General features: G+C 49.6%; 1 protein-coding gene across 1 annotated transcript; it reads left to right on the top strand.

The window, feature by feature from the left end:
- Positions 1–25441: 25441 nt before the first annotated feature.
- On the top strand, positions 25442–27268 carry C1QL2 (complement C1q like 2). Its single transcript, XM_056117610.1, has 2 exons — positions 25442–26273; positions 26862–27268. The coding sequence occupies exons 1-2, from the start codon at positions 25590–25592 to the stop codon at positions 27039–27041; spliced, it is 864 nt and encodes a 287-aa protein (XP_055973585.1). The 5' UTR covers positions 25442–25589; the 3' UTR covers positions 27042–27268.
- The last annotated feature ends 44290 nt before the right edge of the window (positions 27269–71558 follow it).

Here is a 71558-nt window from a genome sequence, read left to right as displayed (position 1 = left end):
ATCTGACTTTCAGTAGAAATACTTCCAGGGTCAATAGGTAAAAGAGCAGAAATCCAAAACCAACATTTAATTCTTGAACCCAGCCGTAGAAAGCAAATCACTTCACAATGCTTTTTCAGCATGTCTGATTGGGGGGGGGGGGTAAACTCTAAATAATAGTGGTGAATCTTTTATTGAAACAATGAATCTAATCAAAGCAGATAGAGTGTTAACTAGAATTCATCTGCTTCACAGGGACGGGGAGGGGTGGGGGGTGGGGTTTTATTGGGGTTCTTCATGGTAAAAAATAAGTATTGGTAAAGGGAAATGTGTTTGATATTTGCATGACTGAGACATAAACCTGAAAGCTTTGTAACCTTTCCCACAGTGATTCAATAAATAAATTTAAAAAAAAAAAAAAAAAAAAAAAAAAAGAAAATTTGTCCTTTCCCCCAGAGTCTTTCTTTATTTTTTTTTAAATTTTTTTTATTAGTGAGACATCATGATGAACAGTTGTAGACTTACAAATTTTTGTGCTTGGGTTTCAAGTATACAAATTGAGGACTCAGTTCCTACTCCTTTCTCCCAGGGGAATGTCCCCGGACCTCCGGCAGAGAGTGCCACGTGCAGGTGCACGTCGACCTTCCCCGGGTCTCACAAATAACTCCACCAAGAAGCGATCCTAACCGACCCCAGAGTCTTTAACGTCCCATCGCGACACCTTATATGCAAACACACTCGGTACCCCATACCATGCAGAGTTCCCACCCTCTCCACCTCTGGCCTCCCCTGTTCCCCTTTTTCTGGATAGTAAGTGACAGAAACGACAGGATGGAGCAGATGAAGGGGTCTTAGACCCATTCTAGTTCTGTTCCAAACCTCACTTGGGTTCTTCCCAGAGGAGGTCCCAGCAGGAAAACACAGATGCAAATCCCAGGCTGCCCACTCCACTCCACCCTCCAACCCCATAAAGGCAGCTCTGTGGCTGCTGTCCTGGTCCGGCTGGCCCTGGCTTCTGCCTCAGAGCAGATCTCCAGAGTCCTCCGCCCAGGAGGAGGCCCCCAGCTACCACCACAGACACCATGAAGAGTCCATGTCCCCGCAGCCCTGGAGCCTTGCGTCACCAGGCACGATCAGCCCAGCCCAGCCCAGCCCCTCAGGATTTCCTCCATGGCGTTGAGCTCAGAACTGACAGATGGAGTCATATGGGCAAACCAATTATATTTTTCTAGTTTTTTTTTCTTGGGCATTTGTGAGTCTGCAGGAGCTTAATTTATGTATTAATTACACCTCAGAGCGAAATGAGGGGGCTGGAGCGCCGCAGACAGCTTTTGCATTTTATTAGGAAACATTGCACATACATTTGGCTTCCTAAGGAAACAGCTACTCGGGCTCCTTCTGGAAACTTGGGAGGCTTTGCGGGAGAGATCTCTCGGGCTGCCCAGGTGGAACAGTGTTAGACTCCATCAGCTTCCCCGGCAGACTTGCCAACCATCTGAGTAACCTCTCTCACCTCCTCCGCTAAAGGGAGAAGGCGCTTCCTGCACGCCAAAGCCGTGGGTCCCTCAGCTGCTGCAAGGGTCCTCCCTGACGTGGAGAAGGCTCGTGGGCCGCACTGAGCTGCTTTCTCCTCGCCCGTCAACAACCCCTGGGGCATCCACAAGGGCACTGTCCACACAGGGTCCCTGTGGGCGAACAATCCTTCTGAGGATGAGCCTGAGGTGCTGGAATGAGAGAGGGGGCCTGGTTTCTTTTCCAGTTAGGATATGCTGGCTTATTTCATTTCAAAGCATCTTTATGGGATCAGAGAGATAGTCCAGGGGTTAAGGCCTTGAACGTGGCTGAGCCAGAGGCAATTTCACCATCTCATATGGTTGCCCTGAGCCCTCCAGGAGTGATTGGTGAGCACCAAACCAGAAGCAAGCCCTGAGCACAACTGAGTGTGGTCCACCACACTTCCCATTTTAAAAATTATTAAATGCGTTTTTATTCTTTTTTTTACATATTGGTCATGGTCAGAGTTGTTCCCAGGTCAGGGGTCACTCCCACTGGTGCTCAAGGAACCATACTGTACTGGTACTAGGGACTGAACCTGGGTCTGCTTTATGCCAGGCACATCTTTCAGTCTTTTAAGTTATCCCCTGGCCTTAAATACTCTTTCTTTCTTTCTTTCTTTCTTTCTTTCTTTCTTTCTTTCTTTCTTTCTTTTTTCTTCTTCTTCCTGGGTCAGAGAGATAGTACAGGAGTAACGTGCTTGCCTTGCATGTGGCTAATCCTTCTTCCACTGCCCCAGTTCAGCTCCTGGGACCACATACCATTCGACGAGCACTATCGGGAGTGATCCCTAAGCAGAGAGCCAGGGATACTCCCTAAGTGCCACTGAGTGTGGCCCCAAACAAACAGAATAGAAAACGACGATTCCCTCCTCCCCCTACTTCTCTTCATTGCTAATGACGGCCTACCCTCACACTTGGCTCCTGCGCTCCTGGGGTGTTGTATCAGGTGCGGGGGCTCACTGAGGTTTGCTCTCCTCTCGCTGCATGCATTGCCTGTACATGTTCTTGCTGGGGATCCCACTCTTTTTTTTAAGTGAAACACCATGAGGTACAGTTGTAGACTTACAGATTTTTGTGCTTGGGTTTCAGTTATACAATGATCGAGTCCCCATCCCTCCACCAGTGCCCATCCTCCAACACCACGGGTCCCAGCATCCCTCCCACGGCCCATACCCACATCCCACCCTGCCTCTGTGGCAGGGCATTCCCTTTTGTTCTCTCTCTCCTTTTGGGTGCTGTGGTTTGCATAAGAGGCATTGAGTGACAATCATGTTCGGTCTATAGTCTACTTTCAGCATGCTTCTCCCATCCTGGGAGGATCCTCCCAGCACCCTTTATTTGGTTCTCCCTTCTCTATCTGAGCTGCATTTTTGGGGATCCCACTCTTAATCGTGGCCATGATTATGGGGGGTGTGTCTCTGCAGTGCTCAAACACTCTCACCAGGGGTCGCACTTTCTTCCTTTTTTTGGCTTTTTGGATCCCACCCAGTGATGCACAGGGGTTACTCCTGGCTCTGCACTCAGGAATTACTCCTGGTGCTGCTTGGGGGACCCTATGGGATGCTGGGGATCAAACTCGGGTCGGCTGCATGCAAGGCGAATGCTCCAGCCCAGGTCGCACTTCCTGGCTGTGTTGTCAGAACCTTTTTTTTTTCCCCCCACTGTGGCACTCCCTGGGGTCCTAACTCTTTGTGAGGCTCACACACATCTGAGAGTAGTGAAGACAGAAATCACTTGCAGTGTTGGGGATCAGAGATAGCAGCACTGCTCGGCCCCAACAACAACAGAACTGCCAGGATGTGCTCAGCTCACATGGTACACTGTGTGTGTGTGTGTGTGTGTGTGTGTGTGTGTGTGTGTGTGTGCGCGCATGCGCGCGCATCGGGAGAAGTGGTGTTGAACTTAGGACCCTAAGTTTGCCAGGCAAGCATGCTAGCCCCCTTCTGAGCTCTTCCACCAGGCCAGTGTGGCATCTTGCTTTGGGGGCTCAGGAGGGGCTCAGTGGTGAGGCCAGGCTAGGAGGGGTTTTGTAATAAAAAAAGTTTAGAGGAAGAAAGTCGTTTTGACTTTTTTAGGGGGGAGAAAGCACACATAGCTGTGTTTAGGGCTGACTCCTGGCTCTGCACTCAGGGGTCACTCCTGGCAGAGCTCAGGGGACCATATATGGTATCAGAGATTGAACCCTGGTCAGTCGCATGCAAGCAAACACCTTAGCCCTGTACAACCTCTCTGGCCCAGAAAGTCACTTTTTGGTAACCATATCTGGCAAATTATTCTTTCTTCATTTCTTCCCCCCCCCCCCCCGCCCCCAAGTGTTTTCTTGGGTCTGGCTGGGAGCATCTAGTATTGTTCTTGGATTATGAAGATGGTGACTAGAACCAAGGACCCAACTTCACTCTTTGGCCCATGTCCATTCGGTGGGCAGCACAGCAGCAGGTGGCTGATATGGGTACAACCAGCAGAGGCAGGGATAGAAAGAGTTTATTGTGTGGTATGGTCCTATCTGCAACGTTGCCCACATAGCCAAGGGTAGATGACTCACATCTGGAGGAAGCAGCTCCTGTAGACTCAGGAGAGGCCCCAAGGCCCCCAGTGCCCAGGAGAACTAATCAGTGGTTGGAAGCTTGCCACAAGAGTGCGTGGGGCAAAGGGCAGATAGGATAGAGAAGAGAGCCGTATGACAATAATAGTTGGCAGTGATCGCTCTGGACATGAATGGGGTGCCCTGGTCTGGCCAGAGAATAGCAGGCTTGAATGCAGAGATCACTGCTTTGTTTGACCACTGGCCAGAGGGTGAGTCTGCCTTCTGGCCCACCTCCAGTCCCTTTCTCTTGCTGCTAGCTCCTTGAAACATCATGCCTACTTTCCCCCACTCACTCAGGAAGCTGTCACACTGAATGCCGACTCTCAGAGGTAGGTAAGCTGGGAGGGACTGTGGAGGAAGGCACTCCTGGGCCAGGCCCATGAGCTTGGCAGTGCATAGAGGGCAGGGATTTTCTCTGCTTCATTTGCTGAGCCTAGAGAAGACCAGGCACAGAGCAGGTGACCGTCAAATGCATGCCTGGGAGGTGGTGTTGGAGGGCTGGCCAGAGCTACTCTCACAGGTATTTTAGGGCAGAGCCATTGCCTGAGAGAAAGAAGAGGCTCCCAGAGGCTTCAGCACTGGTCCAAAGTCCCAGCAAGCTAGAGGCCAGGCTGCCAGGAGCAGCAACACAGAAGCCTCAGTTTCCTTCCCTTAGACATCGTCTCCCAGCCTTTCCCTGACTCTGGCCCCTTCTGACCTTATTTCCTTCCAGTGCTCCTCATTATCCTACTGGTTGGCCCCTTCGTATCATGCTGTCTGTCTTCTGTTTATGTGGTTTTCACTTGTGCCCACCCTGGGAATATTCTGGGGTAGTCTGGCTGAGAAATACTCCTCTGGGTCGCTGTACTACTTACTCTGCAAGAACAAAACATAGGCTGGATTGCTTTTATACAGACTCTGTGTTTCATAGGTCCAGAGGCTGAAAAGTGTAAGACCAAGGTGCCAGCTGGCTGGCGTAGCCTCCTCAGGGTTGAATCTCACTTTACAGATTCTCCCAAGTGATGGCTCTGCCCAGGAGCTCATGTAATCAGTCTCCCCAAGGCTTTCCCTCTTAGGACCACTGCGATAGTGAAGATGGGGGACATGTGAATTCCCAATACATGGATTTGGGGTGTGAGGGACACATTCAGTCCAAAGCTGTCACCTCAGTCCCCCCCCCCAACTCCTGGTTGCAGCCTCCAACCAACAAGCCATATGAGCTGACAAGAAATTGGGTTTGCTGAGTGCCGGAGAACAGGTTAAAAAAACGTTGGTACACCTACACAAGAGAGTACTATGTAGATGTTAGAAAAGATGAAGTCATGAAACTTACATACAAGTGGTACTACATGGAAAGTATCATGCTAAGCGAAATGAGTCAGAAAGAGAGGGATAGACACAGAAAGATTGCATTCATCTGGGGAATGTAAAGTAACAAAATAGGAGACTAACACCCAAGAATGGCCAAGATAAGTACAAGGAGGTTTACTCCATGGCTTGGAGGCCAGCTGCACATGCTGGGGGAAAAAGCAGTTCAGATAGAGAAGGGAGAACCAAATAAAGGGTGTTGGGAGGATCCGACAGGGATGGGAGATGCATGCTGAAAGTAGACTGTAGACTGAACATCATTGCCACTCAATGCCTCTTTCGCAAACCCCAGCACCCAAAAGGAGAGAGTGAACAAAAGGGAACGCCCTGCCACAGAGGCAGGGTGGAATGGAGGGATGGGGGGTGGGAGGGATACTGGGATCAGTGGTGGTGGAGAATGAGCACTGGTGGAGGAATGGGTACTTGATCATTGTATAACTGAAACCCAAGAACAAAGGTTTGTAAGTCTACAACTGTGCTTCATGGTGTTTCACTAATAAAAATTTAAAAAAAAAGAAATTTGGTTTGGGGCTAGAGAGAAGACCAAGAAAGAAAGGAAGGAAGGAAAGGAAGGAAGAAAGAAAGGAAGGAAGGAAGGGAGAAAGAAAGGAAGGAAGGGAGAAATAAAGAGATAAAGAAAGAAGGAAAGAATGAAGAAAGGAAGAAAGAAAAAGAGAGAAAGAGAGAAAGAAAGGAAGGAAGAGAGAATGAAGAAAGAAGGAAAGACAGAAAGAGAAAGAAAGAAGATAAAGAAAAAGAGAGAAAGGAAGAAAGAAGGATCAAGAGAGAAGAGAAAGAGAAAAATAAAAAGAAAGAGAGACAGAAAGAGAAAGAAAGAGGCTTTGTCCTGTGTGACGGGAGATGCTGTAACTTGCATCTTTGGAATGGTCCAATGTTTGGAAATCCTCGTTCCTTGGATCCCGTCCCTTCAGTGGGATTTTCGGTTGTTGCTCTTGCATTCATTCAGCAGACGTGCAGGAGAGCTCCCTGGAGAAGCGAGAGAACAGGGGTGGGCAGGGGCTTCTGCTTCTTGGAGTTCCCGCTGCTGGTTCCCTCTGGGGAGGCCCTCGAGGCGTGTGGATCTCAGCCCGCTCACTGCACAGAGCACCAGCCTGCCACCGGCTGCCACGCCAGCTGGTCTGTGCAGGAAGCGTGTGGGTCTGAGAGGGGGCGGCAAAGGTAGGAGTCTCGGCAGGAGGCAAGCCAGAGCCCTCTCCCAGGGACACCGTCATGCTCACCAGTCACCGGCCCTCCCCGCCTCACCCAGCGTGCATGCGGCAGTGTCTCGGCAGGGGGCTCATGCCGCAGAAGCACCCAGAAATAGCTGCCTGATGGTCTTCAGCTGGTCGGGGGCCAGGCACTGGGTGTTGGCTTCTCTGCCAGGTCATAGGGCTTCCCCTGAGGGCCCTCAGCCTGCAGGCCCCTGCCTGCTCCTATCTCCTCCTCCTGGGGCCTCAGGCCAGACTTCTCAAGACAGCCTGGAAGGAGCCTGGCTGATGTTTCTGGGGAGAGGGGGGCTGTCTGTTGACAGGGAGCTCCGAATCCAGCTGTCCGGAAGCATTTGTCTCATGCCGTTGGTTGCAGCCAGCCCCGGTGACATGTCTAACCCTTCCTGACAGAATCAGTGCAGCTTCACCTCTGAGCAGGGCCCAGGGTGGGTTCCAGATCAGTGTCCCTGGAGCTTGGGGACAGCTGGGGAGCCCCAGCAACAGAGTCCAGCCCAGTGGGCAGAGCTACATGTGGGAGAGGAAGTGATTGGGGTGGGGGGTTCCCAAGTTCTGTGGTTTCTCAGCATACCCAGGCGAGAGGAGGGAGGGGAGCAGGGGGTAGGAGGGTTCATTTCCTTTCATCCTCAACCTTATTTCTTTCCTGAGCCCCAACTCAAAGAAGGCTGGTGTGTTTGGGATCAGATTAGTTTAGGATTGAGGTCTGGGGGAACATCCTGGAGACTGCGGATTATCTGAGCCCCTTTGAGACTCTTCACAGCAAGTGGGACCTGCCCATGCCTGTTAGGTTTCGCTGAGCAGAATCCTGTCCTCTGTGTTTGGATGACTCTGGGGGATGCCCCACTGCCAATCCCTGGATCCCCCGCCTTGTTTAAGCTTTGCAGGCTCCAGCCATCTTAAGAAAGTGCATTTAGGGACTGGGAAAGTTACACAGGGGTTAGGGAGCAGAACTTGAATGCGGCTGGCCCTGTTCTATCCCCCAGCACCCTTGGTCCCCCAAGCACTGTGGGATCCGGCCAGGAAGAACACTGAGCACTGCTGAGGCGGCCTGAGGGATCTCCCACACTGCACAGCCCAATCAGCAGCACACATGGTACCTTCCAGTCCAGATGGCTGAGAATTGGAGGGAGTAGCAATAGCCCCTGGGCCCCCTAAACACCCCTTGGGATATTTGCTCCTCCACAAAAGAAATAGAACATTCACAAGAGTTGTCCCAAAGCTTTTCTCAGAAGCACAACTGCAGACATTTAGGGTGGAGGAGGGGGTGGGGAAGGAGCTGCCTTCCTGTTAGCAGAGTCCCTGGGTACCCAGCAGCATCTTGTCTCCAGAGATGCTCCCCACACTCTGAAAGGTGAGGAGAAAGTGTCCTGAAGGCTTTGCTTGGGTGTTTCCAGGTGTCACAGGACAGGCAGCTAAGATGCAAATAGAGCCAGTTGTTCCTCTTGCCACAGCCTTTTCGCCTAGAGTCAAGGGACAGACCAGCAGCCGCTGAGTTGCATGAAAGCAAGGAGCCCTGCTGCTGGCCATGGGGAAGGGGTAGTTCTGCTCGGGCTGCCCTCAGGGCCCCAACATTGATGAGAGATTTTAGGAGAGGCAGTTTGGGTCCGTGGTGCTCTTGGGGGATGCATCAGAGGATGAGTTGCCATCAGTTGCTGACCCAGGAGGATGATCCACTGGATACTCTCTTCACCACGACACAAAGTCTGAGTGAGTGTAAGGCATGGAGGGAGCAGAGTCCGAGACAGGGTTATGAGGCTTCATTTAAGAGGTGAGGCCAGGGAAGGGCCTTGGGAACTGGGAAGCAGGGAGAGGCTGGGAGGCGGGCAGCTTGAGTTTTCTCCATCCGTGCCCTTTAAAGGTGATGAAAAGATTGGGAAGAGGTCAAGGCACCTGCCTCGCGTAGAGACAATCATGGTTCTCTCCCAGCACTGCCTATGGTCCTCTGGGCATCACCAGGGGTTGTACCTGCTCACAGAGCCAAGAGTAGTTCCTGAACACTGCCAGGTATGGCTCCCAAACCCAACCTTTTCCCACAAAGGAGTATGACTGACCCCCACTGGCCCCTGATTTGGGGATGCTACAGTGAGTTCCAGGGCTCTTCTAGTCTGGGCCCAGGAGCAGCGTGAAGATCAGGAGCCAGCAGCCAGCCCTCTTTCCTGTATTTCCATCACACACATCAGGCTCTGGCAGGTGGCAGGACACCCTGCGTGGTGTGGACCAGGACATCACTCCAACAGTCCAGAGGAGGAACGGGAGGTTCCTAGGTCTTCTCTCTAGGTCTCCTTGCTATGAGTGTTAGGGTAGCCCCAGTCTTAAAGGGTATCAGAAGATGATGACTTGACTGTCAGAGCCGTACAAGTAATGCTCTTCCCCTGCCAAGGGACTTGCAGAACAGCTACTGCACACTTGCTTCTGAATGTCCAAAGAAAGCAACAACAACAACAATAAAAGGTGTATGGGATATATAGAGGACATAGGGTTCAAAAGCCACAAAGCTACTTAGCTGCAGCACCACTAACCTCGGTGAAAGCTTTGGATCTTTTTCTTTTAAATTGAATCACCATGAGATATATAGCTCCAAAGTTGTTTATGACTGGGTTTCAGCCATACAATGTTCCAACACCCGTCCCTTCACCAGTATACATTTCCCACCACCAATGTCAAGCTTCAGGGTCTTGTCTGTGAAATAGATGACCAGCTGGGTTGGGATGTCTAGAGGGCTGTGTGCATGCCTACCATCCGCCTTCTCTGCTGCCCCTTGCTTCTTCAAACTCTAATGAGGCGTGGTTTCAGGTCTGCTTGATCTATGGGTGGGAAGGAGTTGTCCTCACTGCCTTGTTGGCCAGTGGTTCCCAGCTCCCATCCCTTCTAGTACAGGATCTTTACTATGACCGAGGAGGTTTTTTTTCCCTCTCCCAAAAGACCCCTTTCAGAGCATCCCCTCCCCCCCCCAAAAAAAAGAAAGAAAAAAGGAAACCTGAAAGGAACAAATATTTTCACTCTATTGGCAAAATCTGACAGTAGTTTCTAAATTAATGAGGATCCAGATTGACTCAGAATTTGGCAAACTCGGGCCCCCACTTTTAGCAATCTTGATAAATTTGAACACTTCTCTTGATTCTATTGTATGTACAAAAAATACTCCCCCTTTTCTTTCTGCTTTTCCCTACTTTCCAGACTTGGGGATTCAAGCTCTCTTCTCCTTGATGCTCCCAGGCCTTGCATGTCTTGAGATCCTTTTCCAGATTTCGGGGATAGACCCAAACCCTTCTTCTTCTGAGGTCTCACTTCCTGGAACCCAAGAAAGGAGAAATACGACAGCAATGACCATTTGCCATCACCAGAGGGCGTGCTGCCCAGGAGCGCCAAAGGGCCACACGCTTGCAGGTCTCCCTGGGGCCTGGAAGCCACACTCTAAGTTAAACTCTGATCTCAGTGTGTGGAGAACACAAGGACCATGGTGGGTGAAGTGTGGGTGGGGGGACCATATCACCTCCTGCTTCTGAAGCTTCAGACACTTTCCTCAGGCAGAGAGACAGTGGCTGCAAGTCCCAGAGGAACTGGTACAAAGGTCCACACTTACCCCTGTCCTCTCTTTGGGTGAATGAAGGCTGGTCTAGGTGATACTGTACCAGCTGCGTACATCTTAGGGGCTCATGTCTGCAAACAAATCGGTCACCCCACCCTTTCAGCAGGTGGGAACTCCTTAAGACCATGCCTTGTTCACCCCAGTATGCCTTACCCAAGGGGGTGTCCTAAAAATAATGCCTGGAGCCCCTCCAAGCTCATGGCTGGGAATCAAACTTGGGTTGGTCACATGCAAGGCAAATGCCCTACGTGCTGTGCTATTGCTCCAGCCACAAACAAGGGGATCTTGATCCTTGGGGTGGGCCTGGTCAAATCAGTTGAAAAACCAAAAGATCAACACCGTGGCCTCTACCTACATACAGACCACAGCTTCACCTTGGGGGCTGGGTAGGCATCCGGCTTGCCTAGAGGATTCTCAGATTTGCCTTGCTGGCCCCCACAGCCATAAATGCCAATTCCTTGAAACAAATCTCTAAATGCATATCTCCTCCTGAATGGTTTGCTGTGGAATTCTACCTGGTCCGGGTGGGCTGGAACAGACCCTGTGCATGGGGGGCTGAGAGGGAGGTTGAGCAGGCGATGAGCCGGTTTGCTCTCGGGCACTCACTCCATGGCAAGCGGAATGCTGAGAATTTCCCAGGCCGTGGAAGCCTTGAAGCATCCTCTGCTTTGCCACCATTATTCTTTCAATTTCATAGACAGGAAACCGAGGCAAAGACATGCTATTTATGTGTTCAAAAGCACACAACTTGTTGCAGACCAGGATCAGAAATTCCTGACTCCAGGACATATACTCCTAACCATTTTTGGATGTCAAGTCCCCTTTTTGCAGCCTGGTGAAGCCATGGGCTCCTTTTTCTGACAGTGCATTAAATAGCAATGGAAGTTTATCCATAAAATCATTTAAAATATATTTTGATTATTGGCCACATCTGGCAGCGTTTGACAAAGGACACTCCCAGCTCTGTGTTTTATGGGTCTCTCCTGATGAGTGCTCAGGGGGGCCATATGATGTCAAGGATCAAACCTGGACCAGCTGCATGCAAGGTAAATGCCTTAATCCCTACACTGCTTCTCTGGCACCTTAAGAAATGAGTTTCCTAAAAACAGGGATGGAAGTATGCCCCAGTACAAACCTATGATGTGGTCACGACATGTGCTTTCCATGAATGCATGAATGATTTCCATAGACTGGACCAGCTCAGCCCCCCCGCCCCCCCGCCACTCCCAGATTGCAGACATGAGAACTGTAATTACAACCTCACAAACACAAAAAACACCCACTCCTTCTTGGGGACCAAGTCACGCATGTTGTTAATGCTACACGTAATTTCCTACGCATTCCTCCTAAGGGGACAAAATGTTAACTTGCAGCTAGAAAGCCCAAATAGCCAGAGACTTGCTCCTTGCCTCCAAGTGCACAGTCCCCCTGAGCGATTGCTGGGGAAGGGCGGATTCCATGCTGCAGAGGCATCTGCTCTGTGTGGCCGATGAGGACACGAGTTCAAGGACACCAGCAAAGCCCAGCAGACTCACTTCTTCTCTCCACACTGGCACTTGGACGGGCAAAAGGAGCCAGGAGCCCAAGAAGGAGGGTCAGATGTAAGGATTCCTGGGTGGAGCCGAGTGCCTTCCCTCCTCTGCCCCTCCCCTCCTCATGCCCACCCTGGACCCCCATGACTCACTCTTCCCACCAGTGCCCATTCTCATTTGCCCTCCCAGAGACACAATCCAGGCCACTCCTCACTCCCCACAGATCCTTCTCCCCGTTTGTGTCAACATGCGTCAGCTCAGCCAGTCAGCTTTTCCTTCTGCATGCAGAGTAGCTTTGCTCCGGGGGCCTGCATAGCGGGAGGGCAGGGCTGAGTGGAGAGCAGGGGAGGGGCCAAGGGCAGGCCAACTCTGCTTATCCCCTCCTCATCACCCCCCTCCCCCAACATGATCATAGGCTGGGACGAAGACAAACCTCTCAGGGCCTCAGCCTGGCCTCAGGTCACACCCCACTGCCGCTCCTCTGCCTGTGATGAGGCAGGGCAGAAGTGGAGACACTAACAGCACTCGAGTGCCCTTTTCAGACACAGGGCTCCACTGTGAAGTGCAGACTACAGGACAGGAGATTCTGGGTCAGTGAGGGTGTAGCCCAGAAGTAGGAGGCTGGACTGTGCACACAGCTCAGGTGACATCACACACTGCTCCTTCTCCTGTTTCTACTTCTGGCCAGTACTTCACAGCCCCCAGCAGCCTTGAGCAGCTGTTATATCATCGAGAAAGTCTCTTTCCAGTAATACACACTAGGTATGAGGGAAACCACAGCTGACCCTCCCCTCGGATTTCTGCATCATATAGGATCCCCAGGTAGCTAGGTTGGAGAAGAGCTCTGTCATGCAGCTCAGGGATTGAGCAGGATGGTTTGGGGTTTGGGAGCACAGGACAGCTAACCAGGAAAGATAGGGCAGGGTCCAGATTTATGGTAAACACTCTGGATCTGGTCTCATGAGTGATCTTCAACTACGCCGGGTGGGATCACAGAGCCCCTGGCCCAGAGCTATTGTGATCTCAGTTTTGCTCTCACTGGAGGGAGAGGAGGAGCTATCCCAGAGAGTTCAGGTTCCTTCACTGAGATCAACACATTGAATGTCTTTGTTCCTTCTGTGAGTATTCGCCTGGAGTATTTTATACAGCTCCTAAGAGGGTGAATTCTTTACCCCAATCTAAACTTTGGACATGGGAGTCTCTCGGTGGATGGTTCCACAAAAAAATTGACCACATCATATTCAATCGACAGTTTTGCCTGACCGATGTCGCTGTTGTCCCAAAATTCCAAATGGGATCAGACCACCGTCTCCTTTGTGCAAAATTCTACTTCATGGAGCCAGGAGAAAGGACTGCAAGGTTTAAGGAAAGAACTCCCAAAATGACCACCAACTGGGAGCTCTTTGGTAATATTGCGGCAATGTGGGAAGATGCCGTCATTGACAACATCAACAAGGAATAGACTGACTGGTTCAGCACCTCCATGACTGCTCGAGGAATGCTGAGAGTGAGAAAGCCACAAACAGAAGCCTGTCTTCGAAAACTCTCGAATTCATTCGCCAATGTGGTTTGGCACAAGCCTCAGGCAATCACAAGCTAACGTCCGAGCTCACAAAGCTGTGCAGAGAAACAATAAAGGAAAAGAGAAGAGCAGCAGTGTTGGCCAATGTGACAGAACCTGGGAAAAGTATCCGCAAAGCTCGCCTGTTCCTCGCCAACTACAAGACCAAGATGAATGACCTCCGATGTCCTGATGGATCTATCACATCTTCCAGAAGGGCAATGGAGAAGATTATACACGACTTCTACTTGGATCTCTTCGATAGCCATGTCCACCTGCTCACCTACCAAATTCCTCAGGATGGATGTCATTCCCAATGTTCTCCCTTCTGAAATCCGACACGCCATTTCATCGGTAAAGAAGTGAAGAGCACCTGGCCCAGACAAGGTCAGACCCGAACACCTGAAGAATCTGCCACCATTACTCATCAATACACTGGTGCAGCTCTTCAACACTACCTGTCTGAATGCAAGGTTCCATCCCAATGGAAAACCAGCAGGACCGTTCTGTTGTACAAGAGGGGAGACATCCATAACATCGGCAACTATCTCCCGATCTGCCTGTTATCTGTCATCTACAAGTTGTTCACTCAAGTCATCGTGAATAGAATAGGTAGAACACTAGATGAAGGACAACCATGTGAACAAGCCAGGTTCTGAAAAGGATTCAGTATGATCGACCATATCCACACAATGACCAAGCTCATTGAGGTTTCTCGGGAGTTCAAGATGCCACTCTAACATTCATTGATTTGAAGAAGGTCTTTGATTCTGTTGAGACTGAAGCGGTCATTGAAGCTCTAGCCAAACAGGGCATTCAAACTCAATACATCAGGATCCTCCGTGAGCTGTATTATGAATTCACCACCAGGATCTCACCATTCTACAAGGAAATGATCGTCGACATCAAGAGAGGGATTTGGCAGGGTGATACTATTTCACCAAAACTCTTCAGTGCCACCCTCGAGAATGTCATGCGATGACTGGAATGGGAAGAAATGGGAGTGAAGATAGACGGTTGACAACTACACCACTTTTACTGCACTGATGACATCATTCTAATAACACCAAACATTAGGCAAGCAGCACAAGTGCTGGCCAGCTTTGACCATGAGTGTGGAAAGGTCGGACTGCAGCTGAATCTCACCAAAAGTATGTTCATGAAAAATGAACTAGTTTTTCCTGACGTTCCATTTGCTCTCAATGGAAAGAACATCTCTGAATGCAGCAGCTACGTGTACCTGGGTCAAGAACTCAACACGAGGAACGACTTGGCGCCAAAACTGCACAGAAGGAAGAAAGTGGCTTGGAATGCCTTCAAGAGTGTCAACGAAGTTAAGAGGACAACTGTGCCTCTGGCTCCAGGCACATCTTTTCTACTCCACCATTCTTCCTGCACTAACATATGCCTCAGAGACCTGGGCCCTATGAAAACAGGATGAGAATGTTATGCGGGTCTCCCAAAGAGGAATCAAAAGAGCTATGCTTGGAGTATCATATTTCACTCAAGTGAGAGAAAGAATACAGAGTTCTGACCTCTGTCGACAATCAAGAATCAGGGACACTGTCTCGTTTGCCAAGGCATCGAAAATCAGATGGGCTGGACATGTAATGCGATTTAGAGATGACCGCTGGACTAGAGCTGTTACCGACTGGATTCCAGGGGACGTCAAAAGGATGTGTGGCCGCCTACCTACGAGATGGTCAGACTTCTTTGTCAAAACCCTGAACAAATGGTTTGAGACTCTTCATGTTCTGAAGCGAGCAGGTGCCATTGGGCTACACTAGCACACAACAGGGACGAATGGAGACATTACCGAGCAAACTGAAGATCAACGGGATGACAAGTGATACAAGTGTTCGAGCATAGGCTTCCAGAAGATTTCTCGCCTGCACCTGCCCAAGAATCTTGCAAGGAGCCATCAAGTGAATCAGGGTCTTCTACTCTCGTAAAGTTAGGTGGTGGTTTTCTAGGGCTTTCCTCATGCCAAGCATTGTTCTGAACGCTCTCCATAAGCCGACTCAATTGTCTTTCACAACAACCTTTTGAGTAGGTGCAGCTACAGTGTTAATCCATTTCTCAGAAGAGACTGTGCGGTGCAAAGCCCTAGCACAGAGATTAAGGAACTTACTCAGTTCAATACAGCTACCCAATGGCAGAGCCAAGAGGGGAACTCCAACCAGAATGTTCTAGAATCTTTGCTCTATCTCGGTGGTTTCCAAAATTGTGGGGGGATGAGAGGGAGCAAACCTGACCACTACACTCAGGCACTTCCCATGCTTTGGGGACATGCAGTGTCAGGGATCAAACCCCTGCCTCCAACATGCAAAGCATGCACTCCAGCCCATAAGCAATGGCTGCAGTCCACTTTTCAATGTTTTTACATCTATAGACCAGTGAAAATAAAATAAAATATTTTTTCAGACTGCTAAGACCAAAATAAAGGACAATTTATAGCAAGAATATACATTAATATTTAAAACAGTTATGCATGCGATCCAGGACTATCATGAGTCAAGGCATCAATAACTTTTTTTTGTAGAGGGCAGGAAATTTCTACAGACCAATACCAGTCCACGGACCTGTGGTTGAAATTCAATGCCTAGCTAGTTTATAAATCTGGCCAAATGTGACATGGAGAAACAGCACAGTGACAATTGGTATAACAAATGTTCTGGGGAAAAAGTGCAGCATCTAAACATGTACACACATATATTTTTGTTCTCGAGTTTTTCAAACCAATTTTACTTAGGAATATCCACCCACCCTCGCCTTCGTGCGTGAGTTCATGAAAAACATTTTAGGAATCTCCATCTTGTCTCCCGGAGGATTCCTAGGAGGCCCAACCCTTTAACTGGGGGTGGACGCTGGGGCCTTTTCTGGATCCTGATGACCGCCCCATCAAGTCTCCTGGCAGCCACTTTCTCATAATAGCTGCTCTCCCCGCGTGAATCAGCTGGGGTCATGTGCTCCTTCCGCAATAGAAGAAAACAAATATGGTTGAGGTTCAGAAGAAATCCAACACCAAAAGTCTCTGTCCAAGTTGCATTTTTAGCCTGGTGTTTGATTTCTTTTTCTCTTGCCAGGGATGCGGGCTGGCTGTTGGAGAAAGGCTTAGGGGTCGCCACATTACAGTCATGCAGCCTGGGAAATGTGTGCACATGTAGATGTGTGTGTTAGAGTGGGTGGTGGCATGAAGGGGGGGCCTTGTGCAGGGGTGAAGCTGGGAGAGGAAAGGCATGTGTTGACGGCCCACTGCTCCCACACAGCTGCAGCCTCTCTTCCAATCCTGACAACTTGCATTAATTCTTGGCTTTCTGAAACCTGATCCCTTCCTGCCAAGGGAAGTTCAGCAGCCTCGGCTATTAGCACCATGGACAGCGACAGGCCTGTGCAGGGGGAAGGCTCGGGGGGATTAGTTTTATAGGACCAGAGGGTAATTTTGCGCTGCCTCAATGGGATCTTTGCTGGGCTCACTCTGCCACTTAACCCCTCCCTTTCCTTATCCTGGTCAACAGATCTGCTGTCTTAGAGAAAAGAAATGCTCAGTGTGTGGGTAATAATACTTGAAGAAACATCCCTGTTCCCCAGGAGAGGAGAGAAAGGGCTCTGGGGACTTGGATTCTCTGCCCTGTCTGTGTTCTCAGGATATGCCATTAGAGCCCAGCCTGGGCAACTGCCCCATTCACTGTGGGTGCAACGGGAGGAGGCCCTATTCATGGCCAGGTCCTACGTCCTCATGCACACAGGCCTGAGTCTCCCTCTAGGGGAAATTCCCATGGTCTCCAAGGAAGTTTTGATTCAAAAGACTGCTTCCCTCCACGACTAATAGGTGAATTTTCAGAACTGAGAACATTGAATTTTGTTTAAAAAAAGGTAAACATAAGGCTGATAAGAAAAAATAAGCAAACAGCCACATGCTGTGTTGGCTTCTGGGGTTGTTGGTGGTTGGCTGCGCGGCCCAGGAACAGAGATCCCCCCAGATCAGTCCATTCTGCCACACCACCCACAGACACATGTCCCATGGCTGGACTTGGGGTCAGCCCAGTGAGACCAAAAGCAGAATATGTGCTCAAGAGCACTGAGCTTCCCGAGAGAGCAAAATCCATCAGAGAAACAGAAGACTGCAGAGCCATCTGTCACCCATCACATTGGACACCGCAGCCTGGGTCCCAATAGCTCAGGTGAGGCATGCTTGGTGCTGGTTGGGAGGTGAGAAAGGAGGTTGGAGAGTGGATTTCTTACTCAGGTAGCAAATGGGAGTGCTCCTGCTTGCTCTGGATGTCCATCGCTTGTGCAGAGTAAGCACTCAACAAATGTTTACTTCATGGTTGGATGATCAACGTTGTCATTTCCTTGCTTCAGGGCCATTCTCAGTGGTGCTTAGAGGTTCGTCTGCTGTGATGCTTGGGCATTGCTCCAGGTGGTGCTTGGGGAATTTGCTGGGGCTCGAACCTGGGGCTCCTGCATGCATAGCATACACTCCAGCCCTTGGGCCACCTTTGGGGAGCATGAAGAGTTACATAGCCCCTCCAGAGAAAATAGAGGGGAACGGGGTGGCTGTGTTCCTGCAATGACCGGCACACTCGCTGAGCTTGGGAAGAGCCACTTAAAATGCTTGGGTCCAGTCACCTGGTTTCCAAGAGAACCCAGGTGCCTTTCACAGAGGAGGGCTTGGCAGTGAATAGGATCTAGAGAAAGTAGACTGTGAACAGCCACAGACTCATAGATCCACATGAACTGAACCACACTCACTTCTCAAAGGGAGTTAATTAGGGCTCTGACTACAGTCAGTGAGAGGCTGTCCAGGGGCTGACCGACCCTCCTGACTCAAATGTGTTGCTGCTTCTTCTGGGTTAATGGGCCTGGCAGGTGCTTTCTCACTGGCCACTACATGGGCTGTCAGAGCATCTGCAGGGAATGACGCTGGGATGTTCCTCTCCCAATAAACTGTGAGCACTGCAGGAGGGTGAACTGGGAATTGAAAAGAGCCCTCGGGTCATGGCAGCCCAGCCCCTGAGAAGAGTAGGAGCCCAAGTGTTCAGTCCCGTAAGTCTGTGGGATCGCTCCATCCATGCAGTAACTGAATGGCTGACTTAGGGCCTGGCTTAGAACTAATGAGCTATCAAATAGCCTATTATTTTTATCATCATCACCATCATCATCATTACTATTGTGACTGAAGATAAGACTTTTACTGAATTTCTGTTCTGAATCAGTTACTCAGAATATAGTCATTGGAAGACAGTCCTCCCCCCCCCCTTCTCTTCCCTCCCCCCCTTTCCCTCTCTGCCTGCTTTCTTGGCAAATAAACACCCATCCCTAAGCCTCTCTTCCTGCTCCCCTAGTGGCTGGTAGCTGCCCCCACATCTCTCTGGCCCTTTACTTCTCCCCCCTTTGAAGCATAGTCTACATACATTCTTCCCATTGTTGTAGCTAATATTTGCCTCTTTCTATTTTCTTTTAGTGCTTGGGGACTATTCCTGACTCTTTGCTCAGAGTTCACTCCTGACAGTGTCCAGGAATCAAACCTGGACATCTGTCATGCAGAGTGTGCTTTGCTTGTACTTCATCATTGAGCTATCTCTCTGGCCCCAACATTTACCCGTTAATTAAAATTAAAACCCTTAGCAGACTAACTTTTGTTCCTACTACTGAGCACAAAATGATTATGTTAGACAGGCTGGATCAACTTCTCTAATAACAAATCATACCAATTCCTGATTGCACTAGTTGAGCATAGCCCAGATGAATTTCTCCCTCGGGTCCTGGTTCTGTGAGCGTTGGAGTGGGAAGAAAGGGAGAGGAGGCTCTGCTCTATACAGGCACCCGAAGACCCAAGCACTGTGTGGCGAGAGGCCCTGACCATCTCTTAACGCCTCTGGGTCTCATTGCCAGATCAAAGAACCTGGAAGATTCCATGGGAGAGTGAGTGTTTCGGCTTCAGGCTGATTTGTATTGCTTCTGCTCACATTCTGTCAGCTAGAATTTAGCCAAATTCTTCACTATTCTGTAAGGGGGATCTGGGAAACAGTTTAACTCTGTCCAAGAGGACAGGATTTTGTAAGTGCACAGCACTGTACGACCATAGTTCTCAGAGACTTCTATGCTATCTTGTCCTCATCTCACTCTATCTTGTAGCAGCTTTCCAAATCACCAGTTGTATCTGCCCTTTTGCACACCATTCTTCATGCCTTGCTTCTTACTTGGGTCATTGCTTCCAGCCTCTGTCGAACTTTCCCTTTTTTTTTCGCTTTTTTGGGTCACACCCGGCAATGCTTAGGGGTCACTCCTGGCTCATGCACTCAGAAATTACTCCTGGTGGTGTTTAGGGGACCATATGGGATGCTGGGAATCAAACCAGGGTTGGCCGCATGCAAGGAAAAACACCCTACCTGCCGTGCTATTGCTCTAGCACTGGACTTTCCCTTTCACTACGTTTTTAGGTCTTTACTTTCCCTTTACCCAACGTCTCACTGACTGAGGGGAGTCACCCCCTTCTCCTTACTTGGGATTCTCCAATTCCAAGGCATCAAATTTGTGCTCCTGAGGATTCCCCAGAGTGTAGGTACATCTCTAGCCCATATTATGTCTTTACTCACTGGAGTCTACAACTTTTTTTTTGTTTGTTTTCAGTCCAATTTTTTTTTAAAGAACCCTGATTTACAAAGTTATTGAGAGTTGTCATTTAGACACATAATGTTTAGACATACAATCATCTTGTAAGACTCTTTTCAAGGGTATGGATTCCTTAAGCTGTTGCCTGTCCCTGAAGCACTGTATCAGTCCTTCAAATATGAATGGTAATCTACCCTCACAGAATAAGTATTTTGTTGACTTGCCCAATTCATTGAGTTTTGTACCATACAACTTTTAACATTTTCCAACTTTCTCACTGGAGTCTCTGGTCCGGTCCTCCTGTTGTTCATCGATTTGCTCGAGCGGGCCCAGTAACGTCTCCATCGTGAGACTTGTTGTTACCGTGTTTGGCATATTGAGTACGTCATGAGTAGCTTGCCAGGCTCTGCCCTGCAGGGAGAGTTATTTAGTTGTTTAGTTGTTTAGTTCTCTTGGTTCCTTCCACCTCCCGACTCCCCAGCAGCTTAGTCTTTCCCCAGCAGCTCCCGATTCATGTTCAAGCATCCATGCTCAGTTGAATCTTAAGCATCATCCCTGATTTCTTGTCCCTCTCCCTTCCCTCCCCTTCTCTTTCCCTCAATTTTGAGCCATACTGGAGAGCACTCGAGCTCTCTCTCCCATCCTCCTCCTCACTTAATTTCCAGCTTCCATATTAGTCAGATCCACGGACTCATGTTCAAAATACAACTAAATTTACTCCCTTCTCTTTGACTAACTCAGCCCAAGTCACCATTACTTCATGCCTGAGTTGTTTAGTTATTTTTTATGCACTAATGTTCTCACTTCTAGTCTCTCCACCCAATCTGCTCATCATATAGCAGCCAGAGTTGTCTTTCCAAAAAAAATGCATCATATCATGTCACTCCCATACTAAAACGCCTTCAGAGGCTCTTAACTTTACCCAGGATATGATTTGCACTTGTAATTAATTAATTTTATTTACTTTTATTAATTTATTTTTTGTTTTCCACTCCTGCTGGTGCTCAGGGATTACTATTGACTCTGAGTCAGCGATCACTCCTGGTAAAGCTGTGTGTGTGGGGGGGGGGGTCGATAAGAGGTGACAGGGATTGGGCCTTGGTCAGGTGGTTGCAAGGCAACCACCCTACCTACTATACTATCTCTTTGGCCCTCAATTTACACTTTAAATTTTTTTAAAATTTACATTTAATTGAATCATCACTCTGAATGAGAACTTGGTGCTGAAAGGAGGTAAAGTGATAGGCATGATACCCCTTCTATCCCTTCGTCACAGTAGTGCAAACCTCAGTCCACACTTTTAAAAGAAGGATTGTGTGCCTGTTGTGGGCCTGTTGTTGTGGCCCTTTTGCCCACCTCTCTGACCTCGCCTCCTTAAAGAGAAGGTAGGAGATGGGTCCATGTATTCCCGATAATGGCTTTAAAGGCTTGCACTCTCATCTGAGGGACAAAGTCTAATCCAAAGAACACATACTAGTGGGGGTGGGAGGGAGAGAGAGTGAGAGGAGGGGCTCTAGGACTCCTTATAGGACAAAGAGCTGAGGTGGAAAGGACCAGATTAGTCTTGTTCTTCCTGCAAATTCACCACATGACTGGAACACAATAGGTACCAACAAATGTTTGTGGAAAAATTGAGTGACAGTGCATGCATGAGCACATCTATCTTTCAGAGCATGCTAAAGAGTTAAGACATGGGACAGGGACAGTCCCCTCAACTTGGAAGGTCACGGAAGATTTTGGACAAGGAGGCAGTACTCTCAGGAATCTGGAGTATAATTCAAGAGATAAACCTTCGGATGACCAGCAGGGCCCTTCAGATCCCACAAAAGCTGTAGCATCAGGTGTCAGATTGCATGTTATGAACCACTAGGTCTGTGTGAAGTGAGAGACTGTGAAGATGACTATGTACCACATAGTATGTCATGAGTGATGTTAGTGGAAGGGAAGCAGGCTGGTTTACAATGGCAACATGTGGCAAATGTAAAACTACTGTCTGATGGGAAGGCAATATGTTAATAATGGTCATAATTAAAATTAATGAGAAGACAATCATAGACGGTGCTGATCACTAGGGTCAGTAAGAGCGAAGCTGATCTTTTTGGAAAACAATATGGACATTCCTCAAAAAACTAGAAATTGCACTTCCATATGACCCAGAAATACCACTTCTGGGAATATACCCTGGGGGCCCCAAAACTCACAGCAGAAATATCATGTGCACTTTTATGTTCATTGCAGTACTGTTCACAATAGCTAGAATCTGGAAACAACCCAAGTGCCCAAAGACAGACAAACTAGATAAAGAAACTATGGTACATCTACACAGTGGAATACTATGCAGCCACCAGGAAAAAATGAAGTCATGAAATTTGCTTATAAGTGGATGAATCTGGAGAATACCATACTGAGTGAAATGAGTCAGAAGGAGAGGGACAAACACTCATTGGTGGGATATAAATCACAAAACCGAAGCTATTGCCCGAAGACAGTAGAATTGAGTGTCAGGAGGACCGGTTCACATTTGGAAGCCTGGCTCAAGCTGTGGGAAGAGAACGGTTAGGCTTAGAGAATGGATCACTATGACAATGATAGGTGGAAATAATCTCTCTAGAAAAGAATGAGTGCTAAAAGTAGGCAGAGGGATATACATGATAACCTTTCAGTATCTGTATTGCAAACCACAGTTCCCAAAAGGAAAGAGAGAAGGATAAGAAAAGTGTCTACCATAGAGGGTGGAGTGTTAGAGGGAAACTCATATGATTGAAACTTAATCATGAAGAACAACTTTGTGATTGTGTGCCTCATGGCTATTTACTACTACTACTACTACTAACTACTACTACTGATGATGATGATGATGATGATAATAATAATAATAAAGAGGAGAAGAAAAGAAAGAAGGAGGAGGAGGAGAAGGAAGGGAAGAAGAAGAAGAAGGAGAAGGAGAAGGAGAAGGAGAAGGAGAAGGAGAAGGAGAAGGAGAAGGAGAAGGAGAAGAAAGGCTGATGAGGAGGTATGTTGGTTAGGCAACCCTGGTTCTGCCCCTGTTGGGGGAGATGGCTGGGAAAAAAATCAGAACTTCTGCGGTCTGGACTGGAGGCTGGATTCTCCAGCTCCTCTAGCATCTGCTGTGAATGCCTTAAGGGGTGGATGGAGATGGAGGGGGAAATGGGGAAACCCCTCCCTCCCTGAAAGGCCATGAGTGCTCCTGATGTTTTGTTTGTTTGGGGCCACATCTAGCAATGCTGGAGGGTTACTCCTGGCTGTGTACTCCAGAATTAGTCCAGTTAGGTAAGGCCATTTGCTCAAGGGCACCCAGTCAGGAAGTTACAGAGCTAGAACTGGACCCAGACAGACCGTGTGGCTTTTGGGTTCACGGTGGCTCAATGGTTAGGATGGGGGTGGGGAGGAGTGCTGCTGAAGTGAGGCAATGGGGACTCCCAAAGGACCCAGCAAACCAGTGAAGAGTGTGTCCAGGAGCTGACTGTGGATTATGCATGGGCTGAAGGCACTGGACAAGCACCTGATACTTCACCTTTGTTTTCTCATCTGTACGATGGGAGCAAATCATTAAGGCTCGGGGCTTCTTAGAGGAATAAATGAGCAAAGTGCCAGCTCTGTAATAGCAGGCATCCAGAATGGAGCTCCCTCTCCCTTCTTCTGGGGTGAAGCTGCCACAGGCTAGATGCAGACCCTCACTCCTTTCCATAGATAGATACTGAGCCAACCAGAGTCGTCCACCAAGAAGGAAGAGGACAGAGCCATGGGGAGTGGGGCCAGGAAAGGAACAAACTCAGAGTGACCACAGAGAGACAAAATGGATTTTCAGCCAATCCATGTGAACCTGACACCTGAGAAATGAATGTTCCCATCAGAGCGGTCACCTCAGGAGGGCTGGGACGTGGCCGAGGTGCTGATGACTGCCAACACTGTCCTCAGCACTTGGGTGTGCTCCAGGCAAGAAAGAACAGGGCAGGAGCTGGCTGTGGGGGGAAGACGGGATTTTAAAGAGGGTCTCACCTGACCTGTCCCCAGCCCCCCCAGAGCTTAGGGCAGGAGTTCAGCCCGCAGAGTTCTGTTTCCCAACTGGGGGCTTCCCAATGCCAAGCTGCAGCTCCCACATTTCCTCAACTCTCGTGCAGCTCAGGAGATGGAGCATTCTCGTCTTAACCTGTGGTCAGGTCTGGCTCAAGACAGGCTGAGAATGGCTGGGACTGTGACCTGTCTCCCCCACAACTAAAGCTTCCCGAGGAGCAGGAAGACGGGAGTCCAGAGGTGGGCCTTGGCCTGCCAGGTGGTGGGGTGCAGAGACTGAAAGCTGAGTGCATCCCACCTGGAGCCACAGTGCACTGTGGGACGAGTGCCTGCGGTTTTCAAGGAGCTTGATCCCAGGAGGAGGGACAGCCTCCATGCTGTAGGGAAAAGAAGGGCTCTTTCCCTGGGAACAGGTTCTTGCATCGGGGGCTTTGCGCCTTTCCCAAAAGTGGCTCAGTGCATTGGTGGGGATGATTATCTGGAGCCTGTGTAAGAGTTCTTGGGAGTTCCTCGGTATGGTGGAGAAACGTGCAACCTTTTATCTACTCTAAGGGGTCCCTTTCTTTGAGAAAAGCCTTGACCGTTGAGGGCTCCTGGAACGGCGTTTTTCCTAAACTCCGTGGCTTGAAATGTGGCCCCGCCTGTGGTCAGAGCGCCTATCCGGGGACCCCTGAAGGACTTCGCTGGCCTCAGGATGGGAGCCGGGTGAAGGGGCCTTTGGGGCACCGAGAGAGTGTGCAGGTGGGGGTTCCTATGCGGCCGGTGGGAGGCGCGTAAGGCGGCCGCAGAGCAGAGGGTCAGGGGCCCTGGGAGCTGGGGCTGCTCCGGCGGTGGCCACTTGTGGCTCCCAGGCGATGCCAGGAGGCCACGCGCCGAGGAGGAGGAGGAGGAGGGAGAAGAGAGGGAGAGGAGGAGGAGGAGGAGGAGGGGGAGGAGGAGGAGGAGGAGCAGGAGGAGGAGGGAGAAGGGAGGGAGAGGAGGAGGAGGAGGACCGCAGGCCTGATGCCACGAGGGCGCCGTCTCCCGAGCGGCGGCAGCGCGCCTCGCCTCGCCGCCTCCGCCGCGCAGCCCCGGACTCCTTACGTCAGGGCAGCCGGGTCCCCCCACCGCGCGGGAGCCGGCAGCCGCGGGAGAGCCGGGCAGAGCGCGCCGCGGAGCCGGGCGCACTCGCCGCGCGCCCCAGCCCGCCGAGCCCCGCCGCCGCCCCGCGCCCGCCAGCGCTCCCCGGGCCGCCGGCCCCTCCGCGCGCGCCGCCCGCCCGCCCGGCCATGCGCGCGGGGCTCCGCGCCTCTCCCGGGCGGCTCCGGCGCGGTGGGCAGCGGCGCGCGGGCCCCGGCGCGGCCCGCTGAAGTCGTCGGCGGGCGGCCCGGCCGGGGGTCGCCACGTCGGGGGCGCGGCCCGGGCCCGCGGCGGAGCCGAGCCCCGCGCGCGGGGAGCGGGGCCGCCCGCGCCGCCCCAGCGTCGCCTCCCCGGGCGCCCGGGCGGAGCTGGTGGCGGTCGCCTCCCGGCTGTGGCGGCGGCGGCGGCGCGCCTGCCTGGCGGCCGTCGGCGTGGTCCTGGCCATGGCGCTGGGGCTGCTCGTCGCGCTGCCGCTGCTGCTGCAGGCGGCGCCCCCCGGCGCCGCGCACTACGAGATGATGGGCACCTGCCGCATGATCTGCGACCCCTACGGCGCCGCGCCCGGCGGGGGCCCCGCGGGCGCCAAGGCGCCGCCGCCCGGACCCGGCACGGCGGCCCTGGAAGTCCTGCAGGACCTGAGCGCCCCCGCGCCGCCCCCGTTCGTCCCGGGACCCAAGGGCGACCCGGGCCGGCCCGGCAAGCCCGGACCGCGCGGCCCCCCCGGGGAGCCGGGCCCGCCGGGACCCCGGGGCCCCCCGGGCGAGAAGGGCGACTCCGGGAGGCCCGGCCTGCCCGGGCTGCAGCTGACGGCGGGCACGGCGGGCGGGGTCGGGGCGGCGGGCGGCGGACCCGGGGGCGGCGGCGACCCGGAGGCCGAAGTGGCGGGCGCGCTGAGCGCCGCCTTCGGGGGCCCCAAGATCGCCTTCTACGTGGGCCTCAAGAGCCCCCACGAGGGCTACGAGGTGCTCAAGTTTGACGACGTGGTCACCAACCTGGGCAACCACTACGACCCCACGACCGGCAAGTTCAGCTGCCAGGTGCGCGGCATCTACTTTTTCACCTACCACATCCTGATGCGCGGCGGCGACGGCACCAGCATGTGGGCGGACCTCTGCAAGAACGGGCAGGTCAGTGTCTTCCCCGCCGAGCCCGCACGCCCTTCCTCCCCGGCCCGCGCCCCCCAGGTGCCCCCAGGTGCCCGGGAAAGCGCGCTCAGCCTCCCGGCTCCCGAGCGCCGGCTGAGCGCCCGAGGGTGCGCGCCACCGCGCCCCGCTCGCCGCGCTCGGAAAGTAGCGCTGGAGAGTGGGGCCGCGCGCTCCCGGAGACCACCCGCTGCACCCTTCCTCCCCCACCCCCAAAACCACACTCTCGGGCGCCCACTCGGCGCGGGCGCGGGGCGTCTGCAGCCCCCCGGGCGCCTTGAAACCTCGTTCCGTCGCCCTCCCTCTTTGTGCGCGAGTTGCCCCCTTTGGCCCTCCTGTCTCCTTTGCTCTCGGCTCTGCGTCCCTGTCCTACCCCGCTGGGTCCCTGTCCCTGCGCCTCCGACTGCCCCTTTCCCGGGTTTGCCCTAGGAGTGCGGGAGGGCGAAGAAGGCAGGGAAAGTTGGAGAGCGCGCGTGCCGGGGCGCGTGGACTAGGGGGGCCGCCAGGAGAGGGCTGGGCAGGCCCGGGTAGATGTGCCCCGGCCCACCCCCGCCTCTCACGACCTGTTTGCAGGTCCGGGCCAGCGCCATCGCCCAGGACGCAGACCAGAACTACGATTACGCCAGCAACAGTGTGGTGCTGCACCTCGACTCCGGGGACGAGGTGTACGTGAAGCTGGATGGCGGGAAGGCGCACGGAGGGAACAACAACAAATACAGCACGTTCTCCGGCTTCCTGCTGTACCCGGATTAGGGGGCCCCGGAGCGCGGGGAGGGGCGCCCGCCGGGGAGCGCGCTGTTCTTTGGCGAGGGTCGCTCCGCCTGCGCCCCGCTGCCGGACATCTCCGTGGGGGTTAAAAGACATCCCTGCTGCTCTCCTTGCTCTGCTCCCCGGCCTCAGTGTGTCTGCGACTCACCGCGCTCAGGGCTGTGCTCCTGGTCCTTGTCCCCAACCCGGGTGGGGGGAGGAGGAGGAGGAGGAGGAGGAGGGAGAGGGGCACACGTCAGGAGCATGAAGCTGAACCCTGCGGACAGCAGCGTCTTCAGCAACCTCAGAGCTGACTTTGCCAAACCGATCAGACTGAAAAGGCAGGCGGGACAGGACGCCTGCCTCCTTCCTGTCCCTCTTCTCTGAGTGTTTTTTTTTGGGGGGGGGCTCCTCCAGGGAGGTGGGCATTGAAAGCAAGCACACCCTGCCCGGGCATCCTCCTGGTGATCTGAATTACCTGTGCGAATTTCCCTCCATCCGCCGCCACCCTGCCTGCAGCAGAATCCCAGCAAAGGAAACTTTGCCTCCCCACCGCTCTCCACCTCAGACCCATCGCGATGCATTAAATTCCGTTTCTAGACTATGGGCTCAGATGTGTCTGTGAGTGTGGCCCCTGCTCAGGCCTCCAGGCTCTCCCTACCCCCACGACCCTCTGCTTGCTTGCCAGCCTCTGCCTTGTGTCTGCTCCCTGGGATAGGTACAAAAGATGAGAGGTCGGGTAGAGCACTCCTCCCTTGGTGTGTGTGTGGGGGGTTGGGGGTGGGGGTGGGGTTCTCCCTCGGGACACAGGCCAACACTAGAAGAACCCAGCAGGAGGTGGAGAGAGGACAGGGTAGATTTCCAGGCTCCAAGCCTGTGGAGGACGGTCTAAGGGCAGGAGCTACTGGGAAAGGACGGGTGGAGGAGTGGTCCCTGCAAGATGGAGGCACGAAGGAGGTGTTTTGGCAAGTGACCTCTTGGCTGCTGCCCTGGGGAATGTCAGAGTCCCTGCTCAGACCCACAGCACACTGTATACATCCTGGCAGTTACAGCCAGGACCACCTCTTCTCCAAGGGCTGCGGAACCAAGGCAGTTCTGTGGCTCACCTGGAACCCCGAATGCAGCCACGGTTGTATAACGAGACTGACTCCGTTTCTTACTTGAAGAGAGAAACCCATTTTCAGGGCTCTCACTATTAATCTGCAAGGTGGTGTGGGCACTTGCTCTGAACCCCCATCTGTTCCTTTGGTCTCCTTTCTTGACTTCCCTTGAGCTTTTTTTCACATACGTGAAAGGAAGAACAACCCCCTCCCCCCCCCCCCGCATCCATTTTCCTATTTTTTCTTTCTTTCTTTTTTTTTTGGTGTGTATGTATTTAGTATTAGGTCAGAGTTCCTATAAGCAGTGGATTATCTACAGAGTTTCTGGTTCACAACTGATGAGTGCTTGGTGGTTTGTTTTGACCAGCTTTTTAAAGAAAGAAAATGTGCATACTCAGAGGTTGTAATATCACTATAAAGTTGGAGACATACACACAACACCCCCTCCCACCACAAACACACCAGATGGATGGAATGTGTGTCACTAAACCATGTCATATCCACGCACACACATATATCCATCCGTCCCTGTCATTATGCTGTATGACTCTGTTCCTGGCTGTACATCTGCCCCCAAGTCGCCTTGTGCTCAACCTCCATTCCTGGAAGATGAGAGCTGTGAGTTCCTTTCAGTAGAAAATTATGCCCCTGCCTGGAGTCCTGTGCTGTCTCTATTCCTCTTTGTGCTCTTATTTTATTTGAATAATGTCTTATTGTCATTCACTTGAATTTTAGCAATGATTGCTTTGCTTTAGTCCAGGGTTAAAAGTGCTCAGAGAGCTTGGGTGGGAGGGAAAACATATATATATATATATATGTATATGTATATATATCATCCCCCCAATTCCAGAGTCGAAACAAGCCCCAAATCCTCAACCTACCCCACCCCTCTTGATGGTGGAGACCCAGCTCAGCTGAGCCCTGGGAAGTGGGGCGGGCAGAGACAGGCCCCATCTACAGTTGCATACGTATCAATTTCTGATGCCTTGTCGATTGTATCATCCAGAAATGCGATTAAAACCAAATGTCTGCGACCCAAATGAAGTCTAATTGCTATGGATCTGCAATCCCCCGTGGGGCCCTAATCCTTTTTGACTTATTCCTCCCCTTCCTCCGATGAGATGGAGCTTAGACACAAAGCCCTCGGTTTAAATTTCAAAAATTAAAATTGACATGCAGCGGTGGCTTTCTGGGGAGCGGGAGGAATTTCTAAGGAGATGCCCAGGCCCGGTTTTATCCTCCGCATTAAGAAGCAATTTGTACTTCTAACAAAACCCCCACGACTCCCCTTTGGCGGAAGGGCAGTGGCAATGCCTTGCCCAGGCCTGGCTGTTCACAATACTTAGACGAATTTGAATCTGAGATTCCTCCATCTGTATTCCCCTGTGCAATGGGGGCTTCTTGCAATTCTAATGCCCAGGCTGCTGGGAGGTTCTGCCAGAGGTGTCAGCTGCTGAATGGATGACAGATTGACGAGGCAGCGGGCGGGAGGACGGCCAGCTCAGGAGTAGCTCTGTGCCTGCATTCTCTGCCTGTTCCAGGCAGACCCCCCTAAAGCCCCTCAAGTTTCATGATCCCATGACTTCTCCAAAGCACTCCCTTGGAAGTGGGTAGGTGGAGGGGGTGGTATATGCTGGCCACCCATCATTGCCTCTTTGATGTCATCAGTCTTGGGGTACCTGGAGAGTGCAAGAAACCCCTGGCCCAGTCACTTCTCCATTGCAGACTCTGGGTGTGTAGGGATTTCTTATCAATGGTATTTATAAGGTGCTATTTCAATTTCCCCACTTGCTTTGGGGGCCAGTTTTTTTTTCTGATTTTGTTCTTAGATTGGGAGAATCATACTTGCTTCTCCCGGGAAGCAGGAGAACCCTGAGAACTACAGGACCCAGAGCCGCTAGCCAACTTGTGCAAATACACTAAGCTTCTGAGACAGAGTACTCGGGGACAAGATAGTTCAGAGAGCAGGGCACGTCTCACAGGCAAGAGGCTCCGAGTTCTCCCCCTGGCACTGACTGGCTCCCTGAGTACCACCAGGTGTAGCCTTGCTAAACGTTTTGTCTTTCTTGAATTTCTGAGGACAGAACCCAGGCCCTCACACATGGGAGGCTTGGGATTTATCTCAGAACCACATTCCTGACCCCATAGATAGCCTTGATGGCTCCTGAGTAGCACCAGCACTACTGGGGTGCTGAATATCAGTAGGCGGGAACCCCTAGGGCTCCTGAAAACTGCTTGGAAGCAACCCCCTATACATACACTCCAAATAAGAAGCCAAAGCTGGAACTTTGGCAAAACTCACACCTTCAGGCTACCCCTTGCCTGACTGAACAAATGAGGCACCTCCAACTTCTAGAGTTCCCAGGGTTCTAAGAGGAGACCCAGAGGGGGTGTGACTTCCGTGCTTAAAGAATTTGACTCAAGATCTTGGTGTTTGGGTCAGTGTGGTTGGCCCAGCAGGACCTCTAGGTCACAAACCTCAATACTCCCCTTGGATGAGTCTGTCTCCAGTCACAACTTCCTTGGGATTCACTGACTACTTTTTTCTCTAACTTCTCTACCTTCTCTCTCTCTCAGTGGATGGTGGATGGTGGGTCTGGAAGCTTCTTGCTGATGGAAGCTTTGGCTGAGGAACATGACTTTTCTGATGAGAAAAAAAATGACCCTTTTTTCATTCCCAAAGCCCACATCTCTGTGGGTCAACTGTTTTCAGGATTGCCTGAGGCAGGGGCGAGGCATTGAAAATTTGGAATGGAGTTACATTTTTCTTCTTTTGTGGGCACTTAAGACAAGGCCCATTTCTACCTAGAGCTCTGGGTAACACCTGGAGCTCTGATAACCACCGGGGCGGGGGGTGAGGGTGGGTTTCCCATTGTGGAGACCAGAGGCTCACACCTCCCTCATTGATCATTGAGTCCGTCTGGACACACACAGGTTTCTGAGGGATCACACCCGGTGTGACTTCTGACTATTTTTGTGATCCACTTTCAATCCATCCTCAGGAATCTCTGTTTTGTTTTTTGTTTTTTGTATTTTTACTACATCTAATTATCTGTACCTTCAAGGTAGCGTCTGCATTGCAGAACTAGGGCAAATCCACATATTTCCCCCATGTGCTGTTTTCCAGTATTTCATACTGGTAAGTCAGCCTCCTGTCAAGAACTCAGAGGGTGGAGCCCTGTCAGGCCTTGATGGAGAAAATCCTCTATGAGTCAGAGGTTAGTCTGCAACCGTCATTCTTTAGGTGCAAATATTTCAATCTATATTTGAAGTATTCGTAATTCTTGATTCCCTTTTTTCTTAGAAGAAAACAATAAATGAAAGTATTCTTATTTTCCTCATATTTCTTCTTTCATTTTTCCTTGCTGTACTTGACTTTGAAGCTCTGATGGTGGCCTTAGAACCAACTCATGAATTAGCACTGGTCAGGATGGATGCCAGAGACTCCTTCAGGTCCCTCTGAATATCAGGAGAAAGGAGCCTGTGGGTGGCTCCGAGAAGTTTTAGATGAATGTTTTGATTTTCTGTTCTTGCCATATGCTAATACCCTTCACTGTCCTAAAAGAGCATGGATGAAAAAAAAAAAGCAATTGCATTAAATAATATAAGAAGAATGTTTTTAGAAATTTAATTGTAATAATTATAAAAACATTTAAAAAGTAGAGAGATGGTACAGGTGTGAAGGCACTTGTCTTGCATACTGACCATGGTTCAAACCTGGCACTACATATGGCCTCCTGAATCCCGCCAGGAGTGATCCCTGATTTCAGAGCCAGGAGTAAGCCCTGAGCACAGCCAGGTGTGGTCCCGTCCCTGTCCCCCCCACAAAAAAAGAATAATGTAATGAGACCTCATGAATTTATCTTCTAATTTTGATGTTTACTGAAGAAGAACAATCAGGCAGAACAATATGCCAGGGATCGGATGCAGGCCTCACACCTGCAAGAGAAGAGCTGTCCCGCTGAGTCACATCCCTGGTCCCTGGAACTGCAGTTTTACTAAAACCTTCCAATGTGCCAGAAATCAGTGCATGGATACAATTGCTTCCTTCCAACTGCCTGTGAGGGATGTTTTACTGGGAGTCCCATTTTGCAGAGGAGGAAATGGACTCTTGGTGAGGTGAAGTTACTTGAAGGTGAGGGCCAGAACTGAGGCAAACTAACACAAACTAAACTGTACCTGCCACAGAGGCAGGGGGTGGGAAGGGATAGGGTGGGGGAAGGGATACTGGGAATATTGGTGGTGGAGAATGGGCACTGGTGGAGGGATGGCTGCTTGAACATTGTTTGGCTGGAACACAATCATGAAAGTTTCTAAGTCTGTAACTGCATCTCATGGTGATTCATTAAAATAATTTTTTTTTAAAAATTACCTCTGGGAATGGAGCTTGTATACATAGGGGGAATTGTTCAGTGTACTTCTTTGCATTGCTCTGTATTATTTACATTTCTTTGCCAGTGCTTATTACATCAACCCCCTCCCCTTTTTTTTGCATCTGGAATATAGCTGACACCAGAGTCCAGTGGTTGGGAAGATGTGGGGCGTGTCAGAAGGTGAGGCCTGAAGGCGACAAAACCCACTGATGCTGCAATGGCAGAAGCCAGTCTGCTGTTGTGCTCCCAGGGGCTAGAGCCACATCCAAGAGATGATGGAGATTGCCTGCTTGCTCACTTTCTCCCAACGCTGTATCAATCTGTGCCGGATTCTTCCCCTCGCACACCCTCTGTTCCATGTACCAGTCATGCTGTTCCCTCTACCGGACTGTCCTCTGCGTTAGTCCCCCCACTTGGTTTCCAGCGTGCCCTCACCCCACCCCATCTTCACCCAGGTGTCCATGTTCTTCTCTTCCTGACCCTGATGGTCTGCAGCACCTTGAGGGTCCCCACCTTGGTGCTTGCTCAAGGCTGTGGCTCATGTTTGGGTGTGTGTCATCCCCATGGACTGTCATTTCCTGGGGGACCCAGAAGCTGTCGAAGTCCCCACCAAACAACCTCCTACAACATGGCGCATCTTAGACGGGGGATGTGGCACACAGTGGGGGCTGGTTAATATTTATTAAATTAATGCACACATGGCATATAGGCACCAGAGGGTCCTAGAGGGGAGGAGTGGGGGGATGCATCTTGCATCTTTGCAAGTGTAAATCCTTTCCACTTGGGTGCGTGACTTTGCACTGGGATCAGAGGGAATCTTCCAAGCAAGCTGAACTTGGTCTTGGCACCAGGTCTTCCCTGACCTCCTCATGGAATTTGTAAGGTTGGGGAGAGTTGGGGTGGACCTGCCTACAATCACCAATGTCAGCCTTCAAGGCCCTGGTTTCACCTGGAGGAACCATCAGTCCTTCTAGTTGAGACGAAGAATGGCCAAGGCTACAGTGAGACCTCTGGGATGACTTCACAGAACCTCTGGGACAGTCCTCAGCTCCCCAGAGACTGCCCAGGCCACAGCCTCACTTCCAGAAGGATCCCTCCATCGGTGCTTTTGCTGTCAGGATGCTTTTATTTTCACCAAATGTAAAACATCTTTTGAAAAATTGTTGATGCCATAAGCGCTTGCAAAGAAACCGTAAACAATATAGAGCAATACAAAACAGAACACTGAAAATCCCCACTCTTCATATGCAGGCTCCGTTCCCAGAGGTAATTTCTGATACAGCTTAGTTTGTGTTCTTCCAGACTTTTCGAAGGCACAGATACGTGGCTTAGTCCACGAAGATTATGAAACTCTAACACGGTTTCACCACTGTTCTTCCCCACAATCCTCACTCTTGGACCTCTCTCCGGGACAAACTGTGCTGAACCTCTTCCTCTCTGCCCAAAGAGCCTGGCCCTTACCGTGCCTGAGGAGCTGCACTTGGTGAAACAGCCCCACTGCCAATCTTGGAAGCTGCCCCCACCATTCTGCTTCCGCCTGGGCTAACACACTGCCGTCCCCGCCGACAGAGGAAAATCCTACCTTCTTTTCCAAGCAAAGGAAACAATGTCTTTATCCAATTTGCAGATTTTTCAAACACTCCTCCTTCTGTTCTCGCTGTCCATGTCTTCAGATATTTTCTTTTTTAGAGGGGAGGGGGTGCCTGGGCCACACCAGTTGTTGCTCTGGGACTATTCCAGTCTCTGTGCTTAAGGGTGCTGGTGGAAGGTGGGGGAATCATGTGGTCTGAAAGACATCAATCAAAATGGGTAGCAAGCAAGCACCTTCACCACTGTACTATCTCCTTGGCCCTCATGGAGTATTTTCTATTCCAATGGCCTCTTCTGTGGGACTGAGTGAATGAAAAGAAGAGAATGACTTCAGACAGGCCAGCATAGCTCTCCCACTGACCCCCTAGAAGAGGGGTCATCTTTCTGCATCTCTGTGTGTGTGTGTGTGCTTATGTATGTGGTATGTGTTCATGGTGTCTGTGCATATATATATGTATGCATGTATGTGTGTACACATGTGTATGTATGTGTATATGTGCAGGCATCTATGCATGTGTGCATGCAGGTGATAGGACGGGTCCCTTGTTGATCTCCACCCACACTGGGCTCTATTTTGGATTGGCCTTAGCTGCTACCTGTGCTGCTTCCAGCTATGTTTGGTTGGTTGGTTGGTTTGACTTGGGGGCCACCCCTGGCAACGCCCAGTGGTCTCATCTAGCTCTGTGCTCAGGGATCTGCCTAGTGTTACTGGGGGACTATATGCAGTGCTGGAATTCAAACCAGAACAAGGCACATCCACATGCCAGTAAGTACCTTAACCTGGGCTGGAGTGATAGCACAGTGGGTAGGGTGTTTGCCTTGCACGCAGCCGACCCGGGTGGCATTCCTCCGTCCCTCTCAGAAAGCCTGGAAAGCTACCAAGAGTATCCAGCCTGCACGGCAAAGCCTGGTATATTCGGTATGCCAAAAAAAGTAACAACAAGTCTCACAATAGAGACATTACTGGTGCCCGCTCGAGCAAATTGATGAACAACTAGAGGACAGAGCTACAGTGCTACTATCTGGCCACCTTGCAGCTTTTCTTCTCTGTCTGTCCATCTGTGTCTGTCTGTCTGTCTGTCTGTCTCTCCTTTAGCTTTCCAAACTGGGGCCTCAGTGGAAAACTGGAAGCTGTGGCTTCTTCCTCCAGGAAGCTGCCGAGTTTTGTTGGGTCAGAGCTCCATGAAGGAAGGAACCTGGCTTGGTCTGGCTGCTCATCTGTGTGTGCAGGTCCTCTGGCCTGAGCTTTCAAGAGCGTCCCCTCCCTTCTCCCTTCCTCTGCTGTGGCTCCAGCTTGGGTGCTGCTGTCTGCCTTTCACCCAGCTGGATCTGGCCAGGGGAAGGAGCAGGGAAGCATGGTCCTGTCCTGCTGTTTAGTGACTCCAGCCAGCTAACGGGAATGAATGACGCAGTTCCTGGGATGCCGGGCCACGCTGGACATCTGAAGTGTGCCCTGGAACCAGACAGCACTGGGGAGCTACTGATTGCACCAAAATAGCCCAGCTCTTGAAAAGCAAGCCGGTCACGAAGCAGAGTGGGAAGAGAAAACAAAGCGCTTTCAACCATTGTTTTTATTGAGCCCTTTGTCTGTGTTATCTCATTTAATCTCATCAGGTCCAGCAAATGAAATAGCTCAAAATTATCATGACAACGCTCTCCGAGGGTTGGTTGAGACTCAACACAGAGAAGGTGGGTGATTCACTGAAGGTCACACAGCAAGAACGTGTCAGGAATTTGAATCTAGGGAATGTCTGATTCAGAGGTCATATTTCTTGAAATCTGAAACCTTGTCTGTCTTATCTCTTCAAGTTACTGGAGATTTGTCATAGAACATTTCCTATGCCATAAAATGTCACCCACTTCTCAGTGACTAGTGGGAAGAATGAATGAGCTAGTGGGCATTAACTCATTTAAAGGGAAACGCTTTTAAAAGTTTGTTAGTGACCAGAGTGATAGTGCAGCAGGTAAGGTGCTTGTCTTGTACTCAGCTGACCCAGGTTTGATTCCGGGTACCACATATGGTCCCCTGAGCCTGCCAGGAGTGACCCCTGAGCACCAGTGGGTGTGGCATCCCCCTCCCTTGGAAAAAAGTCATAATTTTAATATTTGCTTTAAAAAGTTTATTTTCCATCTCTACCATCTGGTTAATTCTCTAGGCCATTCAGTGGAATCCAACTTGGGCTTTTGCACTTGGATTCGATTCCCAAAACTGTCTCTGTGACACTCTGGAAGATACTAAACTGGCCATGCTTCATTTTTCCCATCTGTAAAATGGGGCCAGTGCTCTCACCCTAGGGGAGTTTGGGAGGACTGAATGAGATGCCATGACATAGTGTGAGAGCGCTAGTGTGTATAGGAGACCGGAGAGGGGAGGGGTTGTGAGAATAGTATTAGGGACTGTTCTCTGCTGAGCTGACACAGTTCAGGAACCACCAAGCTGAGGCTGTCTGAAATGAGAAGGGACAGGACTTCAGTGTCAACAGATGGCATAGAGGAAACCCACCCATGGGTTAGAAGCCAACAAGAGCATGCAGGTCCCAAATATGCCTCCACTGGTTTCCGTGGGCCCAGGTGTAGAGATAACACACCAGCTCCACACAGGTGAAGGAGAGAGACCATTTTCCCCGTCAGATGACAGAGTCTGAACCTGCCTTTACTTTCCCTGCCTCCCGCAGAGGATGACTTAGGAGCTAAGCAAGGCCCACCTGGTCTCTCTTAGGGGGATGTGGCTGGGATGTTTCCAGGGATCCTGTGCAAAGCTGGTGGGGCTCCCTTGTGATTCCCAGGCTAATAAGTCCCTGCATAATTGGGCTCAGAGCCGTGACTAAGTCTCAGGGCTCTGCGGCATGAATATGCAAACTCCCATTGATGCCCAGCTTCATCACAGACTGATTTCAAATTGACGCGCACAGCCCAGTAGCTCAGGCCTCTCGCCATGCATAGTAAGAACACCCAGCTAATCCCCGCTAGAGCTCCCAAGACCTGGGAGGGTGAGGGGAACACTGGGGAAGGGCTAAGCACTGCGGAGCTCACTCGAGGCACTACACTGAGAGCATGCATTCCAGACCCAGACCTCTTGGCCTCCGTGGGGTCGCTACCTGATCTGGGGAGGGTCAGAGACACCAGGAGGGCTTCTTGGGGCTTCAGGGGGGAGGCCCCTGAGTCTCCGGAAGAGTGGCTTTCTCTGCCTTTACCCAGCTCCAGGAAACAGGCTCAGGAGACCCTGGTCCTGCTGAGAGCCAATACTCTTAGGGGACAAGTCCACTGGACCTAGCTGGGCCATGGGTTCCCTTTTCCAGTCTAGTAAGTCGAGCTCCATGCACCCAGCACTCTGACAGAGTGCATGGTCATGCTTCTCTTTCAGTCTGATGACCCAAACGGTGACTCAGATGGTCAGGCTCCTGCTTGATCTCCAGTTCCTGCTGCATGTGTCTGGGACCTGTGGGACCACATCAAAAACTTTCTGCCATCCTACTGGATCCAGGTGTCATTCTTTCCCTCTCTGTGCCAAGGAGTGCCGAGACTCTAAAGTCAGCTGACTTGTGCTGCAGTTCCACAGCTAAGGAGGGGTGGAGAAGAGTTCAAGTCCACGTCTCTGGACACCAGGTATCCTCTGCATAAGAACGATGCCCAGGGATGTGGCGAGGCCACAGAGGGTCCTCATAGAGAGCCACTCTGTCAGGGCGGCCTCCATATGGAGGCAAGTAGACCTGGGAAGGCTTCCTGGGTAGAGTCCCCAAGTTGGGTCTGCCATAAGCTATAATCATCATTCTTCGCGAAGCTTGCTGGAGAAACTCACAGAAAAATGCACATACTGGTTCTTCATTCCCCAAAGGTATCCTGAGGGTCTATCCATTGACACTGATCACTTTGTCACCTGAATCAGGAGAAGACCACACCAAGGAGAGAGTCACAAGCCCAGTTTTCTGGGTTGGATGAGGATGAACAGAGACACGAGGCTTCTGCTTTTAGGAAGACAACAGCTAAGAGGGGAACAGAGAAGAACTGAGATATCATTCCACTGAAGGAGGAACCAGCACATGGAAAGGCTTATAGCAAATCATGTTTCTATACATACAAATCACGTTTCTATACATACTCAAATGCTGTATCTATACATACAGCAGCTGTCTCAGCACCTCTAGCATATACCAATTAGAAAATCTATTCACACACTTATTCATTCATCTACCCACCCCTCCATCCTCTCTCCATCTATCCATCCATCCGTCTGTCCATCCATCTACCATCCATCCTCCCACCCATTCACCCACCCATCCATCCATCCATCCACTACCCCATTGACTGTCCATCATTCATTGTACATCTATCAACCCGTCATCCATCAATCCCTCTATTCACCTACCCATCCACTCATGTCATCTACTCACTTATTTATCCATCCATTAATCCATTACTATCTATCCACCATTCTTCATTCATTTATTTACCCATCTATCTATCCCATCCACCCACCCACACATTGTCATCCATTTGCTTATTTATCCATCATTAATCCATTAATTACCCATCATCCATCCATCCATCCATCCATCCATCCACCCATTCATTCATATACTCTTCATCAGTTTATCCATTATCCAATAATTCAGGTGGTACCTATGTGCCAGACCGTGTGTAAGTATTGGAAAGTCAGACCACCTTTACCCAGAATAAATCTCCACCAAGGGCAGAGACCCCAGGAACTTCTACCACTTCTTGCTCACTTCCTCTAAACAATTTACTGAGAGTGACAGAAGCCAAGCTCTCCACTCCCCTAGCAGGGCTGGCCAGGAGGGGTATGGCAGCCTCTGACAGGTCCATGCACAAGTGATTGGCACCAGAGAACAAGTACCTCAAAAGTGAGGCTGAGCTTGTGAGGCAAAGCTCAAAATCCCTCCTGCAAATACAAGGAGTGGTCTTAGTCTCATTCTTTCCCAAGGTACACCCAAACTATTTCCTACCTCTCTGCAAGATTGGAAGATTGAGGGCACAGTTTGCTTTTGGCCTCAATTTTGGTTACTGCGCCCTTTGCCACGTGTGGGTTTGCCCGATCCCTTGTTCAGTCCCTGGTCACAGGCTGCCCCGCCCCCACTCTGAAGCTGGCCACCTTTGCTGAGGTGCAGGGTAACGACACAGGGAACCCCATTTCTGGAAAGCTGCGTCAAGGCTCCTAGTCCCTCAGCACCCATGTGGGGAGGTCTTAGAAGCTTCAACTTGTGTCTTATTCAGCCTGCTGCTCAGCTCCTCACTAAGTGGAAGGGGTCCGAACCAGCAAGAATAAATGAAAGTTGCTAGACTTTTGCAGTGCACCTTCCACCCTTCTAAACACGTTAAACCATCTCATTTAATCTTCCCAGCCACCAGCAATGTAGCAGGGGCTATCCCATTTTCTATGCAGGGACACCAAGGCACAATGATTAAGTACTGGCCCACCAACCGAGAGAGAGTGGTCGACTGTAACTGACCCCAGCTAGCAACGTTGTACAGGGGCCAGGGCAGAGCCTGTGTGAGCCCTACCACGTGCGTGCCTGTGGGTATGGAAGACAGCACTAGTGCCAAGACCCTGGGCAGGAACCCTGAGTTCCCACCCACGCTTGACCCCGGCTTCACACACGGGCCCCTTCCGCCTTCCCTGCCACTCTCAGCAGAAACCGTTATCCTGGTGGCCGCCTGCCAGGGGGACAATGGAGGCATTCAGGGGCCCTTATTTATTTATTTCTCAATAAAGAAACTTCATGAATAGATGGATATTTATTCACCTAATTCACTTTTGCAAATGCAGTGTCCTTCAAAGGATGATTTGTTTGCTGAGAGGGGCTGAGGCTGGAGGTTAAAAATAGCTCCCGGCACTACCGTATTTCTTAGTAAATCAGTGTTGATAATTTAATAATAGAATTAGTCTTACATCAGGTACCAGCTTACGCGCGTCTGACATGCAAATGGAATTCAGCTTCCTACCCAAAGTGAGCCATTTGTGGGGTTACTAATTCATTGGCCTCTGTATTTTATTTTTCTTTTTTTCTTCTCCACTCCCCCGCCACCCTGGCCCTGCCTTTGGCACTAAATTTAGAGCTTTCCTTACGTGGGTCAATACGTATGCTTCTAAATGCCTGTCTCACTAATGTGGTCATTTGTAATCTTCACTGAGTTCCGAGGGTGGACATCTGATCTCCCTTCAGAGCAGCCACATACGGCACATTAAGCAGGCAGGAAGGACCAGGGGCACACACTTGTCCAGGTTGGGGAGTTCACTTTTAGTCTCCTTGTTTCAGGGCAGGTGGCCTATCCCTGCCTCCCTTGACACTCACCCCCCCCCCCCCACACACACACACACAGAGCGCTTTTCACTTCCTCTCAGTGACAGTCTCATTGAGACTCTCTGCTGGGGAAGCAGCAAGGACCTGGAGGCTCTCTCTGAGTTCATGCTTGGCCCAGGGCTAGTTCAGGATAGACACATAAGTGGCACCATGGTCTCAGGATTATGAGAGGAAATCATGTGCCCAAGATCTATGTGGGGCACCGGAGAGGGAGGTCTGTTAAAGAAAAAGCATATGTCTCAGAAGGCTTGTGTTGGCCAAAAGACATGTATTTTGGGTTTTGCAGGATGAATGGGAGTACTCCAGGAGGTTAGATGGATATTCACACTATAGAAGAGAACATTCTAGGTGATGGACATGGTGTATATATATATATAAAGAGGAGGATGCATGAGGCTGGGTGCCATCTAGAAAATTAAAATAGGTTCTTTGAAGCCCAAGGCTTGCAAAAGGGAGGTTGAAGAGTTGGGGATTTGTGTGGCATGAAAGAAGGATTTGTCTGAAGTCTCAGGAGCCAGGAAGGGTTGGGAGGGTGAGATGGGCTTGTTCAGACTTATCGAAGTATAATGTGGAGGCAGGGTAGGTAGAGAGGGTCAAGGAACTTCACTTCTGCCCTAAGGACTGAGCTCTCCATTTTCTATGGCGTAAGGAGGATGTTCTGTGAATGATGCAGGCAGGACCTAGAGGCTGGGGAGCAAGCAGGAGATTTTCTTTGAGAATATTCACCAAGAACAGAAGAGGAAGAACTATCCAGAAAGGTGGATGGGTGTGTGTGGGGGGATGAGTGCATCTGAACTGAGTCCTCCAGTAGGGACCCCCAGGTCTCCGGCATATTGGGGCTTCAATAAGCCCCTATGTTTGTATGAGAGGTGAGGTTGATGAAGCATTCTCACCTTCTCACCTGGGCTCTGTCATTTTATCCCCACCATGACCCTCTGAGATTGGCAGGCACGTGATTCCCTTTCTACAGATGAGGAAACTGAGGCTTGAAGAGACCGAAATGAATGGCCAAAGGTCATTCAGATAGAAAGGCAGAACTGGGACTGCATATCAAGTCCTTTTTGTTTCCTCATGCTGGGACTGGGTGCTTACGTGTTGGGAGAAAAGACCCTTTTGTTCTGCTTTGAAGTGTAACACTAATCCCTGGGCTCAGTGGGCAGATGTGTTGGGAGAGAAACACCTTTTGGTCTGCTTTGAAGGGAAATCTGTTGCAATGTATATCACAGTTACCTGGGGACATGATGTTTCTGGCAAATGTGTTGTGAAGATGTGACCCTATCTGTAGAAAACCTGTTTGTTCTGATCACCTGTGTACGTGACCAGTTGCACTCTCCCACCACCCTCCTCAACCTAGATAAAGGCTTGATAGCTCTCAGTAAAGTGCTTTCGGAGCGATAGCACAGCGGGTAGGGCATTTGCCTTGCAAGCGGACGACATGGCCGACCCGAGTTTGATTCCTTCGCCCCTCTTGGAGAGTCCTGCAAGCAACCGAGAGCATCTCGCCCCTGCAGCAAATCCTGGCAAGCTACCCTTGATGTATTCGATATTCCAAACACAGTAACAATTGTCACAATAGAGCTGTTACTGGGCCCGCTCAAGCAAATCGATGAACAACAGGAGGACAGTGACAGTGACGGTGACAGGACCCCCACCATGCTCATGTGCTTATTTCTCTTTCCCTGGAGGAGGCAGTGACAAGGTTTGCTCTTTTCCCCAGACCCCTCCCTTTAGCTGGAGGGAAGCTCTTCCCTATTCTCAGGACCCTGAGCGGCAGCCCCTTGCTGAACAGAGTCCAGGAGAAGACCCCAACACTGAAGGTCTTCCTCTTTGATTAAAGTCTTTAATGCCCTCCCTTTTTATGAAGAGGGGAGATGCCTGGTGGTGCTCACGGTTACCCTGGTTTTCCACTCAGGGATAACTCCTGGCAGACTCAGGGGACCATACGAGGCACAGGGGGTAGAACCAGTGTCAGTCAAGTGCAAGGCAAATGCCCTACCCACTATTGATCCAGGCCCAGTTTGATATTTTTTCAAGTTTAATTTAGCTTAATTTATTTAAATATATATAGTTTAGAGGGGTGGAGCCGTAGTACAGTGAGTAGGGTGTTTGCCTTGCATATAGCTGACCCAGGTTCAATTCCCGGCATCCCACGTGGTCCCCTGAGCATCTCTCGGAGTAATTCCTGAGTACAGAGCCAGGAATAACTTCTGTGGACCACTGAGTATGATCCAAAAAGAATGTAGACACATATTATATAATTTTAGACATGATGATTTTCAATACTATTCATGGTATGGTTTCATATGTACATTGTTCCAACAATGGCTGTCCTCACCGGGGCCCCTTGGAGGGAGGCGGGTTGAGTTTCCCTCCCCCCGCCCAGCACAGCCCAAGCAGCCGAAGACCTCCAGAACCAGCCACAGCCATGCTGAGACCACGCTCTACATGTCCGGACAAGCCTCATGCATTAAGGAACTGGCAAGGAACCCAGGCATGCGGGTCCCAGGGCTGAGATCTCCAAGCCTGCTCGGATTGGGACTGGGCCTTCTCCACCCAGATCCCCATCTTCCAGTATGTAGGCATCACACCCACCAGCTGCTGCCAGCGCCAGATTGGGCCCATCAACGGCCAAGACGCAGAGACTGTAAAACCCAGCTCCTGGAAGCGACACCTTATTATCTCGTTTTTCCTTTGGAGAACCTGGCAGGCTACTGGAAGTATCCTGCCCGCACGTCAGAGTCTGGCAAGCTTCTCATGTTGTACTCAATATTCCAAATACCAGTAACAATGATGGGTCTCATTCTCCTAACCCTGAAAGAGCATTGAATATGGCTCTTTTAAAATCTCAGGGCTAGGAAGAAGAAGACGTTACTGTTGCCTGCTCGAGGCAATTGACGATCAACAGGATGATCGTGATCATCACTGTTCCAACACCACACCCCCACCTTCACCAGAATGTCCTCTTCTCAGTTTATGCCACCCTTTCCCTTGCACTGCAACCTTTTTTAACATTCTGGTTTTCCTGAGGTGCCATTCATTCATTCATTCATTCATTCATTCATGTTATTGATACCCATCACTGCTCTGCCAAAGCCCCCTGTTCTTACTCAGTGTTCTGGGGCAAACTGACCTCACTGACATGTAACTAGCCAAACACTCTCCTGCTCCTGGCCTTTGCCCTGGCTCCCCTTCTGCTGCTACCTCCCCCCTCCATCCCTACCACAGCCTATCCCTTTCCTCCTTACCAGCCTTCATTTGGCACTTGAGTCAAACTATCTGCTATTTCTTCACGTGTTGTCTGTCTCCCCTTTAGAAAGTATGTTCCAGGAAGACAGAGGTTCGGTCTTATTTTCTGCCCTTGATTTTCAGTGTCAATGTGCAGAGAGCTTGATCAGTGTGTGTTAGGTGAAAGCGTGTTGACGGCACCCTGCCTGCTGCCCTCCCACCCACCTTTCTAGGCTTATTCCACAGAGCTTGAACTAATCACACCGCGACTGTAGTTGGGCCAGGAGTAAGGTGTGGGGTCCTGGTTCTGGCACCTGCATGTGGGCAGCTCAGAAGTGTTTCAGAATGAAGGCAAGGCAGAAACAAAGGCAGAGAGGACATTCCTCCTGCACCAAACATGACCCGGAAGATCATCCTTTCAGATAAATGCTCCATGGATGTGGTTCATGTCCACGGGTGTCTGTTTACCCAGCAGCAAAGACAGCAGAAGCTTCCTCCTTTCACTCAGGTCATGAAACATGACCTTTCTGTCATCTCTGGGAAAGTCTGTCTGGAATCCCCATTCCTTTCTCTCCCTTGTATCTTTATCATTAACTGATGTCATCTACTGAGCAGAGGGATCTGTTCTGGGTCGTTCTCTCCCAACCAGCTCCCCATTAGAGTTGGCTGGGTCTTCTCGGCTGAGCCTCCCTTGTGGCCCCAGAATCACAGCCTAAGAACTGTGCAGGGTGATGGTGGATATGTTTGTATCCGGCAAAAAGAGGCCTTTTATTATTTATTTTATTTATTATTATTACTGGGCTGGAGCCATAGCACAGTGGGTAGGGCATTTGCCTTGCATTTGGCAGACCCAGGTTTGATTCCTCCGCCCCTCTCAGAGAGCCCACCAAGCTACCCAGAGTATCCTGCCCACATGGCAAAGCCTGGCAAGCTGCTGTGACATATTCGATGTGCCAAAAACAGTGGCAACTAGTCTCACAATGGAGACATTACTGGTGCCTGTTTGAGCAAATTGATAAACAACTGGAGGACAGTGCTACAGTGCATTATTATTATTATTATTATTATTATTATTTTGGTTTTTGGGTTGCACCCGGTGATGCACAGCGGTTACTCCTGGCTCTGCACTCAGGAATTACTCCTGGCAGTGCTCGGGGGACAATATGGAATGTTGGGAATTGAACCCGGGTTGGCTGTGTGCAAGGCAAACACCCTACTTGCTGTGCTATTGCTCCAGCAAAAGGGGACTTTTAAGAACATTAGAGACACTGAGGGGAAAGTTAAGGGTACAAAAGGAAGCCAGTGAATTGTTCACATACTCTCAATGCTCATACTCTCAATAACCAAGCTCATTGAGGTTTCTCGGGAGTTCAAGATGCCGCTCTGTTTAACGTTCATTGATTTAAAGAAGGCCTTTGATTCTGTTGAGATGGAAGCGGTCATTGAAGCCCTAGCCAATCAGGGCATTCAAGCCCAATACATCAGGATCCTCCGTGAGCTGTATTGCGGATTCACTACCAGGATCTCACCATTCTACAAAGAAGTGATCTTTGATGTCAAGAGAGGGGTGCGGCAGGGTGATACCATTTCACCGAAACTCTTCAGTGCCACCCTCGAGAACATCATGCAACGACTAGAATGGGAAGGAATGGGAGTGAAGATAGATGGTCGGCAACTACACCACCTCCGCTTTGCTGATGACATTGTTTTAATAACACCAAACATCAGCCAAGCGGCACAAATGCTGACTGACTTTGACCGTGAGTGTGGAAAGGTAGGACTACAGCTGAATCTTACGAAGACAATGTTTATGAGAAACAGCCTTGTTCCTGACACCCCATTCGCTCTCAATGGAACGACCATCTCCGAATGCAACAGTTATGTGTACCTAGGTCGAGAGGTCAACATGACAAATGACCTGGTACCCGAGCTGCGCAGGAGGAAGAGAGCGGCTTGGAACGCCTTCAAGAACGTCGAAGAAATAGCTAAGAGGACGAAGAACCTCCGGCTCTGGGCACATCTCTTTGATTCTACTGTTCTTCCTGCATTAACATATGCCTCAGAGACCTGGGCCCTACGCAAACAGGATGAGAACGCTATTCAGGTCTCCCAAAGAAGAATAGAAAGAGCTATGCTTGGAATGTCACGTTTCACTCAAATGAGAGAAAGAATCCGGAGTTCTGACATCTGTCGACGATCAAGAATCAGGGATGCTGTCTCATTTGCCTAGGTGTCAAAAATCAGATGGGCTGGTCACGTAATGAGATTAAAAGACAACCGCTGGACTAGAGCTGTTACCGACTGGATTCCACGGGATGTCAAAAGACTGCGTGGCCGCCCACCTACCAGATGGTCAGACTTCTTCGTCAAGATCATGAACGATCGGTTTGAGGCCCTTCGTGTTCCTGGAGCGAACAGATGCCATTGGGCTACACTAGCACGCGACAGGGACAAATGGAGACATTACTGGTGCCAGCTCGAGCAAATCGACGATTAACGGGAAGTTAAGTAATTAAGTGATTAAGTGACTCTCAATGCCAGAGAAGAACCGGCTTCAGTGAGTCACCCTGACCAGAATTAGGATGAGAGGTCAGGTGGGTCTCAGTCTCAGGACCCTGCAAGGCCCTGTCTCCACCCCACCTGTCATCTGAAACCAGACTCCAACCACTTCAAGGTTGCCTGGTGAAACTTCCGAACCCCCTCCTTTCATGGGACCCCTTACCTCTCTCTCCCTGTGTCACACCCACTGCTTCCTTTGCCCCAAATTTCTTTCCCTCAAATGTCTATGGGAACTCCCACTTCCCTCTCCCTGGCTTCTTCTTGACTTGCCAGAGATAGCATTGGATATTCTCTTGACACTGTCACTGTCCTTCCTCCCATGACCTCCTGGGCAAAAGGTCTCTTCATGGGTCCCTCAGACTCTGGTTCCACCCCTTTGCTTCCACCAGACTGCACTCCTTTATTCTACTGTGTAGCTTTCCAGTCTGATCCTCTGCTCCATTCTTTCTGAACTGTGTTTCCCTGAATTGCCTAAGAAACACTGTCCATCTCCACTTTGGCCATTAGAGTCAGCGAGGTGGGTGTTCTGGGACTGGGACACAGGTGGCCAGAGGAAAACCAAACTTTTGCTGCATGAGATGTGTTGGCAGTAGCAGCCAAGACCATAGAGAAATTATTTAGAGTAAGAGCATGAAAGGATTATGGGTTCTAAAGGGATAGGAAGTCTTGGAACAGGCTGCAGATTGGTTGTCATGAGCTGATGCCATTATTTGTGCCACGGAGCTGGGTGCAGGAGGAACAGGGTGGGTATGGAGGGCATTCTCTAGCTGGCAACCCCGTGGATGGGTGGAGATAACAACAGCCCTGACCTATGGTATCTGTGAATGGAGGATTCAACCAGATCAGGGGGAGACCCCCATCACTCTACTGGGCAGCAGAGGGAACTTCAAGGAGACTCGGTCAGTGGGTTGAGCTGGGAGCTCCTTCCAGCTGGGCATTTCTTGATATCATGCTCAAGGGGCCCCTGAAGAGAATGAAAGACTGAAGGGTATGAGTGAGTGAGTGAGAATGAGTAAAAAAGAGTGAGGGAGAGAGTGACGGAACGAGTGAGAGAGTGAGAAAGTGAGTGAATGAATAAGAGTGAATGAGTGAATGAGCAATTGAGAGAATGAGTGAGTAGTTGAGTGAATTAGTGAGAGAGAAAGTGAGTGAGTGTGTGAGAGTGAGTAAGGGAGAGTGAGTGAATGAGCAGTCGAGAGAATGAGCGAGTGAGTAAATAAGTGAGCGAGATAATAAGTGAGCGCATGAGAGTGAGTGAGGGTGAGTGAACGAGTGACTGAGAGGACGAGTAAGTGATTGAGTGAAAGAGTGAGAGAATACGTAAGAGAATGAGTGAGAAAATGAGTGAGCATGAATGAATGAGTGAGTGAGCGAGTGAGCAGGTGATTGTGTGAGTGAGAGAGGCCTCCCACAGATTTGCTGGTTGGTCCTCTAGACAGGAAACGGAAGATGTGAGGAAAAACCCGGGATCCCAGGAGGGATCCCAGGCCCCTGTCCAGAGCACCGCGGCTGAGGTCTACATAGAGTCGGGGAGAGAGAGGGAGCAGGAACGGTTTCACCTCTGAGTCTTAATCCCATAAATCCAAGCAGGGAGCTTTTAATGACTTAGCTTTGAGTGGTTTTATCTTTCAATTAAAGTCATCATGTAAACATTGGGACAAGAGTGAGGAGTGAGCACACAGCGGCCCCACCTGGACATGCTGAGGTGGAGCTGGTCTGGGATAGAAGAGGGGGGCGTGCAGGAACTTCCTGCAGACCCTCTCTACACCCTCCTGGACCTGGCTAATATGATCCAGGTTCCGGAAGGTGGCTCAGAAGCTGGGGGGTTCTGGAAAGGGGTGACTTCTTCCTCTGCCTCATCTGCCTAGTTGCAGACTAGTGCAGATGCTCAGAGATGTCTGAGCTCTAACCACAACCAGGGCCTGAAGCCACAAGGTCCCCAGCAGGCCTGAGCACGCAGCAGGCATGGAACTGGGATTGGCAATGGGAGTGTTGGGAGAGGGGGCAATGAAAGGCCCCCAAGTCTGGGGCAGGGCTGTGCTCTGGGATCTCACCCAGACCAAACTCTGTGGCTTCTGCCGCACTTTCCTCCTTGGACAGAAAGCCAGGAGGAAGAGCGACAGGAGAGAGAGAGGAACTCGAGGTGCCAGTCTGGGTCGCTAAGGGCCATTGGACTATGAGGTGGTCACTTCTGGGCAAATCCTAGCCTGAGAAGAAACAGCTCTGTTTTATCCCATAAAGAACTCAGGGGGCTTCCAATTACCTCTGGAGGGGAGATGCTGGTGCTTTTGGGGTACAGAAGTGAAAGGGAAAGTCCCAGGACTCTCATGCATAGTACAGACTGAATAGTGACCTCTCAGAGTTCATAAGTTGAAGCCCTATAGGGCCAATTAGTTCCCTGGATGACTGTATTTGGAGTAGAGTTGAGGAGGTCATTGAAATTAAATGAGGTCACCAGGCTGGGGTGGTGACCCCACAGGATTAGTGTCCTTTTGAGTAGAGCTCTCCACCACATGCACAGAGACAAAGAAGGCCAGGACTAGAATTCTAACCAGACAGTGAGAAAGGTGTTTCTGTGGTATAAGGTTCATGCCATGCTTTGTTATCTTGGCAGTCATAGACGACAGAAGATCAGTGACATTTTCCCAGTGGGATCACTTTCAACAGCAGGGAGGAGGTCTAGCAGCCTGGTGTAAGGGTCAAGCTGCCTGAGGAAGTACCATCAGGTGGCCAAAGGCAGACTGGGTCTGGCTGTTTCTCAGCACCTGTAAAGATTGTGCAGCTATGGAAGTGACAGCTGAAGGTGGTGATTATGGCAGAGTTCACCCCAGTGTGAAACACAGCAGCACAAAGAAATGGAACTAGTGATCAGAGAGATAGAAAAGAGGGTAGGGCACTTTCCTTGCATGCAGCCAACCCAGGTCCTATCCCCAGCACCTCATATGGCTCCCCAAACACTGCCAGTAATGATCCCTGAGCACAGAACCAGGAGTAATTCCTGATCACTTGTTGAGTGTGACCCAACATCCCCTGAAAAAAAAAAACAGAGCTGGTCACTGTATTATCTCTATGGCTATACCCAGGGACATAAGGATAGAACAGAGAATAAGACACTTTCCTGGCATGAAGTTGACCCTGGTTTAATCCCCAGAACCCAATGGAGTGGGGGTCTGTACCAAGTACCACCAGGAGTGATTCCCTAAGCACAGAATGAGGAGTAATCCCTGAGCATCCCCAGATGTTGCCCCCAAACAAGCAAATGAATAAATAAAACAAGATCTAAAAAGGGCTGAGAAGCAGCAGTAAACATAGGATCTCAGTGGTTTGGAGGGGAAATTCCAACTCATCCAGCCAGGACTCACTTGGGGTCCCATGTGCTCCCTTCCTCTCTCTCTCTGTCTCTCTGGCTCTGTCTCTCTCTGTCTCTCTCTCTGTCTCTCTCTCTCTCTCTCAGGCCCTGCATGCACTGTTCAAATTCTGGAGGCACTCCTCAGAGTTAACAGGAGAATGGCAGGACTAGAACTCTGCATCCCTCAGGCCCGTGATACACCCACCCAGTGGCTCTGTCTCCCAGGTGTGGCTCCCCCCATGAAGAGCAGCCATGCGGATTCTTCCATTTGCTGCCAAAACCCCTTTGAGACCATGTTGTCCATCCCTTGCCAAGAAATGGGCTCTCATCCTGGCTGGGGTTGGATTGTGGGGAGGCCAACTGAATAAAAGTATCCTTAAGTGGTTCTAGGGTTCATGCGGGCATATAAATAAATAGTACCATGCTGGGATCAATTTTGTTGCCCCTCAGAGATTATCTGGAAAAATTTACCTTAATGCAACATGTCATCTTTCCAGGAAGCTGTCTTTGAGATCAGGAGCCTGAGCTGAGCACCGCAAGGATGATTAAATGAAACTCCAGGGACTGAAATGTTGTTATTAGGCACGCAAGGGCGCTGAGTTTGGGGAGTGAGGGAAGAACTGGGACTGGGAGGAGGAAGCCCTGTGGCTTGCAGCGGGTCTGGGGAGGTACCCTGAACCATCTGGACACTTGGTTTCAGTTCTTAGTCTACTCTTGTGTTGCAGATGAAACCAAGGCTTTCTGTGTCTCATCTCCTCACCTGAGAGGGACATTGGTCATTCGTGGGTGTATCCAAGGGTCTGTGTTTCTCTGGATCAGTACTATTACATAGGGCAATGATGCTGTTGGAAGCTTTCCAGTATGCTTTGACTTAAGTCTTTCTGAGAAAGTAGCTCTCTCTCTACTTTCCACACGTGCTCCTGACCAGTTATTGATTGGTCTTGGGGAAGACTTGGAACTTGGTTCCTTTCAATATCCCATTGACAATAGTGTTTGTTTGTGTGTGGGTTTTATTTAGTCACTGTGAACTACAAAGTTATTTACAAAGTTATTCCTGTTTGGGTTTCAGGCACACAGTGGTGTTTTATTCACAACAGGGGCCAGCCTGATCCTCAAGTCTTGGTATAAATGAGAAACTCTAGATAGGCATCACAGAACAGTCTTGTTAAAAAGAAAGGGCTTTGGCCTCATATAACTGCATTTTACCCAGGTCTCTCTCCTGAATGCCTGAGGGGCTGTGGGTAGGATACTAACCCAACCAAAGCCCAGATTCCATGTGGATAAAATAGAACGAACATTGACAACTGTAATGACAAATAAGAAGCTGTATGTAATGAGGATTATAAAACTGTAACAAAAATTAAGAAAATGTGATGGGGACTGAGAAACTGAAACTGACCCCCTAAATTAAATAGGAGAAGGGAGTGAGAGGCATTCCTTTTATGACCCCAATTAACGGAGTTAAGGGTCTACCAGCCCACCGGACAGATTTCTGGGAGTGTACTGGGCCCAACAGATTTCTGGGAGTGCAAGAGAGATGGCACCTGAAGGCTGCACCAAACAGGCAAGATGTCCTGACAGCAGCTCTTTTCCCTTTGAGCGACTGAAGGTTTTTCCCGTGTGGGAAAGATGCATTAATTGTTTTTTTCCAATTACCTCTGTATCTACTGTTTCACTAATAAGAATGTACGTAGTTTATAGCCCACCTTTAGAGGATAAAAGAGAGACCTTCTCCCAGCAAACTGGGCTTCAAGTCTCTTTCTCTTCTGACTTGGGTCCTCAGTGTTGAGCCTCTAATAAATTCACTATCCTATCCTGAGCTGTGTCTCTGTTCATTCACATCTTGCACCAGCACAACTACCTCTGTATTCCCCGAGTTCTAAGATATCATTTATCTTGCTTTATTTTTCCATGTTTAGTCTTTCATTCTTTCTTTGTGTGTGTGTGCTTTTTGGGTCACAGCTGGCGATGCACAGGGGTTACTCCTGGCTCTGCATTCAGGAATTACCCCTGGCGGTGCTCAGGGGACCATATGGGATGCTGGGAATCGAACCTGGGTCGGCGGCGTGCAAGGCAAACGCCCAACCTGCTGTGCTATTGCTCCAGCCGCTAGTCTTTCATTCTTAATTCATAATACTTAGTCCAATTTATAGGAATTACCATAGGCTTAAAAATACTTATGGAATTTACTGAATAATTTGCAATCATTTAGTTTCTCTAATATTCAGTTTATTCCTCTTCTTTTTTATGATAGTTTAGGTGCCATGGTTACAATAGTATTAAGACTTATGGTATTCATGTACAAAGTTACTGCACCCCACCACTGCCACCAAAACATCCATGACCTTCCACCTCTGTCCTTCTGTCACCTCTAGACTAATCCTCATTTCCAGCCTCAGATCCCACTATTTGGTAATTGACTTTGTAATCTCAGGCCAAAGGTATGCTACTGTTTGATGCTCTATTCCCTTAAGGCACCATTTGGAGCGGCAGTGCATTGAACACCACACAGACTGTCCTCAGGGCTTATCCCTGTCTCTGTGTGTAGGAATCACTCCCGGTGGTGCTCAGGGGACCATACGTAGTGCTGGAGATAGAACCGGAGTCAGCTACAAAGCAACCTTGCCTGATATGTTATCTCTCTATTCCCTGAGATAAAAGCTACCCGTGACATATTCGATATGCCAAACACAGTAACAATTGTCACAATGGAGACGTTACTGGGCCCACTCAAGCAAATCGATGAACAATGGGAGGACAGTGACAGTGACAGTGACTGTGCCTCTATAGACTTTTTCTTACTTATCTGTTTACTTGGGCAGGAGCAATAGCACAGTGGGTAGGGCATTTGCCTTGTATGCGGCTGACCCGGGTTCGATTCTTCCACCCCTCTCGGAGAGCCCGGCAAGCTACTGAGAGTATCTACCCACATGGCAAAGTCTGGCAAACTACCTGTGACATATTCAATATGCCAAAAACAGTAACAACAAGTCTCACAATTTGTTGTGAGACATTACTGGTGCCTGCTCGAGCAAATCAATGAACAACTCGAGGACAGTGCTACAGTGCTATCTGTTTACTTAATGAGAAGATTGCTTGATTAGGATGAAAGAATTCAAAGACAGATCTATGTAGAACATAAGAGGAAAATTCTTTTTTTTCATTTTTTTTCTTCTTATTAGTGAAACACCATGAAGTACAGTTGTAGATTTACAATTTTTTGTGCTTGGGTTTCGATTATGCAATGATCAAATACCCATCCCTCCATCAGTGCCCACTTTCCACCACCATGGATAATAAGAGGAAAATTCTTTATCCTCCATGCACGCCCTTGAGCTGCAGAGGTAACACAATAGCTAAAGGAACACTTGTGCTTTTCCTGACCCTTGTTGCAGATTCTATAAACAGTCTACTTCAAATGTGTCAACTCACACATGGAAAAGCATTGTAAAACTATAACTGGGATCATTTCTGAGATTCGTGTCTCTCCCCTCCTTTTCACTCTGTTGTCAGCAATGACCAACTGCTCACCCGGTTATAGAACACATCAGGAATGGCACATTGGGAGTGGTGTTGGGGACGCTGCATTGCCACCTCTGGATCACATAAGCCACATGGGCTGGTCCTAGGGATCAAACCTAGGGCTTTAAGCCTGCATAATGTGCCTCACCTCAATTTGGTATTTTTGTCAGCTAAATATTCCTTATGTCAGACCTATCACTTTTCCTAAAGTCAATATTTTAAAAAATGATTATATGGTAAAATTGACTTTTTGGAGCACAGTTCTATCAATTTTAGCAGACATATAGACCACCAACTCAGTCAGGGTACATAGCAGCCTCTCCTAATCCCCTAGGAGGGGGTCATTCTCAGCCTTACCTCACCCATCTATAATTCCTGACAACCACTGGTCTGTTTTTCCACGAACACACTTTTATCTTCTCAAAAATGTTACATAAAGGAACAGCTGATGATCTTTTGAGAACCTCTTTCTTTTACTTAGAATAATTCTTTTAAGATCCATGGCAGTTTTTTCCTCAGTGTTTATTGCTGGGTAGTATTTTAGTGAATGGCTATACCGCCCTTCATATATTCATGCACCTGTTGATGGACATTTGGGTTATTTCCAGGTGATGGTGATTGGTGAGTATGAATAAAACTACTATGAGTATTTGTGTATAATTCTTGCATGATGTTTTCATTTCTCTGGGAAATTTTTATTTCTCTGTGAATGGATACTTTTAGGCAGTTCTTTTTTAAAATGTTGATTTGTTTGCTTGTATTTTTTAAATTGTTTTTTATTTTTTTTGCTTTTTTGGGGTCACACCCAGTGATGAACAGGGGTTACTCCTGGGTCATGCATTCAGGAATCACTCCTGGCATTGCTAGAGGACCATATGGGATGCTGGAAATCGAACCTGGGTCAGTCGCGTGCAAGGCAAACGCCCTACCTGCTGTGCTATGGCTCCAGCTCCTGTTTGCTTGTTTTGACTGAGGTTGAGTCTAATCCTCTGTAGGAATAAGGATCTGAGTTGCCATTGAGAACCCCCTTCCCATGCCCGGGACTGGCCCATCCCACAAAGATTTGCCTCTTGAGCTGGAACTAAGATTGATTGGGTCAACACAGCTATAGGGTAATACAGCCAATTGAAACAAGTAACTCAAGATAAACAGTTCTCATTGACAGTTGGGTGTAAACATCGATTCTCAGATTTGCTGAACATTTCCTGCTGTCAATTGTAAATTAGTTGGGCCTTCTCACATTCTCATCAATAAGAAAGCAAAGCATTATTATAAAACATCAATTGCTCATTTACTGCTTAGAAATGTGTGGACCAACGTGGAGACCATGGGTTGTGTGGTTTACACTCCCAAATGCCCAATTTGGTGTCACTAAGACGTAGCTTAAGCCACTCAAAGGTTAACTTTAGTTCTGAGTGTAATTTTCATCAAGGGAGAAGTCAGATGTACCCTCAGGGATCATGTCTCCATTCATGTTTTGGTGTTCAACTTCCTCAGGGCTTACTCCTGACTCTGTGCTCAGGGCTCACTTCTGGTGGTACTCTGGGAATCATACGTGGTGCCAGAGATTGAACTGGGGTCAGCCACATGTAAAGTACATGCCCTAACCCCTGTACTCTCTGGTTAATATAGGATGAGGAGGTTCAGGAGTAAAGTCTTATAGTGCTTAAAGGATCATCTACCGTGGCAGGGCTTAAATTGTTAAATTGTTGTCAACTGCAGGCGAGGCAGACACCTTACTCACAGGACAACTCAGACTCCGGGCAACAACTCTTGATAGAGCATGAAAGAGCCATCAGGGTTTGCGTTGTTCCCTTCATTTTCTCATCCTCTTTAGTGTCTCACTCAAGAGCTTCCTATTCCCCATCCTCTCCTCTGAACACTACCTTCTACCAGGAAGAAACACTTCATCCCTGTCACTCTGGAGCACGCACTTTCCACGTGTGAGTTGAAGGCAGTTTTGTCATCAGCACAGGGCAGAAAGAATGTCTTGGATGAATTGGGAAACTCAGTGGTAGGCTGATGGTGAGGGCGCACTTTAGAATTTGGGGGCATAGTAAAGGGCATCTAGTTGCTGACATGCTGTAACTACAGAGGGTGGGAACTTTCCTGGGACTCCTGCTGCTATTTGAAGGGAGATTCTCAGAAGGATGGGCTCTGAGAAAAGGAGGACAGAGCCCTCGTCTGAGGGAGTGTGAGGGGGCTCAGTTGACCTCAGACAACTCATTGTGCATGCCGGTGCCAGCCTCCTCTGAAAATTAGCAGCATCCTTAACCGTCTCAGTCTTCAGGCACTGCTCAGCTTTGTCCTGGCTAGTTCATCCTGGTGTGTGTGTGGGTCTTCATTTGGGGGTCAGGCAGACGTTGGCTTCAATTCTGCTTCTGGCACATGCATGGTGAAGCCCAGGGACTCATGGATCAAAATTCCTCGGAGGCTCTGGTTTTCCCTGTGCACCTTGAAGGTATGTGGTGGGGAGGGTGTACGGGGAGCCACCCCACATGCACAGTGCTCAGCCCCCTGGTTCCCAGGAGGGCCTCCAAGTGAAGCTGTCATCACTGTGATTGGGGAGGGTGTGTGGGGGGTGCCTGGTGTAAGTGTTCAAAAAGCCATAACAGAATCAGATTGAACGCAGGCATCCGTGCTCCTTCTGGAGTCTGAGTTCCAGGGATTTTGATGCCAGGGTCCTTGGTAGACATCTGAGCCCAGTTTCCCAGGGGTCCCTGCATCTGGGGAACTCAGGCATGGGTGGGAGAACCAACACTAGGATAGGATAGCTGCAGCCCAGAGACTAGATGCAGAGACCTTGAAGTGTCTCCTTGCTCCAGGTCTTCATCATTCAGAGGTGAGGCAACCAGCGTTCTGAATTCAGTTCATGGTGCTCTTGGATCAGTGGATGCACTGGTTTGTTCCCACTTCTCTGGGCATCCATGAAAAGTAGTCTGGTTTGGGGGTGCAGTGTGACGAAAGGACTGACCACTTTAATATTGAATCAGCTCACCCCAGCCCCATGCCTGCCGGTTTGACTCAGGACTCCAAGCCAAGCCTTAAAGTTTGTTTAATAACCTCCTGACACTAAACAAACACCCTTGCAAGAGGAGTAATTTGTGAGGCAGAAAGAAAACAAACAAGTTGCAAGGACACCACCCGCCCTGCAGCGCCAGGCCAGGCTGATTACATTCTGGGGGGCCACCCGAGCCCGACGCCCCGACGAGCGCATATAGATCTTGGCTCCACTCCACTCTGGGAAGTCTACGGAAACACGGACAAGGGAAACTTTGCATCAGGCCCACGGTGACAGCACGTCATTAGAATTCTGGGGGCATATTAAATGCCATCTAGTTGCTAACGCGATGCATCATTTTCTGCTAAATAATTGATCACGGTGCAGAGATTGTGTTTGTGGAGTTTAAAAAAAGTGATTAGAGCAGGGAACATTTCTGGAAGGCGAGTTGTGTCTGTAACCCGGGGCCAGTTCTGAGCCCCTTTTGGGGGGACCAGGGGCACTGGGAATTCTTAGCGCACAGGACCTGGGGCTCAGCACCAGAGAGCTGACAGGGCAGGTGGAGGGGGTGACCTGCTAGAAGACGGACAGAGATGGGGGTGAGAGCAGAGCCCTCGGAACAGCTGAGGGGCCAATCTCCCACTTACGACTTTGGGAGACACTGAGGCAAGAAGTCTGGGAGAAACAATTTCTGCGCTTGCTGTGCCTGGGCTCCACATCCGAAGGGCCTCAGGACCCACCCCCAAAATACACAGAGACATATGCACAAACACACACATGCACACATGACACATATGCTCACACACGTACGCACAACATAGACACCTACACGCACACACATATACAAATACATACACACCTATACACACACACACATGCACATACACACACACTCATTTCTTTCCCTTTTTGTCCACTTTCCCCAAAACCATTTTTTCTCTCCTCTCCCTTCACCACTACAAAGACCTTCTTACCCCACCCCCCACCCTGACCTCCTGCCACTGTTCCAGCCTCAATCTAGGGTGCACTGTCACGGTCAGGATGTATCTGGAAGGGCTTCAGTGCTAGTAGACAGGTAGGCAGGCATTTTCGGGGTGGGCTGTGGGTGAAGTTGGGAAGACACTAGTGCTAAGGCTTTGACAGTTCATTTGGATAGGGTGAAATGGGAAGATCTAGTACATAGTACAGTCGAGCGCAATTGTATTTTTCTTTTCCTTTTTTTATAGAAAGGAATATATTTCAAAATATTGGCTCATGCAGTGCAATGTAACATCAACAGACTGGAGATGCCAGGAAAAGTGGCCAATTCAAAGGCAATTTGCTGGTAAATTTCTCAATTTCTCTCTCTCCTCCTTCCCTCCTTCCCTTCCTCCCTCCTTTCCTTTCTTCCTTCCCTCCTTCCTTCCTCTTTCTCTCTCTCTCTTTCTTTCTTTCTTTCTTCTTTCTTTCTTTCTTTCTTTCTTTCTTTCTTTCTTTCTCTCTCTCTCTCTCTTTCTTTCTTTCTTTCTTTCTTTCTTTCTTTCTTTTCTCCCTCCTTCCTTCCCTCCTTCCCTCCTTCCTTCCCTCCTTCCTTCCTCTCTCTTTCTCTCTCTTTCTTTCTTTCTCTCTCTCTTTCTTTCTTTCTTTCTTTCTTTCTTTCTGTCTTCATTCCTTCTCTTCTTCTCTCCTTCCCTCCTTCTTTCCCTCCTTCTTTCCTCTTTCTTCCTTCTTCTTTCTTTCTTTCTTTCTTTCTTTCTTTCTTTCTTTCTTTCTTTCTTTCTTTCTTTCTGGAACACCTGGAGCTACTCAGTGGTCACTCCTGGTATGTTCAGAAGACATTACGGGGTGTTGGGGATCAAATCCAGGTACTCTGCATGCAAGGCAAGCACTATCACTCTGCCCCTGCCTTTCTCAGATTTTAAAAAATTATATATATTTTTCCCAACAATAGTTTAGGCGTTAGAGTTTCAGTAGTGTCATGTTTCTGGTAATGACTACTGTATTTTTCCAAAGAATGCTAGATGCTCCATACCTGACTCATGAGCTTTTAGACCTTGAGCAGACACATGCCTCAGTTTTGCTGTCTGCAAAGCACATTAGAAGCTTTGCTGGTCTAAAAGCTCCTCCTCCTTTTTCCTCTGTGCCCCCTACATTGTGGTGCTCATCCTGGAGATGACCCTGCACTGTCCCCATGGGCTTGGGGACCACAGGTCCACACCTGGCAGTGCTCAGGGGCCACCAGTGTTACACCCAGCGTTGATGGGGGGCATGTGGTGTTGGAGATCCAGCCTGGATCCCAAACAAGCCAGACATCTACTCTACCTCTTGAGCTCTCTCCCTAGCCAACTGAGCCAGCTGCTCTTACGTCTGGTTGCACCTTAGAATCCCCGGGAGATCTTCAAAAATAGACGCCATACAAAATTTGGAAAAAACCCAAGTGCCCAAGAACCAGATGACTGGTTAAAGAAATTTTGGTACATCTATACAATGGAGCACTATGCAGCTGTTAGAAAAGACGAAGTTGTGAAATTTACATACAAGTGGTACTACATGGAAAGTATCATGCTAAGCGAAATGAGCCAGAAGAGAGGGGCAGACATAGAAAGATTGCATTCATCTGGGGAATATAAAGTAACAAAGTAGGAGACTAACAACCCAAGAATAGTCGAGATACTATGGTTCATTCCATGGCTTGAAGGCCAAGCGCACATGCTAGGGGAAAAGGCAGCTCAGATAGAGAAGGGAACACCAAGTAAAAGGTGTTGGGAGGATCCTCCCAGGATGGGAGATGCATGCTGAAAGTAGACTATAGACCGAACATGATTGCCACTCAATGCCTCTTTTGCAAACCTCAGCAAGCAAAATGAGAGAACAAAAGGGTGCCCTGCCACAGAGGCGAGACAGGATGGAAGTGGGGGAATAGGAAGATGGGAGGGATACTGGGATCATTGGTGGTGGAGAATAGGCACTAGTGGAGGGACGGGTACTCGATCATTGTATAACTGAAACCCAAGCACAAAAACTTGTAAGTCCACAACAGTACCTCATGGTGTTTCACCAATAAAAATTCAAAAAAGAAAAAATAGAGGCTGTAACCCAGCCTCCAGAGTGCTGGTTCCACGGGTCCAGGGCAGAGCCTGCTTGCTTTGCTTTGGTAATATGAGTATGGTGAGGCTGGAACAGGAACTTTGCCTCAGGAGGGACAGAGAGGTGATGAGGGTGGGCTTCCTCTGGAGCATGGAGGGCAGGAAGGGGAAGTCTGGGTGCGGCAGAATCACTGACACAAGAGAAGCCATGAGCAAGGGTCACTGACAGACACCATGAGTGGCTTGGCAGGGGGGTGGGGTGGGGCCGGGACTGGGAGTCCACGCAACTCCCCTGGTTGCTGGGAGGGCATTCTGAGGTACGGGCAGCAGCCAAGGGGCAATCTTTAGGGCTCATTTTTGGGAGAAGGGTTTCCTTTTGGGGCCACACCCAGCAATGCTCAAAGATTCCTCCTGGCTCTGCACTAAGGAATTATTCCTGGTAGTGCTCATGGGACCACATGGGAGGCTGGGGATAAAACCCAGGTCTGCTGCTTGCAAGGCAAACACCCTCCCTGCTGGACTCTCTCCAGGCCCTCCTTCGGGGCTCTTTGCAAGGAAAAAGCCTCTTCCCAAGGAGCTGGATCAAGGCTGGAGGACAGGGACAAAGCCATTGCCCGCCTCCCACCCATCCTGGGTCTTGTTTGCATGGGCCTGTCTCAGCCTTCTTGGCTTAGGTGCATGCAGAAGCTTTAGGGCTGTTCCTAAGGGGCTCACTGGGGTTTGTGCCACCTCCCTGACACTGCCCACAGTCCAGGGGTCCCACTGTACCAGGACCCCGACACCTCTCCATAGCAGCAACCGGGTTCAGCAGCTCCCCAGGGGCCCAGACTCGGGAATGTTACTTCTAAGTGGCTCCTGTGAGCTCTTCAGCTCACCTCTCACCTTTCACCTCTCACCTCTCACCATCCAGTCTCCACCTGGCTGTTGTCACCCTGCTGCCATGGCTCCTGCCAAGACCCATGTCCTGTTTCCTCATTTGAAAGCAGTGACCCTGGAGACCCAGGCTGAGGACAGCAAGTGCTGGAGCTGGGCATGGAGAGAGAGGACCACCCCTAGCTCCTTTGGACAGGAGGGGCAGCCAGGGCTCAGCTGTGGACCCCACTTCACTAGGTTTGTTTGGCTATGTAGGGTCGGGGCGGGGAGAGGTCCAGCAGCAGACAGAACCCCAGGACCCCAAATCACAGTTCAAGACAACCAGCAAATAAAAAACGGGGAAGAGTCGCAGATCACAGGGACATGCCGAGACTCCAACCCAGTCTGAGGAGAAAATTGTTTTCTCTCAGGCACTGGTTTGGACATGTGTGTGCCCCCCCACCCCCCCACACACACCCCACACACACCCGTCTCTGCTGGGCAAGAGTGAACATTCATTCCCTGCCACCATTTGGATGTTTCCCCACTTGGCGCCTTTGTTCTGGGGTGACTTAGTCCTGCTGAGGCCACTGGCCTCTAGTCCTACTTTGCTGCGTCATGTGTGGCCTTTGTCACAGGCCTGGACCAGCCCCTGGAGTCTGAGGGAGGTTGGTTTTAGCTAAAAGTCAAAGCAAAATTGCCCAGAGTTCCCCAGGAAGGCTTTCCTGGGGCTGCTCCTGCTGGCCCTTGCCAGCAGGGGGCGAGCAAGACTCTGCGTCCCAGGGAACAAGGTCAGCGTGGGAAGCAGGGATGTGGACTGGGGGTGCTGGTGACCTTGAGAGGGCTCAAACCTTAGGGATCACTCAAAGGGCCTCTTCTGGCTCCCAGCTGCCGCCCAACGTGTTCTATACAACAAGGTCTCTTTGGGAAGTGCTTGGTAGGTTCTTTCCTCTTGAGATGGCAGAGTTCTGGATGTGGGGAAAAGAGCGCTAAGGTGGTCTAGCCTGGTTTCTTTTTCATCATTGATATTCTGCCTCTTTTGCAAAGAAAATGTGATCCTCTAACTTCAGTGAGCATGCCCACTCTAGGGGACTTGCTAGAACACAGGTTCCTAAGTACCACCCCCCAGTTTGGGTACAGGATTAGGGAACCAGACCTTAGGAGTCAAGGGCTTAGCCTCCTCCCAGCTCCTGAAGGGGCTTCTTAGGTACCAACTATAGACTCAGCCCCATTTGAGAGTCCTGGCTCTGCGGCTGTCCTGCTGTGCGACCTTGGGCAAGTTCTCAGTCTCTCTGAGCAAAAATTTCCTACGTGTAGAAACAGCAAAGCCCACCTTCCAGGCTCCAGGGGAGGTCTGAACAGCGGAAGCCTCTGACACAAGCGGGTTCTCTTGAACGGTCCTGGCAGGCGTGGGTGGGCAGAGGCCTCTGGTCCACCTCGCCCACCGCACCCAAGGACAGTGAGGACGAGAGAGGTCCCACCTGGGGGCTGGAGCAGCTCGTGCTCCTGGCTCTGTCTTGTTCCTCCAGCCAAGGGGACAGGGCTGCTCCTCAGCTGCCTGAACAAACACTGATGTTAGAAGCAGCTTCTCCCACACCCCCAGGGCTCAGGCTGTCGCTCACGGGGCGCTGAGTCACCTCCTCCTCCCCGCTCCCGCCCGGCGACCTCCTGCTACTTCTCCCGGAGCTGGAGGGTCATGGGGGTCTAGAGCTGGGAGGTGTGGGTACGCTGAGCTCACTCCCCACTTCCTGCAGCTACAGGGGGTCTGGGCCAGAAACTGACCAACAACCGCTCCCCCCTCCCCCTCAACTTCCAGACTCTGTTCCCACAGAGCTTCCTTACTCTTGCCAGAGGCTGCCGTTTCTGGAGGTTAGACCCAGGTGTCCCCTGCATGATTGATGCCTCCGCATCCTCCTGCCTCGGGAGGACCCTGTTTAGGCCCAGTGCAGGGCACCCCAAGGGGCAGTCATCACCCACTTCTCTGTGTTTCCCACCACGCCTACAGGCCCCAGCCTCAAACTGAGTTCTGGTCCCTTTGGGACTCTGTCTCCCAGCCTCGATGTGCTCATATGTAAGGGGGAGTCCCCTCCCTCCCCACACTTCTACCCACCCTTAGAAGGTCCATGAGCTGCTGCCCATTGTACAGACCAGGTAGGGAAGCCCTGGACCCCACTTGGGGAGGAAGGCAGGGACCTCCTACAAGGGCTCTTTCACAGCCATGTAGCTGACTTCCTGCCTACTTCTCCTCATTTAGAAATCAGAGCAGCCAGCCTGGGAGAACATTGCCCCCGCCCCGGGCTCCTCTGGGGTCCCCTCTTCCAGAGTGTGCCCCTGGTTCCTGCTGACTCTGAGGGGGCTCTTCTCTGATGTCTTCTGACCCCCTGCTCATCCTCAGGCTCCGTCAGAGACCTTCTCTCTCTGTCTGTTTCTCACCCTACCCTCAGCTCAGCTTTGCCAAAGCCACAGTCATGGTCACAAGCCAATAGGTAGTGGGACTGGAGCCCTGGAGTGTTTCTATCTCTTCTCCTTGCAGTGTTTCCGGTATGGACCCGTGTGTGTGTGTGTGTGTGTGTGTGTGTGTGTGTGTGTGTGTGTGTTCAGTTGAGGGGTTCTCTGTGGCAGGGTCCTCTTGACCCTAGCATAAGGTCAAATGATCAAGTGATGTTGGGGACCCAGACTTCCCACATAGCAAACTTTCAGAAAGGAGGACTCCTGATGGAGGAGGGGAGGAGGTTGGGAGAGGATCCCTGAGCCTTCCAGTGCTCACTATTCATTCCCGCATCCTTCTTCCCCCCACCCCCCACCAGACCTCCCACCTGCCCTGCCATCCGCACACAGATGTGCTGAGGACGTCCTGAATCCCTGTGGGCAGGCAGGCTCTCTCGGGGCTGTCCTCCCGGGAAGGAGGCCTCAGGGCCCCGAGTTGGCTTGTCACAGTCATCTTTATTCCAGGCATGCGGGGCTTCTCTTGCGCTTCCAATCCTCCACAGACCCTCTAGTGTTTAACTCAAAGGAAGCCTTTGATGTCCTAAACGACAAAGGCAGGCGTGGTGAGGCTCCAAGGCTCTGTGGCGAGAGCTCCCCGCAGACACCAGAAGAGGCAGAGCTCGCCTGCCAACCCCACGGCTGCTGAGCTGCTGACCTTCTCAGGGGGCTGCTCTCCAAGGCACGTGAGCATCTTTGCTGTCCTGGGGAAGCTCAGAGCCACCGGCTGGCCAGTGGAACCCAGCAGTGCTCAAGGGAAGGGGTGGGGGTGGTATTGGGGAATACGTCTGGGGTCTCTCCTAAGATGGGGGAACCAGCCTTCCCAAGACTGCTCTCTGCTCTACCCACTCAGCCAACTGGTCTCTGGCTACCTTGGGACTGGAGCTCTGGCACTCTGGTTCCCAGCCCAATTTAGGATCGGTCTGTGTCTTCCTGTGACTGTGGACAATGAGGGCGATGCTATGGTCTTCACCCCGAGAGGCTGGATGGTGCAGCATCTACCCTGGCACTTGAAGGTGGGCTCTGTTGGGTTTTTTTTTAATTTTTAGTTTTTTGATGAATCACTGTGAGATACAGTTACAGACTTACAAACTTTCATGCTTATGTTTCAGTCATACAATGATCAAGTACCCATCCCTCCACCAGTGCCTGTTCTCCACCATCAATGTTCCGGGTATCCCTCCCATCCTCCTATTCTCCCCTCACCCCACACCCCCACCTCACCACTGTGGCAGGTGCATTTCCTTTTACCCATTCTCTCCTTTAGGGTATGGTGTGGTCTGCAATGCAATTGTTGAATGGCCATCATGTTCGGTCTGTAGTCTACGTATGGCATGCATCTCCCATCCCAAGTGGGTCCTCCAAACACCCTTTACATGGTGGTCCCTTCTCTATCTGAGCTGCCTTTTCCTGAAGGTGGGCTCTTGAGAAAGACTTTTGTCTCCGTTTACTTCTGTTTCTCCCTTTCTTCGTATCATGGTGATTTTAAGCCCTGACTCCTACATTAACCTCTCCTGGTGGTAATGGTGGTGGTGGGGGTGTGTGGGGGGGGGGATTGCCATGCGCCTAGGCCCAGACTGCATCCAGAGGTACTTGGAGTATATTTTGTTTCTGTGATTTTTCCAAACTCCCCAGATGATTCTTAGATGAAGCCATTGAGCAGAATCCTGAGCCCATTCTGACCAAGCCCCACCCCTCCTGCCCTGGGCTACTGTCACCAGCAGCCACACATGACTATTTAAATTTAAATCCACTAAAATGACACAAAGCCAGAGCTTCTGTTCCTCCCTCACACTTACCACTTTTCAAGTGCTCGACAGCTCCGTGTGGCAGTGGTTACCAGATTGGACAGAGCGGTCTAGAACATTTCCAGTGTTTCAGAACATGCTTTTGGAGAATTCTGCAATGCCAGCTGTCCAGTGGAAGGAAAAGTCAAGCCACATATGCAGTTAAATATTTTCCCATCGCCACATTACATAATTCTAGACATCTCAAGCAGCATCATCTCAGTATTGAATCCACAGTCACGAGGAACACATCGGTGACTTAGAGCAACCTGCCTTGTAGGCACTGGGTCATGAGTTTAATCCCCAGTGCCACCATATACATGGAGCACAACCTGCTCTCTGTGATCCCAGCACCATGATCCATTTCCAGCTATCCACAGCTTCCAGGTGTATAAAAGCACCACAACAAAAGGTGCAGCCCTGATCCAACAGTGCCGCAACTAGAAATATGTGGGAATAACGTGGCCAGGAAGCTTGATGCTGGTGAGCATTATGAATGAGCACCACAGTGATCCCTGGTGAGCACACCGACAAAATGTATGTGCTCTATGGCTAACGGGTACAAGCCTGGAATCACTGCAATTAAAGGATTGCAGTCCTATGGCTGAGTGTGAGCACCACAGCCTGCTGTGCAATGAGCATCGTAGCTAAAAAAAAAAATATGAGAAAGCATCACAGTCAGGCATGCATGTGAGCCCTGGTCATTACAACAGCATCAACCAAGGAAAGGGGCTGGGGAGAGAGCTCAGTGCCTGAAGCATGTGCTTTGCACACTGGAGGTCTCAGTTTGGTCCCCATCACTACATGGTCCCTTGAGCACCATCAGGAATGACTCCCCCCAAACACTGAGCCAGAACTAACGCCTGAGTATCACTAAGTGTGCCTCCCCACCACCCCCAAACAACAAATAAAGGAATGAAAAAAATGAGTAATGAGTCATTGTATGTATCCATGCATGCACATACCTCCTCATGCATAGATATATGTGTGCACATACAAGAGTGTGTGTATGGACATGTGTATATGCATGTTGGCAAGTGTACATGCTTATATAGAGATCCACACAAACGTGTACCTGTGTGCACATGTGCACACCTGTATGCATCTATATACGCAGGTATGTTCGTGCGTGGCTTGTTATATAGGGTCTTTACTATGTTGAGGTAATTTCCACATTCTACGTTTTGCTTACAATTCTTATTTTATAAATTGACATCGAAATTCGTCAAAAGAGTGGCAAGGTTTACCTGAGTCTGTTGATGTGATCATTTAATTTCAGTCTTTTCTTTGATGATGGGGTGTATTATTATTAACTGGTTTGTTCATTTTGTATTTTGTATTGTATTAGGGATAAATCTTATTTGCCATGATGTACATACTGTTGGATTTTGTATATTATAATTTTGAAGAGAATATCTGTATTTATATTCATTGGGGATATAGAGCTGTAATGTGTGTGTGTGTGTGTGTGTGATATTCCTGTCTGCTTTTAGAATCAGAACACTATTGACCTCATACAATGTGTTTCAAAGAGCTTCCTTTCCTTCTGTTTTTTTTTTTTTTGTGAAGACTTGAGGAGAAAAGTAATAGATCATTTCTAAAGCTTTGGTAGAACTCGCTAGTGATGCCATGTGAACCTAGGTTTTTGTTGGGGAGTAGTGTTGGAGAGTTTAGATAACTGTTTACATTTCCTTGCTTGAAATTGGCTTGTTTATTTTTCAGATCCTCCTGATTTGGTCTTAGAGGTTTGTAAGATTCTAAGAGTTTGTCCCTTTCCTCTAGGTTCTCCAACTGTCAATTTTAGGGGTCACCAATTTTATTTATTGCTTTGAAGAACCAGTTGTTGATTTCACTTATCTTTTGTATTTTTAAGTTGTGTTTCATTTCCACTTTTTTAAAAAATTATTTTCTCTGTATACTGTCTTTTGGATCCATTTGTTCTTTTTCAAATCCCTTTAGTTGTGAGGTTAGATTATTTATTTGAGATTTTTCTTTTTCCTGATGTAAGCCTATACTGCTGTGAACTTCCCTTTTAGCATTGCTTTTTCTGTGTCCCATATGTTCTGATGACTCATGTTTTCATCTCCATTTCTCCCCCCACCCTTAGGGATTTTTACATTTTCCTCTTTCATTTTTTGTTGATCCAATAGTTATCCAATAACATGGTGTTTATTCTCTGGATATGTGAGTTTTTTTCTGTTCTTTTTTTTTTTCAAATGTGGCATATTTCTAATTTTATAGCATCATTTTCCAAAGAGATATCTGATATATTCATTAACTAGTTGAAACTTGATTTGTATCCCAACACGTGGTATATCCTGGGGAATGTTCCGTGTATATTTGAGAAGAATATGTTCTTGACATTTCTGCAATGGAGAGTCCCATTAGCATCTATTAAGCCCAGGTCATTCAACTCCCCATTTAAAGTTATTGTTTCCTTGATGTCATTCTGTCTGGTTGCTCTGTTTGCCGGTGACACTCGACTATTAAAGCCCTGTATTTCTATTATGTTGCTTTGACTGTCTCTCTTCATGTCTGCTAATAGTTGCATTTTATACACAGATATAGATTTTTGGGTGCGGCTTTGTTTGGTGCATATGTTAATGAGTGGTAAGTCCTTTCAGTGGATTGATCCCTTAATCCTTACATAATGTTGGTCCTTGTCCCATGCCATTTCTAAAGCTTGATTTCTATTTTGTCTGATATCAGTATGGCTGTCCTTGCCTTTGCAGGGTAACGCTAAATTCTGTGATTGTTTTCCAACCTTTTACTTCGAGTCTATAATTATCAGTGGAGCTCAGGTGGGTAGCCTGGAGACAGCAGAAGTTGGATCTTATTTTCTGATCCATCCTTGCACCTCCACCTCATGAGGAGTGAGTTCAAGCCAATGACATCGGTGAAATTATTGCTAAGAAAGTGCTAATGCCAAATCCTTGATAATTTTTATTTTTGATCACTGTGAATCACAGTTACAAAGTTATGAAATTATTAAGTGTTCAATGCCAATTCCTTCACCATTGTTCACTCGTATCCATCCTCCACTGTCCCTGGTTCCCTCCCGTCCCCCAGTCTTCCTGTAGAGCAAGCACTTTCCCCCTCCACCACTGTCCTGGTGTTCCATTCCCTAATTTATCCACCTCCTCATATCTCCCCCCCCACCCCTGCTTCCTGCCACTCAGGATTTCAAGCTTTCTACTGAAGAACAGTTCTACCTTTATTTCCATCGCCTTTTGTTACGATTGCTTTTGTTTCTCTCTCTCTTTGTCGCTATTGCTGCTTTGTTATTCCCGTACTTAAGGGAATATAAAGACCTTAAGGGTCTTTATATCCTATTCAGGAGAGAGCTCATTCTATGCCCCCCTCCCTCTGACTAACATCACTCAACCTGTTACTTGCCAGATCCATCCAAGCAGTAGCAAACTGCATGACTTCATCTTTTCTTACTGCCGAGTAATATTCCACTGTGAATATGTACCATCATCTCTTTATCCAATCATCTGTTCTTGGACACTTGGGTTGTTCCCAGATTTGGTCTATTGTGACTAGTGTAATGATCGTAGAAGTGTAGATGTCTTTTCCGGAGTATGCTTTTGGACCCTGGGGGTATATTCATATTGTCAATATCAATATGAATTTTTGAAAGTCATTATGGTCATAAGTCAATATGTATATTAACAAAGGGTCATATGACCATAGTGACTTTCAAAAAAGGCTGGATCAATCAACATTCCCACTAACAGTGAGGGTCCCAAATGAGCGATAGCACAGCGGTAGGGCGTTTGCCTTGCACGCAGCCGGTCTGGCCGAGCCAGGTTTGATTCTTCCGCCCCTCTCAGAGAGCCCGGCAAGCTACCAAGAGTATCTCGCCTGCACGGCAAAGCCTGGCAAGCTACCCGTGATGTATTCAATATACCAAACACAGTAACAACAAGTCTCACCATGGAGACGTTACTGGGCCTGCTCGAGCAAATTGATGAACAACGGGAGGACAGTGACTGTGACTCTGGGTGTTGATGCAATATAATTTGGCTGTTTTGTTCTTCTTTTATATCTGGAGGTTTCTTTGGAAACCCAGAAGAAAATGTTGTGTTTAAAAACTCCAGAGTTCACTAGTCTTTGGGAATGTAGCAGAGGAGCTGGAGGCATCATCCCACGAGAGTCTTTTAAGCCACAATACAACCCTGGAGGTATACAGCTGGCACCACATAGGAGCACTTCTCTGATAACCTCACATCTTTCTCTGTCTTTATTCGGAGCTGCTTTCTGAATCATTTTTATCAACACGTCCTTGAGAATCTCAGCTCTTCCTAACTTCTCTCTAAATTGCTTTTACACCCAAGGACTTATACCTGATCCTTGGAGAGGTATCCCTGGTCTTTCATTTATGCTTTCTTTGTGGCTACACCTGCCCTTCCCTGAAGCCCCTCAGTTCTGGCTTCTCTGCATCACCATCCTTCCAGTACAGACCTTGGCCCAGCTCATGTGTATGTCAGTCACCCCCTCCAATCCTCAGCTGCTCTCAGATTCCTCCGGTCAGGCAAGAATAGCTGACTCTAGGGCTCCTTTCTAATTACTTGGGTCAGGATGATACCAGCAAGGAAAATGATGTATTGTGGGCATACAGCAGCTATGCAAATCTAGAGTCCGCGGGCCTGGAGCTGAGCTATTCTTTTCCATTCATCCAGCAAATGCTCACTGAGCACTGAATCTGGATCCCATTATACTGCAGGGCATCCGATCTGACTGTCCTGTGAGGACTGGTTTGGATAATGGGCTAATGAATCAGAATCATCCCAATGGTCTTCTCTTACACTGGTGTCCCAATGCCAGGCAGCTCTGTTCATGAACTCAGCCTGTAATGATCCCTCCCAGAAAATCATAACCCATCAATCTCTCCTTTCGAGACGATCAATCACTGTCCCAGAACCCACAGCTGCATTCTCATTCCAGGAGTTTTCAATCACTTCCCTTTCCCCTCGCCACCCCCACCCCCACACTCGCTTGCAGAACAATGCAGTGACACTAGGAAATTGTATTTTGACATGAAATCATTATGTGTTTTAAAACCTCTCCTTCAATGTTGGTCTCCCCCTGCCTTCTGCTCTCCCCTGACACATCTCTCGCCGCGAACTGCAGTGTGAGCCTCATTCCTTTGTTAAACTCTCAGGCACAGGTGAGGGATGAACGGCCCAAAAGGAAGAAACAGAAAATACAAGTTCCCCCTTCGATTCCAGCACTATTACACAGTGATTAATTTGTCTCCTCCAATCAGAGCTCTCCTAGAGTATTTTCTGCAGGGATATTTGAGGGGTTGTGTGGGAAGGAGGCAGGGGGTGGGCACTGGGACAGGTGTGTGCAGTGAGCTAGCTGGTGCATTTAGTGTGAAATTTAACAACTGTATATGCACTAAGCAGTTGATCAGTAGGTAGGTTCAGGGAGAGATTGAACTAGTAGTTGATCATATAGTGAGTGTGCCTATCAGCCCACTCTCAGACCCCCTCACTGGGAGTGGGGGTCAGTGAAGTGTGCCGACTGCTTTCTAACTATGTCTCATTCTTTTGTCACCACCCTTAAGGCCACCTTCCTATGTTTTTGTTGATACATACATAAGTAGATAATTTCTTTTCTTTTCCTTTCCTTTCTTTTCTTTTCTTTTCATTTCTTTTCTTTTCTTCTTTCTCTTCTTTTCTTCTTTTCTTTTTATTTCTTTTGCCGTGTTGGGGATAGAATCTAGCACCTTACACATGCAAGGATAGAGCTCTACTGCTAAGCGATAGTCCCAGCTCGGCTACTTAAATTTTAATTAAAAACATATCCCTTCCATTCCCTTTGTTGTTGCTGTGATGACCAGGGGTCTCTCTCTCACACACAATTTGCTGCGGTGTTCTCCACAGCCACTCACTTGTTGTTGTGCTCACACGCTTGATGTGATATGCCAGAAATCATACACTTGGCTGCGGTGTTGGGGATCCCAAGCAGGAAAGCTGCTGAGGTCACACTAGGTATGAGGGGCAATGCCAGGGATCAAACTCCTGGCCTCCTGCCTGCAAGGCAGATGCTGTATGCTTGAGTTATCCCCAGGTCCCCACCATGCTGATTTTTTGCATTGTGCAACATGCACTGTTTTTGTACAATGACTTCCTAGATGCCTGCCAGTTACCGATGTGGCACTTAGCCAGTGATGCACGCTGGAGGAGAGGGGGTTGGTTTTCTAGGAAAGCATAGCGTGTAGATCACATCTGTTCCCAAGGTCTTTTGCAAGGGGCCGTTTGATTCTAAGCCATTTTCAGTAGACCTGCTCACTTGAGATTTGAAATCCCCAGGGAGGTGCTAGAGCTGTGTTTAGTAGCCAAATAGTGTCCAGGCAGCTCCTGGGGAAAAGGCTTCGTGTGGACTCTCCTAGCATAGTGACGGTGGACAGGGGGCTCTGTCTCTCTGAACCTCTAGTTCCTCATCTGAACAGGGAGGTCACTCATGATTTCACCAAGGCTTTGACAAGAGGATAAAAGAGAATTTTCTCAGTGAGAGCTAGTGGGGGTGCTGTAACTAGTGGGTCTTGCCATGGTTCCATGAGTTCTGCTGAAGCACCTGAGCTGCCAACAACCCCGAGGTGCAAGTAGGAAGAAGAAGCGATGCCTTGTGCCTTGTTTCTGCCCAACAACAATGACTGGCCCTGTGAATAACAGCACTGACCTCTGAGTCTATATTCAGGTAAACAAATTCAGGAACGAGGGTCCCATATTCTAAAGAGCTCCTCCCCTCTCTTCCCAGGAACCAAAGCATCCTTGCTGAAGGCCAGGATGAGTGCCACACACTAACTTGCAAACACAGGACAGATGAAGAACCATGTTGACCCTCTTTACAGTGATGAGATGCTCTTCACACTGGATTCCCGAGACCCCTCTATCCCAGGACTCCCTCTCCTAGTGGTCCTCTATGTCACAGGAGTATTACTAATGGCTGTTCTAAGCCTGGTTCTTGCCTAGAAATGCCTTCTTTATTTTATTTTTTTCCTTCAATTTCTATTAGTGAGACACCATGAGGTACAGTTGTAGACTTACAAATTTTTGTGCTTGGGTTTCAGTTAGACAATGATCGAACGAACACCCATCCCTCCACCAGTGCCTATTCTCCACCACCACTGATCCCAGTATCCCTCCTACCCCCCCAACTTCCCATCCCACCCTACCACTGTGGCAGGGCATTCCCTTTTGTTATCTCTCTCCTTTTGAGTGCTGTGGTTTGCGAAAGAGATATTGAGTGGCAATCTTGTTCGGACTATCGTCTACTCTCATC

Source organism: Sorex fumeus, unplaced genomic scaffold, assembly GCF_029834395.1.
Source record: "Sorex fumeus unplaced genomic scaffold, SorFum_2.1 ptg000035l, whole genome shotgun sequence".
NCBI lineage: Eukaryota > Metazoa > Chordata > Mammalia > Eulipotyphla > Soricidae > Sorex > Sorex fumeus.
This window is presented reverse-complemented; position numbering and strand designations above follow the sequence as displayed.

Bases quoted from the DNA above. Each gene is read 5' to 3' on its own strand.
- C1QL2 (XM_056117610.1), top strand. From the start codon at position 25,590: ATGGCGCTGGGGCTGCTCGTCGCGCTGCCGCTGCTGCTGCAGGCGGCG. The intron at 26,274-26,861 runs GTCAGTGTCTTC...ACCTGTTTGCAG, and splicing joins ACCTCTGCAAGAACGGGCAG to GTCCGGGCCAGCGCCATCGC.